The sequence below is a fragment of the Helianthus annuus genome, chromosome 4, assembly GCF_002127325.2.
Source record: "Helianthus annuus cultivar XRQ/B chromosome 4, HanXRQr2.0-SUNRISE, whole genome shotgun sequence".
Lineage (NCBI taxonomy): Eukaryota > Viridiplantae > Streptophyta > Magnoliopsida > Asterales > Asteraceae > Helianthus > Helianthus annuus.
In genome coordinates, this window is record NC_035436.2 from 129,785,774 (window position 1) to 129,853,291 (window position 67,518).

General features: G+C 37.6%; 2 protein-coding genes and 1 long non-coding RNA gene across 9 annotated transcripts; 2 read left to right on the forward strand and 1 right to left on the reverse strand.

Moving 5' to 3' along the window:
* The first annotated feature begins 14,681 nt into the window (after positions 1-14,681).
* LOC110936844 (ras-related protein RABD2a) lies at positions 14,682-20,110 on the forward strand. Its single transcript, XM_022179257.2, has 8 exons — positions 14,682-14,897; positions 17,232-17,304; positions 17,944-17,991; positions 18,100-18,147; positions 18,227-18,298; positions 18,389-18,544; positions 19,403-19,506; positions 19,689-20,110. Exons 1-8 carry the CDS (start codon positions 14,884-14,886, stop codon positions 19,783-19,785), a joined length of 612 nt encoding a protein of 203 aa, XP_022034949.1. The 5' UTR covers positions 14,682-14,883; the 3' UTR covers positions 19,786-20,110.
* Positions 20,111-20,744: 634 nt separating this feature from the next.
* On the forward strand, positions 20,745-36,426 carry LOC110936842 (polycomb group protein EMBRYONIC FLOWER 2). Of its 7 annotated transcripts, none has more exons than XM_035989115.1 (22): positions 20,749-20,875; positions 21,377-21,492; positions 21,607-21,775; positions 25,557-25,612; positions 25,743-25,857; positions 26,607-26,760; positions 26,851-26,910; positions 27,000-27,133; positions 27,218-27,280; positions 27,368-27,489; positions 28,282-28,346; positions 29,101-29,153; positions 29,424-29,477; positions 29,562-29,621; positions 30,585-30,631; positions 30,736-30,800; positions 31,332-31,512; positions 32,327-32,375; positions 34,392-34,475; positions 34,570-34,649; positions 35,066-35,155; positions 36,051-36,426. In XM_035989115.1, the coding sequence occupies exons 2-22, from the start codon at positions 21,458-21,460 to the stop codon at positions 36,178-36,180; spliced, it is 1,866 nt and encodes a 621-aa protein (XP_035845008.1). In that variant the 5' UTR covers positions 20,749-20,875; positions 21,377-21,457; the 3' UTR covers positions 36,181-36,426. The 7 variants fall into 7 exon arrangements, with proteins under 7 accessions (XP_035845012.1, XP_035845013.1, XP_035845008.1 ...); XM_035989116.1 differs by having other exon boundaries at positions 27,380-27,489; XM_035989117.1 differs by having other exon boundaries at positions 27,383-27,489.
* Positions 36,427-39,117: 2,691 nt separating this feature from the next.
* LOC110934861 lies at positions 39,118-59,970 on the reverse strand. The gene is made up of 3 exons (XR_002588686.2): positions 59,912-59,970; positions 58,448-59,825; positions 39,118-39,336 (listed from the first exon to the last, which is right to left on the reverse strand). It is a non-coding gene; the product is annotated as an uncharacterized LOC110934861 (long non-coding RNA).
* Between the last annotated feature and the right edge of the window lie 7,548 nt (positions 59,971-67,518).

The following is a 67,518-nucleotide window of genomic DNA, read 5'->3' on the forward strand; positions in this document are numbered from 1 at the left end:
CACCCCCAAAATCCACATGCGGAGTACCACCGCTTGGAGGCGTGACTGACCAGGATCTTAACCATCAATCACATTGAACTCATAAGTATAGGTGAATAATACTTTCATTTATAAACAACAAGTGTTACAATATCACAATATTTCACAGTTTACAGCGGAAGCTTATTTAACTCAATGAGTGTTTATAAAACCACATGGAAGTTCTTAGTTCTTGTGTTGCGTTTCCATGTGTCTCGACCCATGACCACTCCAGCTTCCCAGACAGCAAGTTCCTTGGATATGCACCTATAAGCCTGCAAGGCATGTAATAGAGAGTCAACAACTAGTTGAGCGAGTTCACAGTTAATAGTTCAGTAATAGTATAATGTGAGTAGTAGTATGTTCGTTCGTTATGTCATGTATCGTATTAGTTTCCATCGCGGCCTCCCAGGCAGGTATGAGAAGATTAGGGGATGTTTTTCCCAAGTATTCTAGACTAGGTTTATGTGTATCGCAGCCTCCCAGGCAGGTGTGCGAAGATTAGTAAATTTAGTTCGCGGCCTTCCTAAGGCAGGTGTGCGAAGTCAGTCATAATATTGCGGCCAACCCTTGGCAGGTATGCGAAGATCAGTTCAATAAGTGTTACTAGTCTAGCCATATTTTTCGTTGGGTTCTATCATCTGAGTATATGCAATAAGTCATCCAATTCCATTCCCACCCGGGAACCCCATGCCTTGGCTGTGTGAACTCACCTTGGTTTGCTCGGTATGCTAGGTTATGCACTCACAAGTAATCAGTCAAGTCCTATTGTATGCACGTATAATAAATCAGTTCAAGTTCGCAATATTTCACATGTAATCTATGTCACAAAGTGTGTTTGGCAATTGACAACATGCACCACGTAAGCAGTTAGTAAGTTCTCATGCAATTTATGTTTCACACAAAAATGTTCATCACAGTTTGTACTAACATGGTTATTGATTCACATACTTGAGAGAGTCACAGTCTTAGCAAAGTTAGCGACTTATCAGAGTTTATAAACATAACAGGAATAATAAGGTAACACCGTTAATTAACTAACAGAAATTACTAACTGAGTTAACAAAAGTTAACCACTTACATAGTCATGTACGTAACTTAACAAAGTTAACAACTTAACAGGCTTAATCATGTTATAACATACATTCATAGCTCCATTTTTAACATCACACAAGTCGGACAGGGCCTTTCCCTATTTAAAACTCGGACTTCATCACCACAACAAAAGTCGGACCCTTGTTCACTAGGGTTTAAAAGTCGGACCACATATGCAGTTTAGAAAACTCGGACAGCATGTTATACATAAACATTGGACATGTTATACATAAACATCGGACTAATAACCATATGTATAAAAACTCGGTTGACCTTAAAGTTCCACTTGGCCGACACAATCAGCCAATGATATTCATTTAGCCGCCCATCCCCACCAATCATAATAAGTTCATGGGACTTTCTTTGACAAAAAAAAGGATTTCTTATTTACACAACACATCCCCATGTATGCTAGTGATTTGTAGCCTGCACCTTTTTACTAAGCCGCCATTTTAGTAGTGTTATCATTCCCCCCACTATCAATTTTGGCTGACAACTAAATCACCAACTATTGGACCAAAGATGGCACTTAACCTAGTATTCAATTTAATACACAAATAGCAAACATGTGGCCGACACTTACTGTCAATCCATTTAAGATATTATTGAGCCTTGTTATTAATGGTTATGACAATGAATTCACTGAAATATGATGTAGGATAATACCGATAGGGCCACTAATTCCGTCACCGATCAAACCTATTACCCAATTCCTCCATAATTATCCATAATCACCCCAACAATCTCGATCATACGGTTGTGATTGAAATGTTTCTGCCTATCACATTCTACCAAATCGACACATCACAGGAACTCTAATCGTTCAGCAATTACATTCGTCATGACTAACAATATTCGAAACAATACAAATATCACATAACCTTACAGATACTCGACTTATAATGCAAACAATCATTATAACTAGTTACAAGACTTCATGCCAATTACAAGATCATCAGTTAATCATCATCACGTAAAACAATATCTACACCACCTTAACCATAGTGAATCATTTGTCTAGAAAACCCTAGATCATTATTCTAGCAACCCACTGATCAACGAATATGTTGGCAACCACTATGCCAAGAAATCAATCTATAAATGATTAAGCATACACTAACCTGCTTGCGAGACATGAGAGGTGTTGGAGTCGAAGAGGAGAAAGGGTGGTGTTTCGACCGAGATGGGGCTGCCGTCCAAGGAAGAGAAGAGAGAATTAGGGTTTGGTAAAAAGTAGAATGTATACCAACACCCCTTGGTGTTATACGAAAGCAATAGGGCCCTTGGACTCGGTTTGGGTGAAAACATTATAGTGCGGCCCAAGTGTGTTGTACGATTGGACTAGGTTGCGCGACTAAGGGTTGTTGACATACATACATTCACATAATTCACATATCACATAATGAAAAGATAGCATTTCATCACAAATAATCACATTAGTTAGTCACATAGCATTCACACCGGCTACATCAAAGTACACGAAAGGTTCTGAAGTGCGAGTTGTCACATTATCCCCAACTTGAAAGAAATTTCGTCCCGAAATTTAGTACGTACCCACTGAGGAAGCTAGATAGGTTGCATCGTTCACTGGTTTTCTTGGGGTGTCACATCCTCCCCCCGTTGATCTGGAATTTCATCCCGAAATTCCGTGGTAGTAGCTTCAGCCTCAGCAGTGGTTGTATTGGTTTCGAATAACTGGGGATACTTTTCTGTCATTTGGTCTTCGCGTTCCCAGGTGTACTCTGGGCCACGACGGGAGTTCCAACGAACTCGAACAAGAGGGGTTCTCTTGTTTTTGAGGACCTTAACATCCCGGTCCGTGATTTCAACTGGCTCCTCGACGAACTGCAACCGCTCGTCGATAGTGAGTTCCTTAAAAGGAACTATGAGGGTCTCATCTGACAGGCGCTTTTTCAGATTCGACACGTGAAAGACATTGTGAACTGCCCCGAGTTCAGCTGGTAGGTTTAGTTTGTAGGCCACTTTGCCTATTCTTTCTGTGATTTCGAACGGTCCGACATATCGCGGATTGTGTTTGCCTCGTTTGCCAAAACGAACCACACCCTTCCAGGGTGAGACTTTGAGTAAAACCCGGTCCCCGACCTGAAATTCTAATGGCTTCCTACGCTCATCCGCGTAGCTTTTCTGACGGTCGCGAGCTGCCGCCATGCGTTGTCGTATTTGTGCAATCTTTTCCGTGGTGTCCACTATAAGTTCTGGACCCGTGAGTTGACTATCCCCCACCTCTGCCCAACAGAGAGGTGATCGGCATTTACGCCCGTACAATGCCTCAAATGGAGCGGCTTGTATGCTGGTGTGGTAACTGTTATTGTATGAAAACTCCACCAACAGAAGGTGCTTTTCCCAACTGTTGCCGAAACCGATAACACACGCCCGAAGCATGTCTTCTAAGGTTTGAATCGTGCGCTCAGACTGCCCATCCGTCTGAGGGTGATAAGCCGTGCTCATGTCTAAACGAGAGCCAAAAGCTTTGTGCATTGCTTGCCATAGTTCTGAAGTGAATCGTGCATCCCGATCCGAAATAATAGAGGTTGGCACCCCGTGCCTCGAAACAACTTCTTTCAAGTAGATGTCTGCTAACGTAGAGAACTTATCTGTTTCTTTGATAGCCAAGAAATGAGCAGACTTTCTCAGTCGATCAACGATCACCCAAATAGTATCATTCCCGCGCTGTGATCTAGGTAGGCCAGTGACAAAATCCATGGAAATTTCTTCCCATTTCCACTGTGGTATCCTGGGTTGTTGCAGTAGGCCTGAGGGTTTCTGGTACTCTGTCTTGACTCTCGCACAAGTCAAACATTTGCCGACGTAAGTTGCAATGTGGGCCTTCATGCTAGGCCACCAATATATAGCTCTGACGTCGTGGTACATTTTATCCGAACCTGGATGTACCGAATAGCGAGACTTATGAGCTTCATCCATCACAAGTTCTCGTAATCCGCCGTATAGTGGGACCCAAATGCGTCCTGTTACATAGTAGACGCCGTCTTCCTTCTGTTCTAATCGTTGCCTTGAGCCGCGTAAGGCTTCAGCCCTGACGTTTTCCGGTTTCAATGCTTCTACCTGAGCATCTCGTATCTGTGCTGGAAGACTAGACTGAATGGTGAGTTGCAATGCTCGTACGCGCTTAGGTGTAGAGTCTTTCCGACTGAGGGCGTCAGCCACAACATTGGCTTTGCCTGGATGGTACTTAATAGCGCATTCGTAATCGTTCAAAAGTTTGACTCATCTTCGTTGACGCATGTTCAAATCCTTTTGCTTAAGGATATGCTCGAGACTCCTGTGATCGGTGTAAATAGTGCACTTGGTACCGTACAGGTAGTGTCGCCATATCTTAAGCGCGAAAACAACAGCTCTATATCGTGCGTCGTGTAGTTTCGTTCATGAACCTTGAGTCGACGAGAAGCGTAGGCAATAACTTTATCCCGTTGCTTCAATACACAACCAAGTCCCTGTATCGATGCGTCACAATAAACACAAAATCATCCGTGCCCTCTGGCAGTGAGAGAATAGGTGCGCTGCAAAGCCTATCCTTTAGGTACTGAAAAGCGGTTTTCTAGGACTCTCCCCAACGGTAGGTGACAACCTTCTATGTAAGTAGTGTGAGTGGTTGCGCGATCTTGGAGAAGTCTTTGATGAATCGCCTGTAATAACCTGCCAATCCCAAGAATTGGCGTATTTCTGTTGGTGTACGCGGTGCAGGCCAGTTTCTGATCGAATCTACCTTGGATGGATCAACATGGATCCCGTCCTTGTTTACCACGTGGCCCAGAAAATGGACTTCACGAAGCCAGAAGTTGCATTTTGAAAACTTGGCGTACAACTGCTCTATTAGAAGGAGTTCCAAAATCAATCGTAAATGTTGCTCATGTTCCTCCTGACTCTTGGAGTAAATCAGAATGTCGTCGACGGATACAATCACAAGCTTATCTAGGTAGGGCTTGTACACTCTGTTCATAAGGTCCATGAAGACTACCGGTGCGTTTGTTAACCCGAGTAGCAAGACAAGAAACTCATAGTGGCCGTAACGAGTTCTGAAAGCATGTTCTGAAGACGTCCTCAACCCGGACTCTCAGCTGGTGGTAACCTGGCCTCAGGTCCATCTTGGAGTGGTAGCTTGACCCTTTACAACTGGTCGAATAGCTCATCAATTCGTGGAAGAGGATGGCGGCTCTCCATTATCACTTTGTTGAGTTCCTCGATAATCGTAACACATGTTGAGTAACTTCTCTTCTTGCGTATAACGGGGGCTCCTTAAAGTGAAGCACGAGTCCAAAAATTTTGGAGTTGATTAGGCAGTTCCTGCAACCTTCCTGGTGTATGGTAGTAAGATATACCAATAACGAGGGTTACTTCTAGCATGATACTGGTCTGACATCCCACCTGTCGATGTGTAGATAAACCTGACAGTTCTTCAGGTAACATTTAGGGAGAAGTCACGAATAATTGGTGGATCCTCGATCCTCCTTTCCTTAGTCTTGACATCCGTGCTGAGGGTTATCGTCGCTGGGTAATCCTTCCGTAGACACTCCTGGTCCTTCTTGCTGAAATGAAGTTAACCGTTGTGCCACTCTGACACGCTGCAGTAGGTAATGTTTTCTCCGCACAAAGTTTTCTTCTCACTGAGTGTATGCATACGATACCTGGGTAGCCAATCCACACGGCTACCGCATCAAATCTATCAAGGGTAGCAGAAGAAGGGTCGACGTTGATCACTTGTCCCACAAGGTCGAGTTTGCATTCCTACACCCATATAAGGTTTCAATAGGCTCACCATCTGCCGTTTCCATAGCAGGTTCGGTTTCGAGATGTACCAGGGTTGAGCCGAACTGTGACGAAGTGGTTTATTACTAAGGGCACGAAGGCCACCATGTTGTTACAATCTTAGCGTTGTCCACACCAATCCTAAATGCCCATCGCGAGTACCACATCCAGTGTTGTTGCTACTACTACTAGAGTTCCCAAAACTGTCATTGTTCCTTGGGTTGATGACGTTTTAACTTAATCCGTGCTGAGATCGGTAGGGGGTTACGCTCATCCTCCGGCCCGTCGTCGTTGCGTGTGGTTCGAGTAGTTCACCGTCTGAGGCGAGAGTATTGCAGAAGTGATCACGCTTCGGGATCGGAGACGTCAATCCATGAGTTTCAATAAACGAGAAGGAGTAGGAAAGGTATCGTTCAATCATTCGACGCGAGGACATCCAACTCAGGGACGTTCGTATAAGCACCTAACATTCTACACGGTTCGCTAAGTGTTCTGATGGGTGTTCGGGTAACACTCGACAGCATCGAGTTTCGAAAGAATCCAACGATAAATGGGAAGTTTGCGTTTAAGTTTGAGTAGGGAGACAATTACTGCTATGGCCCCTATAGGTTGGTTATGTTTCACACTGATCAAATAACGGGACAGAACCCCTTTTCCACTTGTTAAGCCTTACTGGGACTCACATGCACCCCACAATATTATTATGTGTGCACCCACAATAATATTGTGATTTGCATGTTCATCACAGCTCCTCTTAACTCATGTCAAATGGTTCCCCACACTCGAGTAGGAAATCAAAGAGTATCACATAGCGTAGGTTATGTAGGATTAGGGAAAAACCACCCTGTCGGTCACTTATTACTTGAAAGTGTTCATGAATTCATATCGGTGTGCTAAACGTGCAATCACATGCAATATCGTATGTAGGTGTTCACTAGTTATGTAGTACAATGAGTATAAGAGAGACGAACCTTGCAATCTGGAGCTGAGTGTCATGGTCGTATTCCCGTTTTCAGAATCTGTCCGGTTATAGTCTGGTTTTACAAAAACAGTTTCCCTTTTTTTTTAAAAAAAACCAAGTTCACTATAACCAATGGCTCTGATACCAATCTGTCACACCCCCAAAATCCACATGCGGAGTACCACCGCTTGGAGGCGTGACTGACCAGGATCTTAACCATCAATCACATTGAACTCATAAGTATAGGTGAATAATACTTTCATTTATAAACAACAAGTGTTACAATATCACAATATTTCACAGTTTACAGCGGAAGCTTATTTAACTCAATGAGTGTTTATAAAACCACATGGAAGTTCTTAGTTCTTGTGTTGCGTTTCCATGTGTCTCGACCCATGACCACTCCAGCTTCCCAGACAGCAAGTTCCTTGGATATGCACCTATAAGCCTGCAAGGCATGTAATAGAGAGTCAACAACTAGTTGAGCGAGTTCACAGTTAATAGTTCAGTAATAGTATAATGTGAGTAGTAGTATGTTCGTTCGTTATGTCATGTATCGTATTAGTTTCCATCGTGGCCTCCCAGGCAGGTATGCGAAGATTAGGGGATGTTTCTCCCAAGTATTCTAGACTAGGTTTATGTGTATCGCAGCCTCCCAGGCAGGTGTGCGAAGATTAGTAAATTTAGTTCGCGGCCTTCCTAAGGCAGGTGTGCGAAGTCAGTCATAATATTGCGGCCAACCCTTGGCAGGTATGCGAAGATCAGTTCAATAAGTGTTACTAGTCTAGCCATATTTTTCGTTGGGTTCTATCATCTGAGTATATGCAATAAGTCATCCAATTCCATTCCCACCCGGGAACCCCATGCCTTGGCTGTGTGAACTCACCTTGGTTTGCTCGGTATGCTAGGTTATGCACTCACAAGTAATCAGTCAAGTCCTATTGTATGCACGTATAATAAATCAGTTCAAGTTCGCAATATTTCACATGTAATCTATGTCACAAAGTGTGTTTGGCAATTGACAACATGCACCACGTAAGCAGTTAGTAAGTTCTCATGCAATTTATGTTTCACACAAAAATGTTCATCACAGTTTGTACTAACATGGTTATTGATTCACATACTTGAAAGAGTCACAGTCTTAGCAAAGTTAGCAACTTATCAGAGTTTATAAACATAACAGGAATAATAAGGTAACACCGTTAATTAACTAACAGAAATTACTAACTGAGTTAACAAAAGTTAACCACTTACATAGTCATGTACGTAACTTAACAAAGTTAACAACTTAACAGGCTCAATCATGTTATAACATACATTCATAGCTCCATTTTTAACATCACACAAGTCGGACAGGGCCTTGCCCTATTTAAAACTCGGACTTCATCACCACAACAAAAGTCGGACCCTTGTTCACTAGGGTTTAAAAGTCGGACCACATATGCAGTTTAGAAAACTCGGACAGCATGTTATACATAAACATTGGACATGTTATACATAAACATCGGACTAATAAGCATATGTATAAAAACTCGGTTGACCTTAAAGTTCCACTTGGCCGACACAATCAGCCAATGATATTCATTTAGCCGCCCATCCCCACCAATCATAATAAGTTCATGGGACTTTCTTTGACAAAAAAAAAGGATTTCTTATTTACACAACACATCCCCATGTATGCTAGTGATTTGTAGCCTGCACCTTTTTACTAAGCCGCCATTTTAGTAGTGTTATCATTCCCCCCACTATCAATTTTGGCTGACAACTAAATCACCAACTATTGGACCAAAGATGGCACTTAACCTAGTATTCAATTTAATACACAAATAGCAAACATGTGGCCGACACTTACTGTCAATCCATTTAAGATATTATTGAGCCTTGTTATTAATGGTTATGACAATGAATTCACTGAAATATAATGTAGGATAATACCGATAGGGCCACTAATTCCGTCACCGATCAAACCTATTACCCAATTCCTCCATAATTCTCCATAATCACCCCAACAATCTCGATCATACGGTTGTGATTGAAATGTTTCTGCCTATCACATTCTACCAAATCGACACATCACAGGAATTCTAATCGTTCAGCAATTACATTCGTCATGACTAACAATATTCGAAACAATACAAATATCACATAACCTTACATATACTCGACTTATAATGCAAACAATCATTATAACTAGTTACAAGACTTCATGCCAATTACAAGATCATCAGTTAATCATCATCACGTAAAACAATATCTACACCACCTTAACCATAGTGAATCATTTGTCTAGAAACCCTAGATCATTATTCTAGCAACCCACTGATCAACGAATATGTTGGCAACCACTATGCCAAGAAATCAATCTATAAATGATTAAGCATACACTAACCTGCTTGCGAGACATGAGAGGTGTTGGAGTCAAAGAGGAGAAAGGGTGGTGTTTCGACCGAGATGGGGCTGCCGTCCAAGGAAGAGAAGAGAGAATTAGGGTTTGGTAAAAAGTAGAATGTATACCAACACCCCTTGGTGTTATACGAAAGCAATAGGGCCCTTGGACTCGGTTTGGGTGAAAACATTATAGTGCGGCCCAAGTGTGTTGTACGATTGGACTAGGTTGCGCGACTAAGGGTTGTTGACATACATACATTCACATAATTCACATATCACATAATGAAAAGATAGCATTTCATCACAAATAATCACATTAGTTAGTCACATAGCATTCACACCGGCTACATCAAAGTACACGAAAGGTTCTGAAGTGCGAGTTGTCACATGATCATTGTGGGTAGTGATTGGCCCTTTGCCTCTTCCTCCTCTTCTGATTGCTGGTGGCATATTTCCTGCTTTCATAAATTTTAAATCAACAATAAAGGACAATTAGAACAACAATTCGAATTCGTCCTATGTTCTTGTCTAGACTCGAGTAAGTGCAATAGTGTCATTGAGATTAAACACAAAAGGATAGTGTTTAATTCACTCAACGTTGGCTCTGATACCAACCTGTCACACCCCGATTTCGACACGTTTCACCGGTGGGCCCGGTGGGGGACTATCGTGACGTAGTTGGCAACAATATAGTCAAACAACACAATATGTAAATGCACAGCGGAAGCAAAAATAGATATATTTCAACTTAATGTTATTGTAATATCAAGTATCACAAATAGTTGAAAATAATCCACAGGGGATCAAAAATAAATAGGAATATAATGTTCAACAGTTTGACGTCCAAGCTTGCGAGACTTATTGAGGACACTAGGAGAAAGCCAGCCTATTTCGTTTAGTACCTGCAGTTAACCTTTTTGGGAAAATACGTTAGTTTACACTGGTAAATACATTCAACCGACACTTTTGTAAAAGGTTTAATAAAATTGATTTAAATGCACTTGGCACAAACTTTTATAACTTGGGATAATTATTTTAATATAATACTTGTAAACGAATTACATGTTTCTTTGCGTTCAGTAGCCCGTTTCGTAGACCGGGTTAAAGACTAATAGACACACCACAGGTATAATACCCACAAGGTTAATCCTTAAGTGAGATACCATTTTTCATATGCAACTGTCAGGTGTACGCCTACACCCCGTGCTTAGGTCGTGGCCATCTCGTAAAATGATGTCAGGGATATCCGGGACATGGTCATTAACCCTCCAAAGGCTTTAAGCAAACAAATCAAATTTTTAACGGGTCATATTGATAATACTTATCCACTAATCGATTAAGGTCAATTGCCGACCAAGCGGTATTTTATATACCGTACCCCAAGCCCGTATAGGGAAATAAGTTAAAAGTATTTACCTTTGCAAGTATAATTCTCAAACAGCTAATGCAAGTAGCTTTTACCGAGTCTCCTATTCTGGAACGAAGGTTTATAATAACCTATTAGAATCCTAACGGTCTTTGATTAAGCTTACACTTAGACCGGTTAGTATTAACGAAAGATACGGTTCGAACGCACGATTAAGCGAAGACCGAAAGGAAATGTGATTTAGACCCGACAAGTTTGTAGACTTGTTTAATATGGGTAATCCAACCACATTCTGGATTTTGAGATAAAAACGAAAAGGTTTGACCCGTTTCGGCTAATTTATGTAAACTAGTTACATAAACCGAACCGAACGCGTAAAAGGCGTAACGGGTAACTGTGAGAGTCCTACACAGGTTTCCTAACTTAATATGCTCTAATAGGTTGTGATATCAGTAGGATACCTTCCATTATGCCCATAACGAGTTAAATCCCAATATACGCCCCGTAGGGGTATTTTGGTCATTTTAAAGATTATAAAAGAGATTTCCGGGTTATACAGGAAATCTGAGTTTTCCGACCAGGTTATAAAGTTCAAAATACTTTATTTATTATTTGAAATCAGTAGCAATTGGATTCGGGTCAAAATACCATGTAGAACTCATTTTATGTCCGAAAAGGGCATATTCGGTATTTACCGAATCAAGGCCATAATCGCAGGTTATGAGCAGGTTAAAAATAATTAAAAATCTTTAAAAATCTCAAAATATTATTTTACATCAGTGTGTAAAAGGTTTGGTGTCGAAATTTGGGTCTAGATAGGCTTTATGCTAATTGCGCCGTTTAATTACTAAAGTTTTCCTTAATTGCGCTATTTAGCATAACTCCTATTCTAGACCTCGGATTGACATGAAATTTTAGGGACATGTTTAGAAATCAGTAACTAAGGTTACTCTCCTTTCACATATCCAAAATTCTCGTTTTAAGGTTTAAAGGGCGTTATGGTCAACATTTAAGCATATAACGGAAATGTGCAAACGACTCGGACAAACAACGAACCAGCCACAGAGGGTTATACCATCATGTAACCTGGTCCTAAGAGAGTCCTAAGGCATATCTAAATCATACCCAAATGGGTCAGAACTGAAGTCAAAGCAAAAGTCAAAGTTTTGCGACTTTCGGTTCCGAACCGGGTTAAAACGGTAATGGTCGGATCAAACAAGCTTAGACCAGTTATAATACTTATTATCAAGTTATATGAGTGATAAAATAGGTTACATGTCATCTAAATTGTTAATTATGCGTTAAATCGAAAATTAGCATTATGTTGACTTTTTCTAAGCAACTTTGACCCGACATTTTGACTAGTTAGAGTGGGAATCAGAGGGTGCCCTTTTAAGGGTTTAATGCCCACATAATTACCAACATATATCTACCTTTGATTCGACTAATCACTGGACCATTTGTGATTAATCGTTAAGTCAATCGTTAATTACGACGGATTGACTTTTAAGCTATAACTAAGCAAAAACTCAACTAAGAAGGGTTAAGCACACTTACTGAAGTCTAGTGAACGACCTGAGATGCTTAGAGAGTGCTCTTGTGCTCCAGAGATGATCAGAAGTGTTGAATGAAGGTGTGGATACAATGGTTGCACATAAGGCCTTTATATAGTAGTCTTAGATGCATTAGATCATGCCACACAACTCTACAAGTGTAACCAGATCATTAACAAGTGTCCCTGAGTGCTAGGGGCCGTTTAGGGGGCGCTCATGCTCTTGTAATAATGTCTAGAGTCGGTTAAAACACCAAACAGTGCTTCTGTCCACGTTTTCTGCATCTGGGAGTCTGACGCGGCCCGCGTAAGACCTTTATAAGGTTTACGCGGCCCGCCTGGATCACCCTGGCAGATTTCAAATAATTCACATGTTGAAGCGGCCCGCGTAAGCCTTACGGCAACTCTTACGCGGCCCGCCTGAGGCCTGCTGTAAGATTTTTCAAATCTTTTTACATAATTGCAGCTGGCCTTAGGCGTTTCGAAGGGGTAACTTTGCATTTTGGGCCTTTCTTATTTACGTATAAGGGCCTCGTGACTTTTACCCGCTTTGTTAAGCCCTCGGTTAGTTTACAACTACCCGAAAAGTCGTAACTTTCAATGTTGATGCTTTTAACCCCTCGCGTACGAATTCGATCATAACTTTCTCATTCTATAACGGAACTTGATGAAATTTATATCGTGCACTCTAGTGAGCATATTTTACCGTTACAAAGCCTCGAGTTTGTTAAAGGGTCACTCAGAGGTATAACTTAAACATGTTGACACATTTAACCCCTGTAGTTTGTAATTTCTCATTTTCTTCCACTTTTCGTTCCGTATGATCCATGATTCATTCGTTTGAAGGTACGAGCATCATTTAGGGTTACTGTAAAGTATATTTATCCCTTGTTGACATTTTGAACCTTTGAATTCACATACTTTCTATGTTTGTCAACTTTAATCCCTCTATAGTATTTATTGCCACGTGCAAACTTATGACACGTGTCAATACATCATAGGACGCAACTTTTCGAGGTGATACACTTGGGCCTGATGCCAACATCAAGGAATAATCCTGTTTGTCTCCTTAAACACAACCGTTAGTGTTTGCAGGCGAAAGGGAAGGTGGCGCACGTTGAATGGATGTGGTCTGGTAGTTGTCCTTGTTGTCGGGTCTGTCATCTGCGTTTAAATAAAGATCGTAGAGTAATGGTCGGTGCGCGATGATTGGTGACACGTCAGTGTCCTTATGTACTTCTTGTCTCCTGCACGATCGTTCATCGTGAGGCATTGCTAGACACAACCTGTCATGCGCCTATTGGCCATATGCTCTGACGTTCGTACTAGTTGTATTATGCATTGCTGGCATGCACAGGCTTGCGCCAATCTACTGAAAATGACTTAGGTGTCAGTTACATCTGATTTGGGTATGGCTCTTTGCAGGCGACCTATGTTTGGCATTGAGCATGTCGGCTTTTTTTGTAATTTATACTTTGTTTGGCCTAAATTTAGAAGTTATATGTGTGTTTATATATATTAAAATTCATGTATAAGTTGAATTCGGATTTCGAATTTTGAATCGAATCAAATTGAAAATCACAAATTCGCATTCGATTAATCGAACTCGAGTTTTCAAAAATCGAATTCGAACCTTGATAATCGAATCCAAATCAAGTTGAATTTTAATTTTTCGAATCCTAACCGTATTCTGAAAACCCCTATCAAAATCCATGCGTCTAGGTCTACAAACGAACCGAACGTTCATGAACTATTCATGAACTTTTTGGCGGGAAGTTCGTTTATTTTGTAAACGAACGATCACGAACAAAAAAAATTGTTCATTTAATTAAATGAATGAACATGAACACACCTTGTGTTCGTTCATTTATGTTCGTTTAAATTTTAGTAAATACATAAGTAGTTATATTTATATAAATATTAGGTATTCTAACTACTTATATAAATATAACTAATTTGCATATCTGTGAACCCCAATTTAAATGTGTTTTCGGATGAACTGTAATATATTAGACTTGTTTGTTTGTGTTTACTAATGTTAAATTGTGTTTGTTTATATTTGTTCAATTATTTTCACTGTGTTCGTTTATGTTCGTTCAATCATGTTAATTTATGTTTGTTTATGTTTATTCAAATATGTTCACTTATTTTTTTATGTCTGTTTGTGTTCGTTTATGTTCGTCAACTGTTCGTTTAGGCTTTAAACGAACGAACATAAACGAACACGAACACGCCCGACTTCTTAATGAACGAACATGAACACACCCGACTTCTTAATGAACGAACACGAACTAAAAATATGTTCGATTATATGTTCGTGTTCGGTTAAAATTAAATAAACAAACATAAACATGCCTATATTCGTGTTCGTTCAGTTCGTTTATAGGCCTACATGCGTCGATCAAGTGTCCAATCTAACACAATTTACACCCACTATTTAATAATAGTTTCATTTATATAACAAAAATAAAAGGAAAAAGTAGAAAAAATCCAAACGAAAAGGTAGGATATGGTGTTAGTAAAGGTTAAAATTTAAAACTCTCTTCATTCATCTGTCGGTTGTTAACTTCTCTACGTCAATAATATCACCCTCCTCCTCACCTCTCATTCTTACAATCCTCCTTTTCTCTCCGTCTTCCGGTGAACATCCGTCCAAACGAATAACCTTCACCCTTGGATCACTCGCCCTTGTTATATACCCCCTGCAATTTCTATACCATGAATCACGAATAGTAAGTTCCGATTTCTCTATCTTTTTCTTAACCTAGGTTTAGCTTTTTGTTTTTGAATCTTTCATGTGTTAGATCTGATTATTGTTTACAATTAGTGTGATTTTTGTTGCGGTCGTTGTTGATTTGATTCATGATTCGTCTTAATTGGATCTGATTTGATAAAATTTTGATCTCAGATTTGAAAGGTGAAAACGGTGTATATGTTAGGCTATTGGTTTGATTAATCAAACGTAGAGAAAATCATGAAAGTGCATGTTTTTTAAGTATTTCATATTCGTTAGGAGTCGATGATCTTTTTGTTCAACATATTGTTCATGTTTTTTAGTTTTTCATCTTTAAATTTCCATAACCTATTTTATAGATAGAAAGAAATGGCTTGCGGTATGTGCATATAATGTATATGTGTGGGCGCTCGGGGGGCAAAGGTGAAAGGGCACTAATTTTAACGTTATTTTACTAATTTCGTGAAAATAACGTTAAAAGGGGGATGGTTAATCATGCATCATGTGGTGGTTTTGATAGCCGAAAGACAAGGGGGTACATGCACTAATCGGCAGTTGTTATGTCCAAGGCTTGATGCAAAACTACTATCGAACCGGGGGTCTCACCGGAAGTAGCCTCTCCATTCCTATGGGGTAGAGGTAAGGCTGTCTACATCTTACCCTCCTCAGACCCTACCTTAGCTTTGCTATTGGTGGGATTTACTGAGTATGATGATGATGAAAGAAATGGCTAAGTCGATATAGCTATACGCGTGAACCAAATACAAACTATGTATGGAATTGTTGTTTATATGGATTGGGATGCTTAATAAATACATGAACAGTATCGAATAATTTATATGTAAAGCATTCATATGTCTATTCATTATAATGATTACAAAAACTGAAGTTAAATGAAGATAACATCTCTCTAACGAATATTTTTTAGTGCTTCTTTATAATACATTGTTGGGGGGATGAGAATTGATGGGCATTACATACTTCTTCAGAAGCAGGGGCTATCAGGATAGTAGCATTTAATGTTGTTCACATAGTCAAAGGTCAACCCCATGTTAAGTTGAAAATGTCTGCAAAATGTAATTCCCTAAATAATTTAGCGACCGGTTTTAACAAAATAATGCAACCTTGATAGCACCACATGATGTGCATTGCATGCTTGGTTTTAAAAATAACGCCTTATGCGTGAGACGATTGAGGCGTCAGGCGGTGCATTGCTGGAGGTTATTTTCTCCTGAAGGCCCCGTCATTGCTTAATGCGTTTGTTCTTCCACCTTCTAGTTGAGGCGAGGCGACTGTTATGCAAGAATGAGGAGAATGAAAGAAAAGGCTTAAAGATTGGTGAAGGGATGAGAGACAATGGAGAAGGACAGTAGACGGTTGGAAAATAGTAGGAGAGGAGGGAGATGGTTGCAATGCTCTTTATGTAACTAAACCCTAATATGAACACAGTAGACCTGTTATACGGGCTCGTATTTTTATTTCTTTTAAAATTCGGCTTCATAGGGTTGTACTATAAGCCATATGAGTTGTTTAGAACCAAGCACTTTACTAGGTGTTTGTACCAACCCACTCTAACTCCTCCTATAGACTATAGTGATTATTGATTTATTTCCAACGTTCTCTACCAACGTTGCATTATTGTAGGCTATAAATGTTGTACTATATAGTTGACACTACTTGCTTAATTATCAAGGTGATAACAACAAGACTTTCACTTTCTCAACTCAGCAACGTTGAGACTTGAGACTATGCAGTTAATATCGGTCATATCGGTCCCTTAGTAAAACATCGGTGTCAAATATCGGTACCGATATTATCGGCGATATTGACCGATATAACTGATATATCACCGATATTTGACCGATATAACCGATATATCATCGATATTTGACCGATATATCATTGAATTATTGGTGTTAAATTGCTATATATATATAAATTTTTGCATTATATTAAAAATACCGATATCCCACCGATATCTCACCGAGATAACCTATATTTCAAATATCGGTCCTTGACCGATATCCGATATTTTACCGCATTAACTGCATAGCGTTGAGACTGCATGAACTGGTACCAACATGCTCAACATAACATTGAAAGGGTACATATGCTACACACCAACCACATACAACGATTGATCTTTTGATAGACCTTTGATATGTTTAGATCATCGTTGTCGAGAAAAAAACCACCAATAACGACCTCTCTCTGTATGTGACTATGTGTTTATATGGATTATCGATATTAGTGAAAGTAAATCTTTTCAACATTGTTCAAGAACATATGGCCCTTTTTATCCTGACTGTATTTCTTGCCATGTCTATTGCAGTGATTACTTGTTCAAGCTTTTGCTGATTGGGGATTCGGGAGTCGGCAAATCTTGTCTCCTACTTAGATTTGCTGTAAGACAATTACCTTTTTTTTTTAATATCCTTAGTTATTTTTAATTCATAGAACCCCTTAAAGGGCAACAACAAATGGATCAGATAGTTTGAAAGTCACCCGAAGTCTAGTTTTAATGCATAGAATCTCCTGAATCGTTTTTATTTAAAAATTTAGGTTAGAGTTAATTACGTTTTTCGTCCCAATGGTTTTTTGAAAATAATAGTTACAGTCCATTTGTTTAAAAATTGCCAAAACAGTACCCGTACTTTCACTTTTATAACATTTACAGTCCACCTTCATTAACCCACTCCAATTCATCGTTAAAGGTTTTGATGAAAAAGACTAAAATACCCCTCATTTAAAAAAACAACATATAAACAAATGAGTTAATTACGTTTTTCGTTCCTGTGGTTTGTTGAAAATAACCATTACAGTCCATTAGTTTAAAAATTGCCAAAACACTACCTGTGACCATTACAGTCCATTAGTTTAAAAATAACGTAATTATTATAAGAATATTGTTTCTTAAACAACTAACTCATAGTTATTTATAAAAAGTTAAATAGACAAAAGCTTTTTTCGGGTAAACCTGGAACGACGTGTTTTGACTTTCAGTATGCTGTATTTTCTAATATTTTTTTGGCTCTTTAATACAGGATGACTCATATATTGACAGCTACATCAGCACAATTGGTGTGGACTTTGTAAGAAATTATTATTTATTTGAAAATAGCATCTCAATAAGAGCACATTTGAAGTTTATCATGTAACATTTGTATGATGAATGTTTTATCTTCTCACCTATCCTGCAGAAAATCCGCACCGTTGAGCAGGATGGAAAAACCATTAAGCTTCAAATTGTGAGTTTTTTTTTTTTTAAGTAAGAAAGTATTTTAATGATTCTTATCAATTAATTTTCTTCCTCTTTGGACCAATCAGTGGGACACAGCTGGACAAGAAAGGTTCAGGACAATTACCAGTAGCTACTACCGTGGGGCCCATGGCATTATCGTACGCTTTGCAGTTCCTCTCTCTCTCTTTATAGTAGAAAGGCATTGACTTTTTTGGTCAACTAAGGTTTTTTTTGGTTATTTTTTGCAGATAGTTTACGATGTTACTGACCTAGACAGTTTCAACAACGTTAAGCAATGGTTGAGTGAAATTGACCGTTATGCAAGTGAAAATGTGAATAAACTTCTTGTTGGAAACAAATGTGACCTTACAGAAAGTAGAGCCGTGTCCTATGATACTGCTAAGGTATACATTTAACTTCTTTTTTCGTTTCTTAACTTCTATCCATTTACTTATAAACAGGTCAATTTGGGTTATTCTTTTATCTTTAAAAGGGTCAAATAGGTTATATCTAAAACATTATATCTTAAACGGAAACATGTCAAACAGTTCGAAAGAGTAGTAATGCATAAAACCTCCTAAATCGTTCTATATATACTTAATAAAATGCTATTTTGTCAACATCAACCAATTTTGGCCCCTCAACTTTGGTAATGACATATTTAGCCCCTCAACTTTGGTAATGACACATTTAGCCCCTCAACTTTAATAATGATATGTTTAGCTCCTCAACTTTATTAATGATATGTTTAGCCCCTCAACTTTTGTCAACATCAACCAATTTTGGTCCCTCAACTTTGGTAATGACATATTTAGCCCCTTAACTTTAATAATGACATGTTTAGCCCCTCAACTTTGTTAATGACATACTTAGCCCCTCAACTTTAATAATTACATGTTTAGCCCCTTAACTTTAATAAGGTTTCTTTTTTTAATTTTCATTATTTACCCTTACAGTTTATTGTAGTTACTATTTAGACCTTTGCTTATTTTTTTCTACATTTCGAACTCGCTACGGAGCTCAGGTGGTAACCCACTAGTTTTGTTATAAAATCTTGATCAACAATAAAATAATACAATTTTTGTAGTATTATTTGACATTAGTTCTTTATAAAATATATTTTTTTAACAAAGTAATTCGGGCCAGCCACAGCTTGAACCATGTTTTGACCCATTACCCAACCCATCTGACATGTCCAATTTGCCCACTATATGTAATGACTGTTAAAAAAGGAGGCTAAATCTTGTTCTATTTTATTTTAGGAATTTGCGGATAACATTGGCATTCCGTTTATGGAAACTAGTGCCAAAGATGCTACCAATGTTGAGCAGGCTTTCATGGCCATGTCCTCTGACATCAAAAACAGGTACCACATATTTCTTCCCAATTTCTATTTTCCATTTTTTATGATCCATTACCCAACCTGGCCGCACGACTCATTTACCACCTCTAAATTGTAATCAAATTTATTGTGTTTTAAGCAAACCCTCTTTTCTAGAGGTAACGGATTGTAACTTGTTTAATTGGGGAAAACATCATTTGTTGCAGGATGGCAAGTCAGCCTGGGGCAAACAACACGAGGCCACCTTCTGTGCAGCTCAAGGGTCAACCTGTTGGTCAAAAGGGCGGTTGCTGCTCATCTTAGAATACCAGTCTTGCAGCTGTTTGATTATAAAGAATCACCATGAATCCAACTGTCATTCAAGTTTTTTGCTATTTTATTTTCATATAATTCCCCTATAAAAGCTATTATAGTTTTTATTATTTCAAGAATTTAATTTTTTTTTTTAAAATTGGTTGTACAAATTTGCAAAAACTGTCTGCTGCTAGTGTTGATTTGCTATTCTTTATTCATGTTTTGGGCTGCAGTTCTAAAGTCACTGCAACCAGAATTCATATTTGTTTAAATGTATGAAGCATCTAGACATATATATATATATATATATATTCAATAACATACTATTTGGTTAGCCTTTTCTTTCGGGCCAGGTGCAATTTCTCTGTCACTATTCTTGATTCGGGTTGTTTTATATTATTATTGCTCGCTTGTTTTGGGACATCATGTAACTAGTTCATTTTCTTTAGGGTCGGGTGCATTTCTTTGTTGACTATATTCTTGATTCATGTTGTACTATTTTGGTTATAACTTGTTTTGACATAGGTTGTACTATTACGGTTACCTTGTTTTGAAATATCAATCAACTACTGCATTTTAGGGTCTGTATTTTTTGCCAAAAAAATTAACAAAGGATTGTTGTACATTTAAAAAGTGAAACTAGAGTTCTTTCTATTAGACTATGAGGTGTGGGGCGTTGGATGGGGCTTGGAAGGGGGTTTAACGCCGACTACACCACCCTGGCTCGGCGTTGGCCTTGACATTGCCCACTTGGTGTGGCTATTCTGCCTGGCGTGGGGCTGGGGGGGGGGGGGGGAGTTGGGTGACGTGGCGGGCTCTGGATGGCTAAACAAATTGGACCGGTAGGGTGGCCACGCCAAACGGTAAATGTTTTTAAAAATTTTAAACGGTTTGAGATAAGACAATAGGCCAAACCAAATTTAAAAAAAAAAAAAACATTTTATACCTATAAATACAGCCCCAAACTATATTCTCCCAATCTTCTTTCACCCACACCAAAAGAAAAAAAAAAAAACGTTGGGAAGTGTTGAGCGTAATGCAGTCGCTCATTGACATTGTTGCTAAATCATACTCTTGAGATCAGGGTTCAACATCCAAGGTAACTACACCTATATTCGATTATCCATTTTGCTTCCGTACTCGTAATTGTTTGATTTCCGATTACCAATATTTGTTGAATTCCTTTGTTGTATTTGCTACACCTATATTCGATTATCCATCTTGCTCCACGATTCCGTACTCGTAAGTGTTTATTTTCTGATTACCAATATTTGTTGAATTCGTTTGTTGTATTTGCTTCTTCACCGATTATCAAATACTTACGGATATATGAAATTGCGCGGCTGATTAACAAGGAGATAGTATGTTCTTCTGGAATTATTTATTATATGTATATGGGGAATTAGGTTATGATCCTTATGTTAGCATGTATAGACAGACAGACAGACAGACAGACTATAAATGCTAATGTAAGTCATATCATATTGGGATTTGGGAGTTAAGGCCACACGGAGTGGAGTCCGGGTGACCAATGGTCCAGGGTCAACACACACCAATTTTCGGTGACTTCTCACCGGTTCTTAGGGTTTGTTCAATGCAGGTCTACCAGGAACAAATCTGATTCTCCTTGAATAAGAGCCGATAGCTATGAGTTCGCGATTGGGCATTTTTTAAAAACAGAATGCCTGGCATCACTTTAGTTTCTCGTAAAACCATGTATGATTGATTCATAGCCTCTGTGTGTGGAATGGATAACCTGTGCAATAAATAAAGCATCATGTAGATAAATTATATTATAAGAAATCCGTCTTATGCAATATCATGAAACAGGAATTCTGTTTGCAATTGCAGCTCCTCCAGAGGCTCAAACCCGATGTGCCGCCGAGAATCTCATATTCAGTTGTCTCAGGAAGAACAAAATGCTGCTGAAGAAAGCCTTTCAGCTTACTGCAAGCCTGTAGAATTATACAACATTCTTCAGCGCCGCGCAATAAATTATGTAATCTTCACTAAATTTTTGAATATTTTCTCCATTTTTTTTTAATTTACCATCTTTTAGGCGTGATTGGTCGTTGTAGACTGGAGCTAAGCAGTTAATGCGGCAAAAAATCGGATATCGGTCAAGGACCGATATTTGAGAAAATAAGTTATCGCGGCGGGATATCGGTAATTTTAATATCATGTAGAATTTATATATATAGCAATTTAACACGAACCATTCAGTATACTCTCCTACCATTAACAAATTAACCTTTTGTAACTTGCAAAACACTATCAATTGTAGCGAGTAGGAACTGGTTAAGGCTTAAACCACTAACATTTAACAATTAAGACTTAAAACACTAATAGTAGCAATAAGAAGAAAGACGAATGGTAGAACCAGGAAGAAAGGTACTGATATCGGGAAAATCGGTGATATATTGGTCATTATCGCCGATAATATCGGTACCGATATTTGACTCCGATATTTTACATGAGGACCGATAACCGATATATATATATATATATATATATATATATATATATATATAGGGTAAGGATAGTGCTCAAAGTGTGAGAAGTGTATTATAACACTATATATAATACTATATAACATCATATAAACACCGTATAACAATATGTAACACCATATAATACCATATAACACTATGTAATACTATATATCATTATATAACAAATATAATACTATACATCTATCATAGACATGCTATCAGACATCCTATAGTGTTATATTTGTTATATAATGATATATAGTGTTACATAGTGTTATATGGTATTATATGGTGTTGCATATTGTTATACGGTGTTTATATGGTGTTATATAGTATTATATATAGTGTTATAATACACTTCTCACACTTTGAGCACTTTTTACTATATAATAAAAGAAACCATTTTGGGGACACATGTCGCATTTTGAGGTGGTCTGAATTAAAATTTATAGAAGAGATTTGATGATAAAGATAAAAGATAAGCGATAACCATATATTAATTATTAAAATTAAAAGATTTTGATGATAAGAATAAGGATAACTGATAACCATATATTAATTAATAAAATTAAAAACTATATATTAACGTTTTTATTATTTATAAAGATAAAGATAGTTTTAATTGTTTATATAAAAGTTTATAATCTTTATCTTTATTTACTCTCTAATAACCGACGGGTAATGAAAATTAAAAAAATAACATTTTTTTTCTTTTAACGTTTTCTTTTACTTTTTCCGCTTATTAATAACTATATAATTTAAAATTTCATCGATTTAACCATGCGTAACACTTAAGTTTCTAACCTATTAATAAATAAATAAAAAATAAAGTAAAATGTTAACTTGTGTAATACACAAGTTTCTAACCTAATAATAAATAAATAAAAAACAAAGTAAAATGTTATAACACATCAAAGTTCATTTTTTTCAAAAACATAGACCATATGTGTTAACCGATTATATTATATTTAATCAACCCGTGTAACATGTGTTTATTCAACCCATGCAATACACGTTTTTAAAGATGTAACTTTTTTATTATCTATAATAGGGAAAATGTCACGGAATAGTAACAAAGTTTTAAAAGTGTTCTAATTAGGTCATTCGTATCGTTTTTGTCCCAAATAGATAACTTAACATTCAAATCGAGCCATGTCCTTTTTTCCATGTGTCAAGAAAAAAATGGAGCATAAGATGTTGGGCTCGGATTATTTTAATATATGAAATTATATTTATTGAAAATAAAAACACTTTAATTACATTAAAAATTAAAAAAAAACAAGTTACAATTCACGTCACTCGAGTTAGCATCAAATAAAAGGGAAAAAAGAAATAAAAATCCACATAACCACGATTACCTATGAAATAGATGAAAAAACCCTTAATTTTAATGAAAAATGAATGTTGAGTGATCTGATTGGAACACTTTTAAAACTTGAGTGACCTAACTGGAACACTTTTAAAACTTGGTTACTATTCTATAAAGTTACTCCATAATATATAAAGTTATATTTGTTCAACCCGTGTAATACACGGGGTTATAACCTAGTATATATATATATAGGGTGGAGTTATTGTAAAAAAGACCAAAAGTGTGAGAAAGGTAAGAAAGAATCTCAACCATTAGATCTAAATTAATTGAAAAGGGTATGATTGTAAATGCATTAACAAATTCAAATATGGTAATACTTGATTTAAGGATTTGGAGAGAGAAAAACCTGGATTTTAGGACTTATAACCGTCCATAAATATAACACCATTCAGAGCATGTTCATACATGGTGTTTTAAATATAACACAATTCAGAAAATATAACACCATTCAGCATAAAAATAACACCATTCAGCACAAAAATAACACCATTCAGCAGTAAATAAAAAGAAACACCATTCAGTACAAGAATATAACACAATTCAGTACAAAAATAACACCATTCAGCACAAAAATAACACCATTCATCAGTAAATAAAAAAAACACCATTCAGTACAAGAATATAACACAATTCAGTACAAAATTAACACCATTCAGCACAAAAATAACACCATTCAGCACTAAATAAAAAAAACACCATTCAGTACAAAAATAACACCATTCAGTACAAAAATAACACCATTCAGCACAAAAATAACACCATTCAGCAGTAGATAAAAAAAACCATTCAGTACAAAAACAACACCATTCAGTACAAAAATAACACCATTCAGCACAAAAAATAACACCATTCAGCAGTAAATAAAAAAAACACCATTCAGTACAAAAATAATACCATTCAGTACAAGATATAACACCATTCAGTAAAGAAAAAAATAACACCTCTGTATCATCTTCTCCACTTCCGGCACCACCACTGGCACTTCCGGCACCACCACTGCTGCACCACCGCTGCCGATCCGCACAACCACTGCCGCTGCCCGCTCGCCGTCGCCGCTGCCGCTCGCCGTCGCCGCTGTTCGATCGATATGGAGGTTTAGCGGCATTAGGGTTTTGAAATTGTAGAGAGAGAGAGAAACTGTACGATCAAATTGGAGAGAGAGATCGGAATTATAGGAATTTTGATTTACAGTTTCCTATTTTGAATGGATATAAAGACTTTATTACCCCTATAATTTTCAATTCAGCCCAAATTAAGAAAAATATTTTACATTTTGGTCCCTATTGATCTCAACCATTAGATCAAAAGATCTAATGGTTGAGATTCTTTCTTACCTTTCTCACACTTTGGGCCTTTTTTACAGGATCCTAACTCTATATATATATATATATATACACACACACACACACATATATAGAGGAAGGTTAACGTACATTATAGCTTAACGTCCATCACGTACGACAGGTAATTACGCACGTTCATTTTAAAATCACGCACGTTATAACTCAAAAATCCAAAATCACGCATGTTGAAACACAATAATCACGCATATTGAAAACATTAATCACGCATGTTATAGAACAAATCACGCACGATGTTGTACGTGAGGTACGTTAAGCCGTAATGTACGATATACTTTTTCTATATATATATATATATATATATATATATATCACCTATTTAACCGCATAGGACTGAGATTGTGTGACACTTGATAGTATAACTTACCAGCAGTATTGCTTATATACCATTCACATCTTTGTTTGCTGCAAACATTAAATTTAAATGGTATCCCTTCTATGTGTTGAAGTCTAAAATATATCTTATCTATGATATCTAGAGTTATGGTTTCAGTGACATGTGTGAAGAGTCTAACCTTATGTTGTGTCTCTAACTGATGGTATAATTTCGTGCAGCCATTATTTTTACAACGATGCTTGCGTTACAAGTTACAAGCTAAGAACAAGAGAAGGCAAGAATGCTACTACACAAATTCAAATTGATTTTTTTACCATCATCATTGTTGACGTAGCTTTATATGGTTAGTCTTCTTTGACCCATGGCTTTAAGTTTGTGACATTTGTTGCTTCTATTCATTGCAGAATTCAAATTTCGGTATCCATATCTGGAGCTACTAACGATGGAACTCATACTCAGAGCCTTTTTCCTTTGTACATATTACTGTCGAGGCCACTTTCTAACACTAACAACATGGAGGTAGTTCTATGCTTCTACTTTGAGTAAAATACCATTTTCGTTCCTGAGGTTTGGCCAGTTTTACGACTTTCGTCCAAAGGTTTGTTTTTCCGCATCTGGATCCAAAAGGTTTGAAATCTTGCCATTTTCATCCGGCTTGTTAACTCCATCCATTTGACTCCGTTAAGACAGAGTTATCTTCGTCTTTTTTGTTAACTTAAGGGTAAGTCTTTTTGAATACTTGTACATTATGCTAAATGCTTGTACATCGTAACTGGAACTGGTATGAAATGAAGAAGGAAATCTGATTGTATTGATTGAATGTATATTTACAAATGAAAACGACCCCTCTATCTACAGAGAGACGGGGGGCCAACAAGAAAATACAAATTACATGTAGGAACACCTATAATTACACATAGGGCCCTCTAGCTAACAACTAGGTCGGAGGTCCTCATACTAACTAATATTTACAACTAACATACATAGAGTGAAAAAGACCGAATTGCTCTTTAATTTAACAAAAAGATCAAAATACCCCTGCCTTAACGGAGAAAAATGGATGGAGTTAACGAGCCGGATGAAAATGGCAAGATTTCAAACCTTTTGGATCCATATGCGGAAAAACAAATCTTTGGACGAAAGTCGCAAAAATGGCCAAACCTCAGGGACAAAAATGGCATTTTTACTCTTCTACTTTTGTATGAATTTATTTCTTAGGCACTTCTCATGTGGTTTTTTTTTTTTAACTTTTGTTTTATTTTTGTTAGCATTCAGCTGTTTATCACTTCAGTAAGGCTAGTAAATTGGCCGCTTTTGGAGCTGAAACCGTGAGTTGTGCTCAAGCCAAATTTATTCTGCCAGAAATTAACAAGTTATCAGCAGAGATCAACTCCGGCTCTCTTGCCATGCTGTTGGTGAGCGGTATGCTGTTTTGTTGCATTTCTAGACGACCTTTTTTTATCATGTTTGTTTCGGTCTGTTAACAGTTAACACACTCTATTTACTTTACAGTTGATATTACAGACTGTCAAGAAACTGATCTAACCAAGGACCACATGTTTTCTTCTTCATGTACGTGTGGTTTTGGATAATGTATTATTTTAAATTTTATTTTGGCTTTTTATATTCTGTATCGTTATATTGTATGTACATACTGACAGCAAATGTTGGAGGTTACTGTTTATTGGGTCAGATCCCGATGGATTTACTTCATTTTGAAAGATTTTCAAATTTACGTTTACGGGAGAAAGCTGAGATGACGTCAAGTGTTAGCATGCGGTCCTGCTATATGAAGGTATTCTTTTCTGTAACAATCGAAAAACTAAAAAATAAATAATCTGCTTAACAGTTGTTAAAATGATGAAAAATGTGTTTGCAGCTGAGTGGTTTAGATGACGAAAAATGTGTTTCTTTTCAGTTTCCACATGATTCAGAAGCTGTGGTACGTTTTCTTGTAAGCCTTATGGTTTATAATTACAATGTATATATTCTTATTTACCCCTCATAAGTTCATTTTATGGTGCCAAAGAGTATATTTCAGCAGCTGCCAGTTATTGTTTCTGCAGAGGAGGTTGGGGCAAAAGACGTATCTGCACATGATTTGTATTCATTCAGTGATATACCAGATAATTCTCAGCCTCGTATTATGAGGTAGTTATGGTTATCTTGATATATGCATATAGCATATTACTATTATGTATCTCGCTATGTTGTCAAAAGCGCAAAAAGCGCGCGCCTAGGCGCCCGGGCGCAGCGAGGCGCACCTATAGCGCCTGGTGGCTACTGCTGAGGCGCAAAAAGGCGCGCGCCTAGGCGCAAAAACGGTGCTGAGGCTCAGTGGATAAGCAGGAAAACTGAAAAAAAATGAAACCGAGTGCGTGCAAAAATCGCCTCAAGCGGGCCCGTTTTTTCGGAGCTGCATTCGTGTCCGCAGGACGTGCGGGCACGCACGAGTTCAACCAAATTCCAGCTCAGAAACTCATTTTTGCGGGCACGCACAAGTTCAACCAAATATAAGCCCTAAACTTTTGCTACTAACTATTAGCTACATGATCTTAAATGGCATATATAATAGTTTTTCTAATTTTATATGTGGAATCTTATTTATTTTCAAAGCATAACATATATTTTATATTTTTTTTCTCTATGTGCGCTTTTCTTAAAAAAGCCCACGCTTTTTTTGCGCCTTGCGTCTTTGACAACATAGGTATCTCGTTGTTTTCTTTGGTTGGTTTTGGTCTTTTAGTTTCTTTTATCTTCGTATATGTTTCTATTTTGTACATTAGTGGTTCATATGTAATAATCTATCACTACCTCTTTGTTTCTATATGTGTGTGTGTGTGTGTGTATATATATATATATATATTCTTCTTCTTTTCCACCATAGTTGGCTTCTGTTGTTTTTGGACTTGCAATTCAAACGTCTGCTACCTTTGCTATCAGGATGAGAGCCGGAAATGTCATTTTCAACTACAAGTATTACAACGATATGTTGCAGAGGACTGAAGGTAGTGGGAATTTATTGGTTCTACTTTTACCACCATGGTAGATGCACTAAATAATAAAAACTATAAAAAATTAAAAATATAGTTTTTAAACTATAAAAGTTTTCAAACTTTACATGTGTTTTCTGCCTGCATTAAATAATATCATTTATTTAAATTTTAATAGTGTGTGAAAAAGAATTTTTGCCTGCAAGAGTTTTAGGTATTTACTTGTATATAAACATTTTTTTATAAAGTTTTGTCCACCCCAATAATGCAAGTTTTATGGAAGGGTATTCGGTTGCAGTTTTACAAAGCTTAAACAAATACGTTAGTACGTTACTGTAGTGAAGCCATGCCCTCTTTTCTCTATATATCTAGTAATAATATTTCTATCTTCTATTCTTCTTAAACTTAAGAGTAAAGTACACGGATAGTCCCTGTGGTTTACCAAGATTTTAGGTTTGGTCCCTACCTTTCCAAAAGTACATGGATGGTCCCTGTGGTTTGCACTTTGTAACGCATTTAGTCCCCAGCCAACAAATCTAAAGGTTTCAGGAGGTCCAAGTTAGGGATTAAATGTGTTACAAAGTGCAAACCATAGGGACCATCCATGTGACTTTTGGCAAAGTTGGGGACTAAATGTGTTACAAAGTGCAAACCACCGGGACCATCTTTGTACTTTTGGAAAGCTAGGGACCAAATCCAAAATTTTGGAAAACCATAGGGACTATCCGTGTACTTTACTCTAAACTTAATAAATTGTTCCAATTTGCAGTTACTGAAGAATTTTCGTGTCCATTCTGTTTGGTGAGATGTGCAAGTTATAAGGTAGACAGGTCTTTTGTCTGTCTTTTTTTTTTTGGTATCGTTTCTTAGTATTCATTTAGGGGCTGTTTGGTAGCCTCTGAATGGTCATTAAGAGGCTACCTCTTAATGGAACCATTACAAATTTTACCAATGAGAAGGTAGAAGAATGTGACATGTGATGATTTACCATTCAGAGGTTACCTCTTAACCATTCAGACTTGAGGTTACCTCTTATTCATTCAGAGGTTTTCGTGTAATGCGATAATTATATGGTCATCTTGATGTCTTCAGGGCCTAAGATTTCACTTGACCTCATCTCATGATCTATTTCGCTTTGAGTTTTCGGTTGGTAATTTACATAATCTTCTACTACCTTGTCACCATTTTTAACCAGAATATCTACCGTCACACGTCTATTATATTGTGTAGGTAAATGAAGATTACCAAGTTGTGAGTGTATCGGTGAAGGCTGATACATGTAATTCTGAGGTAAGATTTGGACCATCACCATGATGTTGCTTGAATATTTATACTACTTAGTTTTGTTTGTGGACAACACATGCTCATGTTCCTATTTATTTGCAGACAAAGATGGTTGTTTTTGTAAAAGGCAAAGTACACGGATGGTCCCTGTGGTTTATCAAAATTTTGGATTTGGTCCCTAGATTTTTAAAAGCACATGGATGGTCCTTGTGGTTTGCACTTTGTAATGCATTTAGTCCCCAGCCAACAAATTTAAAGGTTTTAGAAGGTCCAAGTTAGGGACTAAATGTGTTACAAAGTGTAAAGCACAAGGACCATCCGTGTACTTCTGAGAAAAACCAGGGACTAAATACGTTACAAAGTGCAAACTACATGGATCATCCGTGTACTTTTAGAAAGCTAGGGACCAAATCCAAAATTTTGGTAAACCACAGGGACCATCCGTGTACTTTACTCTTTTGTAAATAAAAGTGCTGAACTGCATAGGGCTCTTGATTGCTTGTTGTAGAGGTGGCAAAATGGGCGGGTTGGTAACATGTGAAAAATGAGTAATTTTTGGTATGGGTCAGTTCAACCCGGATCTATTCTTAGTAATTAGTTAGTGTTTAAAGTATGACTAAAAAGTTATATTGCTTTAAAAACATACCTTGTTCATCAAATAATGTGTTTTTTTTAGATAAATATTGATTTAGGAGGTTTTATGAACGGAATATACACATTTGAGCCCTTCGATCCATTTGACCGGTTAGAGATAAAAGCATAACCCAAATTAACCTGTTCATAATTTTATGGGTCGAAATTTTCGCCTGTACATGTTTTATATTTCTTTGATTAGGAAATGCTCATGCTGTTGCGTCTTCACCATACGCTGAATATAATTTTTTCCAATTTGTAGTTATTTCTATTTGAATTTGATTTAGTGTTGTATTTCTTTTGTTAACACTCTTTTCTCCTTCATTTGCTTCTCAGATTGCTGGTGATGGCATTGATCCCAGAAAACAGACATTTTCGTTTTGGTAAGTTATGAACGATTTTCTGCTACACTATAGGATGTGTATAGTTTCTTTTTTAGTAAAAGTAAAATTGTTTTGCTAACACGGGTGTAACCCACTTTATACAGCTATAATCCCGTAGGAAGCCGGAAAAGAAAGGGTAAAACTCAAAATACAAATCATGTGCATTCAGGTATCCGATAGATAACTATTGTTTTAATCATAATTTCCTTGGAGTAAAATGCCATTTTCGTCCCTGAGGGTTTGGCCAGTTTTGTGATTTTTGTCCAAAGGTTTGTTTTTCCGCATCTGGATGTTAAAAATTTTGAAATTTTGCATTTTCATCCGGCTTGTTAACTCCATCCATTTTTCTCCATTAAGTCAGGGATATTTTCGGTTTTTTTGTTAACTTAAAGGGCAATTCGGTCGTTTGAATACTCTACATTATGCTAAATGGTTGTACGTAAAGTGAAAAAGACCGAATTGCCTTTTACGTTAACAAAAAAGATGGAAATACCCCTGACATAACGGATAAAAATGGATGGAGTTAACAAGCCGGATGAAAATGGCAAGATTTCAAACCTTTTAGATCCAGATGCGGAAAAACAAACCTTTGGACGAAAGTCGCAAAACTGGCCAAACCTTAGGGACGAAAATGGCATTTTACTCATTCATTTAGGTTAAAAAGGATAGTTTTCATTTAAAATGGGTTGATTGATTACAGAGGGTGCAAAATGTGATACTAATAGTCCTAATACAACGTGTATATCAAGTGGTACTGGTGCTTCATTTGCCGAACCAGATTTTGTACAAGCCGGTCCGGATGCTAGCGCCGTTGCACCACCTTCTATGCTTCAATTTGAGAAGACAAGGAAGTTGTCTGCTGAACGATCTGACCCTAGAAAGTATGATTTCATTTTAGCTTTTTTTTTCATTTCTATTCTGCCCCGGGGTGTGAATTACATGGTGGACTAGAGGTAGCAAAATGGTCGAACGAGGTGGGTTGGCTAATGAGTACTTTTTTGTTCATGTCGACCCAGCTTTTGTTTTTGATATTTTAGTTTCTTTTGTAAATGATTAGTGTGTCAAAGATGTTATACAACAACCAAACCCTGTAAAATCCCACCTGTAACAAAGCTATTGGTGCGTGCATGCGTGCGTGGACGGATGGAAGGATGGATGGACAAATACGAGCGGTACCATGCAAAGTCCACCAAAATAATATGACAAGCTAAGCCTTAAGGCAAGAAATCTACTACAAAATGCATGCATGCATGCATCATGCATGTATGTATGTATGCTATGAACAGATAACACATCCTATAGACAAATACGAGCGGTAACATGCAAAGTCCACCAAAATAATATGACAAGCTAAGCCCCTAAGGCAAGAAATCTACTACCAAACTAAACTAACCTCATAAAAATCCCTGACCTTAATACTACCTCTAACCGTGTCAAAGATGTTATAAACAATATAAATGTAGCAATTCAAGAAGTTTTATGCATTAAAATACACATTCGACAACTTTTTACCCCCTTCTTATCAGCCATTATTCTAACATACCCATTTGACCTGTTAGCGATGCAACATGACCCGAGTTAACCCACTTATAAGTAAAATAGTTGATATAAATTTATAAGCACTATGTTAGATGCATGTAAAGATGGTATATATGTAACCACTTATCTCTCTTCTTTTTTTTTTGGTATTTGTAGCCGGGAACTCTTGCAGAAACGACAGTTCTTTCACTCACACAGAGCTCAGGTTACGAAATAACATGTTCGCGTTATCATAAATGGCCATGTTATTATCTTATCACCCCGCTTGCGGCATGCACATATAATGTATATATGTGTGGGCGCTCGGGGGGGGGGGGTTGAAAGTGCACTATTTTAACATCATTTTACTAATTTCGTGAAAATAACGTTAAAAGAGGGGGATGGTTAATCATGAATCATGTGATGGCGTTGATAGCAGAAAGATAAGGGCGTCCATGCACTAATCAGCCTTTGTCTTAATTGTTGACTGTTATGTGCCTTATGTCCAAGGCTTGATGCAAAACTACTATCGAGCCGGGGGTCTCACTGGAAGCAGCCTCTCTATTTCTACGGGGTAGAGGTCTATGTTGTCAAAAGCGCGCCGGGCGCGCGCCTAGGCGCTCAGGCGCGGCGAGGCTATAGCGCGTAGTGGTAGCTTAGGCACAAATCTAGGCTTTTTTTTTTTTGTAAAAACGGTGCTCAGGCGAGCGCCCAGAACCAGGTGCAACGAGAGAAAAACGTGGGCTTAATTCTGTCAGGCGCTCCTTTCTTTTTTTGTGCTATTTTTTAAAGCTTTTTCACTGCTGTAAACCATTGTTTCAACACACTTGAAAAATCAACCTTTTAACCATTGGATAAAGATGTGTCTCCTTGTACTTTTTAATCTAATCAGCCACACCAGACCATACTCGTCTTTTTTAAAAATTAAAACACCAAAGTTAAATGGCTTTTATAATAGTTTCTTTATTTTATATGTGGAATTGTGTTAATTTTCAAAGCATAATATATCTTTTATTTTTTTTTTCTCTATAGGCGCCTTTCTTAAAAAAACCCTCGCTTTTTTTGCACCTGCGCCTAGGCTCCAGGCGAGGCCTCCTCGCCTGCGCCTTGCGTCTTTGACAACATAGGTAGAGGTAAGGTTGTCTACATCTTACCCTCCTCAGACCCTACCTTAGCTTTGCTATTTGGTGGGATTTACTGAGCATGATGATGATGATGGTTGTGTTATTATCTTCATAGGTGGATGTGGATGTGTATTTGTATTACATATTATGAGGCCGGTTAGCGTACAAAATTCCTTAACGTACGGCGCGGACTTGATTCAGTATCAACATGCGAAATTTGGTTTATAACGTGCGACTTTCATTTATAACATAACGTGCGATTTTCATATATATATATACATGCGACTTTCATATCTATAATGTGCGACTTTCATATCTATATATATATATAGGAGAAGGATCCGTTAGAAACCACCCTCTATTGCGAGAACCACGAGAACCAACGTGAACACAACCAAAAATAGCTAAAAAACACATTTTTTTTTTATATTTTTTAGCTAAAAATCGCTAATTTTCGTTACCAAAAAAAAGTTAATTAATTTTTTTTTTGGCTACTAAAAGTAGCGATTTTTAGCTAAAAATATTAAACAAAGATATTTTTTTTTGTGTGTTTTTAGATTTTTTTAGGTTTTTTGAGGGTTTAGTTTTTAGCATTTTAGCTTTTTGGGGGGGGGGGGTAGGTTTTTAATGTTTTTTTGGTGTGTTCACATTGGTTCTCACAATAAAGGTGGTTCTCAAATAAACCTTACCCTATATATATATACACACACACACACATGCGATTTTCATGTTTACATACATGCGATTGCATTAATATACATGCCACTTTCATATATATAACGTGCGACTTTCATATATATACACATGCGATTTTCAATTTTTTTTTTTTGTAATATAACGTGCGATTTTTCCATCGCGTATGCGTCGTACGTTAAGGCATACTGTACGATATACTTTTTCTACATATTATTGTGATAGGTTATGCATGAATAAAAGTAGATATGCATTGCATATTTCAAGGCTACAGAGTAAACACTTGTCAGGATCGCGCATAATAAATATACTCAAGAAATGATTATTCTTGTGTTCTTCTCATATTTTAATTTTGTTTAAGTTGTGGTAAATGCAATCCACCATCAAATAATAGAATTTAAGATTCTGTTTCATCGACTTTTCAGCCAGTGGCTGTGGAGCAAGTTTTTGCAGAGCAAGATAGTGAAGATGAAGTTGATGACGATGTTGCGGATCTTGAAGACAGAAGAGTATGATCTAAAAATACAATATAATTGCTTTCATATATATATATATATATGTGTGTGTGTGTGTGTGTTGACGGGTACTTGACATATTTTTCAGATGCTTGATGACTTTCTATATGTCACTAGTGACGAGAAGCAAATGATGCATCTATGGAATTCTTTCGTCCGAAAGCAACGGTAATTTATGTTATTTCACTAATAGTGTAATTTTCTGAATTGATTACACGTTAATAAAACACAATTCTTATCGTCTCACCAAATCTAGTCTCTCGAAAATATTGATTTAGGACTTAGGAGGTTCTACTTGTTAAAAATTAACTTTTGACTACATTCAATTAGGGGTTTCAATCATATCGGGTGGCATGTTGATTCGTTGAACCCGTACACGACCCGTATATTTATTCGTGTCAAGATATCAACTCGCGCATGGACACCCTTTAAGTCGTGTGATTGAACACGAACCGTTTAACCTGATTAACTAAATGAGTCAAACGAGTTGACGGGTTGTAATCAAGATGTAAATGGGTTGGCGGGTTGTAATAAAGGGGTTAAACAGGTCATAAACGGGTTGGCTTTTCATGTGATGATATCAGGGTGCTGGCAGATGGCCATACTCCGTGGGCATGCGAGGCGTTTTCAAAATTGCATGGACAAGACTTTGTACAGAACCCAGCACTTCTCTGGTAACCATCTGTATTTCATCTTATATGTGTATGTGTGGGTATATGACTATATATAGAGATAGACCTGTTCCTGTACGAAGTCGTCTTTTCATGCGTAGCATACAAGTCACTAGGGATGCAGCAATTGTATTTTAGGCGAGGGTATTATATCATATATGTATCCATATAATTACGCAACTTATGTATGTAGCGGAAGGATTAAATACAAAACAATCTTAACCTAGGGGTGTAGGAAAGCGGGTCAAACAAACTCCGATTGACCTCATTTAAGTGGCGTTGGACTGTATTGTCGAATCCTATTCAAAATTTCAAATATATACAGGGTTTAGAGTTTAACTTTTAGGGTTTAGGTTTAGATTTTAGCTTTAGGGTTTAGCATTATTATTTTGGGTTTAGCTTTAGTGTTCAGTGTTTAGCTTTTAGGCTTTAAGGTTTAGCTTTTAGGGTTTAGCCTTAGAGTTTAGAATTAGGGTTTAGCTTAAGGGTTTAGGGTTGGGTTAGGGTTTCTGGTTACCGGTCTTTTGACCCGGTTTCCTACACTTCCTAGGTTAAGGACATTTTGTACCGGATCTTTATGCTATGTATGTAAATACATATTGTATACTATACTGAAATTATAAAAATAATAAAGTTTTTGATTTTATTATATAAATAATATAAGTTTAAAAAAATGATGTTCTAGATTTTAACAAAAAAAGGTGAACTATAGAGGCTTTTCCGTTTTTTACCCTTTCATTCATTTTTTAACCCTTTTATTTACGATTTTGTCGTCACCTTTGTCTTGAGCATTAAAATAAATTGACCAACGGCACATTTCGCGCCGGTTCTTGTTGTGTGTGTGTGTATCATAATAAGTTGTAGTTGTGCTGATTCCACTTGTGTGTGGTGTTGGCAGGTGCTGGAGATTATTCATGATTAAATTATGGAATCACGGTCTCCTTGACCAACAAGCCATGAACAACTGTAACTTGATACTCGAACACTACCAAAACATCCATCATACAAACACTCCAATGTCACTGTAAGCGATTATATATATATATTCGCATTATTTCTTCTATTTCCTCTGCTTCATATAACACATTCCAACAAAAATAGATTTATTAATGGGAAAATCCCAAAAACGTCACAGCGGAAATACAAACGTGGCAGTGATGGAGGTTGGTACCCATAAATATCCTAGTAGACGATGCATTGTTTATTTTAGACATACACTTATTTAAAACATGACTTTAGAGTTGAAAGTTCGAATACAGGCCACAATTACAACATAGTTGTCTTGATCCTTATGGATCCAAATGCATATGGTCCCAAATTAGTTTTAAAAGTTATCCAAAACATTTTTAAACACGACAAGCAGCACCACCACAAGATATGCCAAAATCCTGAAGCCGAACTCATGTACTTGAAGAGCACATAAAAATCAAGTGTCAACAAAATAGAGGGTGAGTTCACATATCCAAATTCGTAACAATTTGTACAAGGAAAAACTTTCTTATTATAATTTTTTAGTGATTTAAAACATCCACATATGTTTAAGAAAGTTAATATTATTTCCTTTGTGAAGTCCATGGTTGATTCATCCGGAGTAGTTTAATAAACAAGTCTCCGATGAAAACTTGTACCCACGGTTTTTTATATTAAATTCAGTCTCTCCCTTAGTTTCGTAAGTTTGCAAGACGTTACGAGCTATATACTACGAATGAGGTTCTAATCAATACTAGACAATTATAGAATATGAATTCGTTGCAATATGGACACAGAGCTACCGGTCACGACGTGGTTGTCAACCCGATAGATCTATCAACAATTCCACGTGTTCAATACTTGAATGATTAAACATGATGGCATGGATTCCTCCTTTGTGCCTCTTTAATGCATTAATATATATAATCTACCAGATAACAATTTAATATCTAAGGTTGCACAAATTACCGCTTTCCCCCATACAACGTAAGCTACACTTGCTGCTTACATATATACGCCGGACTTGCTACTTACATGCGTAAGCTAGACTTGCCACTTACATGCGTAAGCTAGACTGGCCATTTACATGCGTAAGCTAAACCCGGTAAATTTGACCCAACTAAAATCTAAAATATTCCACGATCGTTTTACCCAAAACACCGTAATCAAAGCCCGTTTTCCTCGAAAACATATTTATATCAATCAATACCCATTTTACTTGAAAACAATTTAAATCATACACCTTTCCAAATTCATGTTTTTCCATAAAACATATTATACCATTCCAAAAATCATATTTTCCATGAAAATATATTTTTATATAATTCAAAGATATATTTTATACAAAAACGTATACTTATCCTTTATAACGACGTGTTCTTCCCCTCAAAACAGTATATAAAACAGTAAAAGAGGGGTTCTCATGATACTCACTAAAACACATTATTTAAGAGCATGTTTTATACAAAAACATATATTCATTATTTTAACGACGTGTTCTTCCCCTAAAACCGTACAAAAGTGGGGCGTAGTGATACTCACATATCATACACATTTCTAAATCATATTTTCCACGAAAATATATTTATAATTTATTCAAAGGCATGTTTTTTTACAAAAAAACATAAAATTATCCTTTTAAAGACGTATTCTTCCCAAAAAAACAATATATAAAATAGTAAAAGAGGGGTTTAGTGACACTCACCTTTGGGTGCATTTTATATTATCGCAATCTCTCAAATCGGTCTACACGTCCTAAATTAAGTAGGAACGATTTAATAACCAATTATTCTACAAACAACTAAGTTTCTCCAATACTTAGAATTTTCACATAATTTTGAGATTTTCTCGAAAGTCTTTATTTTGATTATGTTGGCGTACATATATATATATATATATATATATATATATATATATATATATATATATATATATAGGGTGAGGTTCTAGAGTGAACACTAGTGTATTTGCGAACTGAGTGAACAAATCCTGGCCATTGATCTACACATGTGTATGGCCAGGATCTCATAATCAAATCGTAAAATACACTAGTGTATTTCAACATCAAATCCTGGCCATTGATCTACACACGTGTATGGCCAGGATTAGTTCACTGAGTTCGCAAGCTACACTAGTGTTCACTCTTGAACCTAATCCTATATATATATATATACACTAGGTTATCACCCGGGTGGCAACCCGGGTTGGAAAATTTAAATTAAATTAAATTAATCATAAGTGTATGGATAAAAGTAATGCAAATAAAGTGACATTACATAAAATATTAACAAAGTTTTCTTTATAAGTCGTGTACAAAAACATCAAGAAAAAGACAAATATCGGTTCTGCAATTTTACAATGAAAAACAGACATCATAATCGATCTTTTTCTTTTTACACCACCCAAAATTCAAGGAGAAAATAACCTGTACCTTATTTGCTTTAAAAGACATACGTTAAATAATAATCAAGGTAGGTACTAAAATGAATGAACATAAGTATATTAAAAAAGAAACTATGAACTTGACAACGGTTAGATACAACATCTGAATCTTGTAGATACTCCGGACGGCCCAACTTCTTGAGGACGAATCAAAGCCTTATTGTGAAGTGAAAACTCTCATATCAAACTTTCAAACTTTGACTAAGAATCATATCAAATACAATAAAGTAGTCATCTTTGATTGATATGTCTTGTTTTAATACGATCCCATTCGATAGTAGTGATGTAAATATTTTGATTATCTAACTATTTAAATGATAAATTAATAAAGATTGGATTATCAGTTTTTTTAATCAAAAGCTAAGGAATCACTTTAAACTTTCTTCTAACCAAATTTGACGGATGTTATTTCAAAAACTTGTCTCTATTTTTTTCTATAAAATGTCATTATTGATCATTTTAAATGTTACATTCTTAAATTATTAAAATTAAAAGTAATTCTTAAATAATTAAAATTTAAAGTACTCTAGAATTCAAATATAAGTCCTCCCTAACACAATTTTCTACCAAATTTCTATCACAGCTACTTATCCTATCTTAATTATAGATGAGATAATCACTTTTCAATGGCTAAGGTAAAAATAAAATAAAATACAACCAAAGTGTCATGTTACGTAAATTAGTGACAAATGGAAATACATTTTAAAGATAGTCGAGTCCCTTTGAAGATCTTCAAGTTGCCAAAACCGTTCCTTTAGTAAATTGAGTCCATTCTACAAAAAGAACCAACCAAATTATAAGCGTTTAACTACATAAAATCAACTATGGTGGACCTATGATTTTATTTTTCATTGAGGGACAATCATGAGGATTAACTTATGAGTAATCAAACAATAATAAAAAATACATGTTGAACTTTTGAGAATGAAATAGAAAATTAAAAATATAGGACCTTGATCTTTGCTTAATACCAAAGATCAACTTTCAACATTCAAGTATGTTTGTGCGGTTTGGCATCAAAGGCTTCCATATGTGTTGAATAACTTAAGTATGACATAAGAGTGTCATTCAGAATGTAAATTGGCAATCTGTAACATATTTCAATTTCAAAGTAGATGACTCAACATCATGTCGTATGTTTTACTTGTTGCATGAGGTAGCATTATGTGTGGATATTATTAGTGGGACACAATTTGCTAAGAGAAGACTTAAAATTTGACAAAAAAAACGATAAAACTGTCACACCCCAACCAATGGCGGAAACATCGGGATGAGACGAAGTGTGAAGATTGCTCGATACATCATAACGCTAATAATTGTGACAAGTATTTAAATAATCCCAATTTCATTTCATAACTTCAAATAGTCAACATTACATAAACTCAAATAACAACAAGTTCCAAAAGTAATACATAACAACATAAGCAAAATTGATACAACATATTAAACCTAAACGTCTATATGTGTATCTAGGCATCAACGCTACTTCTTTTTATAGCATCGTCATCATCAACCTGTAACATGTTTAAAAATACAATTCAATGCAAAAGCAAAGGCGAGTATACAAGTTTGATACATACATAGCAAAAGATAAGTTTAAACAATTCCTCATAGCAAGCATGTGATTCAAGATAAACATCTAAACATGGTATGTGTCTAACATATCAAACCAAGGAAACGCAATATGCTCATGACATAACCGAAGATAAAGAGGCGGGTCGTTAATCCTATAGCGCTACATATGTCACGGTTTGGCTCGTACGAAGTTAATGATAAATTCAACACATAAGATTAATCCAAGTTTAAAGCATCAAGCCATCACGTATACAAGCATGTTATAGGAATGTTCATGTGTTTAAGCAAAATGTTCATGTGTAAGTTTGTTGATAGATAAAACATGTTACACCCCAAAAGTGATAAAAGTAAAAGGGGGAATACGAGTATACTCACGGTATTTGCAAGCTTTTCCTACTTGAATTCCCGCGAGTGAGTTGGTGGATGGATTAGTTTGGAGCACCTTGTCCTTCTACACGAGGCAAACAAGGTGTGTGAGTTTGGCGTTTACGGAAGATTATAGATTCGGAGTTTAAAATGTATAGAAAATAACATACGTAAAAATAATCATCTTGTACACATAACCCTTGTTCTTGACACTATTAGAACTCAAGAGAGTTGGTATGATTTCATGGATTCAAAGGTCCATTAGAGTCGTAACAAGAGCATGGTCATAGATGATGTAACATATTCTTGACAAGTAACTATTAAGTTACCATCAAGTTTAGTTACTTAGGTATATATGTATGTACATAGAATAGCTTAGATATTATATTGGTTACAAGTCTTATGATTCAAGCATGAGGTAGGAGATCAATGTCTCCATTTAGGCACCTCTTTGTGTCATAGAGTTCATACATGAGGTAGGAAGAACAAGCTTCCATTTAGGCACCTCTATTGTTCACCACTACACTTGTTGTTATAAACAACAAGGAGGGTCATGAACATACAAGTATTATGGTATTAACAACAACTAAACTATAGCAAAACATCAAGTAATGAGTGGATTCTTATGAAGGATAGCCCAAGCTAGTCCAACCATCACACATTCATCAAGTTTCATACTTGAACACTACTTGTGGGTAAAACCCTAATTAAAAACAGAAAGTTTATGAGGTTTTAACCCCTGATTTAGATGTCTCAGCCATGTTTTTAAGCTTAACCAACCATAAGAGGGGTTGTAAGCATTAGGACATTGGCTTGAGTTGTGTCAAACACAAGTTGGATGAAGTTTACATAAGTTTGTAACAAAATAGAAAGTTTTTGGTCAATTTCGGAGCAATTCCAGGTCTGATTTCTCCAAGGAGAAGTCAAGGAATCAAACTCCATGATTAACCAAGCAAATAGGAAGAAGAATCAAGTGTTTTCATCAAGAAATGAGCAAGTTATACCAAGTTTAGTGTAGAGGTATGAATCTGTCCGAAAATGCAGATTCTTGCTTGAATTTGGGAGTGTTTTGGTGAGATTTGAGAGTGGTGAAAGTGTCCAAGTGCTTGGGGAAGCTTGGGTATTTATAGGGAGGTGTTTAGGGTTGATTAGAGGGGTTAACAAGTGCCAAAACTCGGTTTAAGCTTGAAATCCCGCTCAAAAATGGAAGCTGGTCGCGACCATCCAACTTTCTGCAGATCAGGGACCTCACGCGGCCCGCCTGAGGTTTCAGGCTAAGTCCACGCGGGCCGCGAGCCACTTGTGGTTCTGAATAAGTTCTATTTTTTTACAATTTGGCCCCTGAAGTTGTGTAATTGATGCATTTAAGGGGTTTTAAGGGCCATTCTTGTCACAAAAGCATAGATTAGGTTATGATTAAGTATGAGGAGTGTAAACCAAGCATAATCAAGCGTATGAGTATCAATTCAAGTGTCGTTCTTGTTCAAAACACGTTCGAAGCATAAGTTTAGTTAAATTACAAGTTCACACATAGTTTCCAAGAGAAATGATCAAACATAGATTGATTCACGAAGTTGGACATACGAGCTTAATTAGAGTGCGTACAACATACACATAACAAAATACCAGTTCCATTAATGATCCAAGTCTCGATTTGATAAGGATTACAAAGAAAATAAATGATTACAAGAGTACAAGGTTTCCAAAAATAGATTACGAACAAAACCTTCTATAAATGGAAAGTACAAAATAGCCGGGCGTCACAGTCTCCCATCCTTTAGGAAATTCCGTCCCGAAATTTAGGAAAACGTAGGGAAAAGATGAGGATATTTCGACTTCATTTCGCTTTCGAGCTCCCAGGTAAATTCAGCGCCACGTTTTCCTTCCCATCGAACTTTGACAATAGGAATTCGACTGCGCCTCAATTGCTTGGTTTCTTGGTCCATGATCTCGACCGGTTTTTCCACAAAGTGAAGCGTTTCGTTGACTTGCATGTCTTCGAGAGGAACATGGAGTCCTTCGTCAGCTAGACATTTCTTTAAGTTGGACACGTGGAAGACAGGGTGTACATTGCTGAGTTCTTCGGGCAGGTCCAGTCTATACGCAACCTCGCCAATCCTCTCGAGAATTTTGAAAGGACCAACGTAGCGAGGTGCGAGTTTCCCTTTCTTGCCAAATCGAACCACGCCCTTCCAAGGGGATACCTTGAGAAGTACAAAGTCACCTGTCTCGAATTCCATAGGTTTGTGTCCCTTGTCAGCGTAACTCTTTTGTCGGCTCCTGGCTTTCAATAAGTTGTCCCGAACCTGTAAAATCTTGTACGTCGTCTCTTGTATAAGCTCGGGACCGGTGATTTGGGCTTGACCAATCTCGTGCCAACAAATAGGCGAACGGCACTTGCAACCATACAATGCTTCGAAAGGTGCCATTTGAATACTCGCGTGATAACTGTTATTGTACGAGAATTCGACCAAGGGCAAGTGTGAATCCCAGTTGCCACCAAAATCTATTACGCATGAACGAAGCATATCCTCTAAGGTTTGGATAGTACGCTCGGTTTGACCGTCCGTCTGAGGATGGAAGGCAGTGCTAAGGTTGAGTATAGTACCCATAGCAGATTGAAAAGTTTGCCAGAGACGAGACGTAAAACGAGCATCACGATCAGAAATGATGTCAATGGGAATACTATGACGACAGATTATCTCCTTCATGTAGACCTTAGCCAATTTCTCGACTTTGAAATCTTCACGAATAGGGAGGAAGTGAGCTGACTTGGTCAATCGATCAACGATTACCCAAATGCTGTCATGACCAGCAGTAGTGTGAGGAAGCTTAGTGATAAAATCCATGGCAATGCTCTCCCATTTCCAGGTAGGAATCCTTGGTTGTTTGAGTAAGCCAGAGGGACGTTGATGTTCAGCTTTCACTTTGGAACATGTGAGACATTTTGAGACGAAAGTGGCTATATCCTTCTTCATTCCAGGCCACCAATAGGATGTACGCATATCATGGTACATCTTGTCGGCACAAGGGAGAATAGAATACTTCGTGTTATGGGCCTCCTTCATCAGGAATTTGCGAAGATCATCACGGTTGGGAATCCAGATACGATTGAGATAGTATAAAATGCCATCAGATTTGGACACGAGACTATTTTCAGCACCACATTGCATCTCGTTGTAGAGGTTACCCTCATTAACGGATGTGTACTGAGCGTTACGTATGCGATTTTGAAGATCGTGGACGAGTTGGAAACAACGGATACTTTTGACATGAGTTTTACGACTAAGAGCGTCGGCTACTACATTCGCTTTACCTGGGTGGTATTTGATTTCGCAATCGTAGTCGTTTAACAATTCCACCCAACGACGTTGACGCATGTTTAGTTCCTTTTGGTTGAAGATGTGTTGAAGGCTCTTATGGTCGGTGAAGACCACACATTTAGTACCATAAAGGTAGTGTCGCCAAATCTTCAATGCAAAAACGACTGCACTAAGTTCAAGGTCGTGGGTGGTATAGTTTTTCTCATGAATTTTGAGTTGTCTCGATGCGTAAGCAATAACCTTGTCGCGTTGCATAAGGACACAACCAAGGCCGAGGTTTGAAGCGTCGCAATACACGACAAAATCATGGTTACCATCAGGAAGCGTTAGGATAGGAGTATTGCAAAGCATATCCTTGAGCATTTGAAAAGATTCCTCTTGTTCGGGACCCCAAACAAAAGGTCTCTCTTTTTGAGTCAAGGAGGTCAAAGGAACATCGATTTTTGAAAAGTTGGAGATAAAACGACGATAGTAACCAGCAAGACCAAGAAACGAGCGAATTTCAGACGGAGATTTAGGTGCGATCCAATTTTTCACAGCTTCGATTTTAGCGGGGTCAACGTGAATTCCAAGCTCGTTGACAGTATGACCAAGGAATTGAACCTCTTTTAGCCAAAATTCACACTTGGAGAATTTGGCGTATAGACGTTCAGTACGAAGGAGTTCAAGGATAAGGTGCAAGTGTCGCTTATGCTCTTCTTGCGTCTTGGAATAGATGAGAATATCGTCGATGAAGACGATCACAAAACGGTCCAAGTATGCTTTGCACACGCGGTTCATTAAATCTATGAAAACAGCAGGTGCGTTGGTCAAACCAAAGGGCATGACCACGAACTCGTAATGACCATAACGCGTACGGAAAGCGGTTTTAGGTACATCTTCTTCGAGTACTCGAAGTTGATGATACCCAGAACGAAGATCGATCTTTGAAAAGCAGGTTGCGCCTTGCAATTGATCGAAGAGGTCATCAATGCGAGGAAGAGGGTATCGGTTTTTGATAGTAAGCTTGTTGAGCTCGCGATAGTCAATACACATACGAAATGACCCATCTTTCTTTTTGACAAACAAAACGGGAGCGCCCCAAGGAGAAGTACTAGGGCGTATAAAGCCTTTGTCAAGAAGCTCTTGAAGTTGACTCGAGAGCTCTTGCATCTCAGAGGGTGCTAGACGATAGGGGGACTTAGTGACAGGCGTAGCGCCGGGCACTAAGTCGATGCGAAAATCGACAGAACGAGCAGGAGGCGGACCAGGAAGATCCTCGGGAAATACCTCCGGAAAGTCGCGTACAACAGGAACGTCGCTTATGCTTGGGCCTTTGTCCTTCTTTTCCACAATGTGGGCGAGAAAGGCGAAGGTACCCTTGCGTAAGCATTTGTTTGCTTTGATACACGACATAAGCTTAAGGCCTTGCGAAGGCTTTTCACCATAGACGTGTAGAGAGTCACCGTTTGGAAGAGGTAAGCGAATAAACTTCTCGGAACAGACAACTTCAGCACGAACTTGCCTAAGCCAGTCCATACCTACTATGACGTCGAAACTACCCATTTGCATAGGTATGAGATCGATTGAAAACGTATGATCGTTTAGAATCAACGAGCAGTTGGAGAGAACAGATTTGACAACGACGGTTTTACCATTCGCGACTTCGACAGCGAAAGATTTTGGCAACTTAGAGCGTTTACACTTGAGCAAGGACTCGAATTCTAACGACACAAAACTTTTATCGGCACCAGTATCAAATAAGCATGAAGCATAGACATGGTTAACGAGAAACGTACCAGTAATGACGTCGTTCGCGTTTTGAGCCTAAGCAGTGGTGAGAAGGAAAGCTCGACCTCTAGCGGGTTCTTGGACCTGTTGCTGTTGTTGTTGAGGCTGCGGTTGCTGCTGTCGAGGTTGTTGTGGCTGGTATCGTTGAGGGCATACGTTGGCCATATGGTTGGTATCACCACACGTGTAGCATGCTCGCGAAGGGGCGACTTGATTCGGGGCTAAAGGACTTGGTTTTGGTGGGCATGAGGTGGGAAGCGGCAGTATGGAGCAGTATGCCCACCTCGGCCACACTTGTCGCACTTTCGACATTGAACGTTTGGAGGGTGATGATACTGGCATTTGCCACACTTCGGTTGCGTTCCAGTGTAAACCTTGCGTGGAGTTTCATTGTTGGTAAAAGCAGGCACGGTTTGAAGGGGTTGTGGGTTTGGCGGAGTGACGACTGCACAGTTTTGGCTTGAAGCCTTCCGCTTCTTGCCTTGGTTTTTCTTAGACGGTTGGGAGGGTTTGGGCTCATCAGAAGAGTCAATTGTAGCTTGGCGTGCACTCTTTGTTGAAACCTTGTCAAAGGTTCCATGAAGAACGCAGTTGTTGTTAAGTTCGGTGGCTATACGAAAAGCATCTTCAATGGTTTGGGGATTGGCAGAGGCAAGGTGGTTTGTCAAGGAAGGTGCAACACAACGGACGAATTTGGCTACGGTTTTGGGAACGGTTTCGACTTGTCCAGGAAAGAGAACACTGAGTTGTTTAAAGCGCGTAATCAGGCCGTCCATGTCACTCCCCTTCTGAGTAAGGTTCCAAAATTCGTTCTCCAATTTTTGGAGTTCATGAGGAGGACAGAAGTGGTCTTTCATAAGCTGTTTGAGATCGTCCCAAGGCATAGCATGTGCGACCTCGTTTCCTCTTTTGTTGCGTCCAGTCGTCCACCACTCGAGTGCCTTTTCATGAAATACCTCAGTTGCATTCAAGGTTCTTAGTTCGTCAGGGCAACCACTTTGCAAGAAGGTAAGCTCGATGGCATCAAACCAGTTCATCATGGCGGTAGCGCCATTCTTGCCAGTAAATTCTAAGGGTTTACAAGCCATGAATTGCTTAAATTGGAAGGTCGGTTTGGGTTTTTCTGCCTTTGAGTCAACAGAGCCATGTGGTGAATCGGTTTGAATCTTGCTAACGATGTCGGGTAGGACTTTAGCAAATTGCTTGGCCATAAATTTCATGCAATCTTTTTGAGACATGGCGGTGGAAGTTGAACCCTTATTTGACTTTTGCTTCTTGGAAGAGCGAGACGACATCTAAAAGATTGCAAGAGAAGGAAAGGATGAGACTTGATCATTAATTGAAAATAAGGTTTGTGTATGTACAAGCAAGTAAATGTTCATGTATCAAGTAAAGTTCACATAGAGCATAAGTTTCCAACATGCATTCAACAAGTATAACACATAAGTTGCGTAAAGGGGTATAAATTTAGTTTGTTCACGAGAATTTTTATTGTTTGTGATTGCGGTAACGTGCGAAATGATTAAAATGACAATTTGAAACGAATGAACGTTCAAGTATAAATCACATATAAATTGAGATACATGAAAGAGAGGCTCAATAAAACATAGGATTGTTTCGGGTAGAGAAACGTCGACAATTCCAAAGTGGGTCGAAAGTCCTTTCGATTTAGAGATATTGTGCTTTGGCCTATAAGTAAGATACTCTCGTCGAGAAGCGATTAACGGTATCTTACCCTTCCGATTACTACACATCTCTAAATGATTGGAACATTCGGGACTTTGGCGAGAATAAAAATCAAGGAATGGGACTTAATCGACAAGATGCGGGTTTCACCCCTAACTTGACGATTTCGTACCCTAAATGTGGTTGGTACTTGTCGGCCAAAAATAAAATTTTGACACTTTGACAAGGGTCCAGTAGAGTTGAAATGGAAATTACCATTAAGTTGTGGATGTCACTCCTAGCTTAATGGTGAAATTTCGTGCAAAAATAGATTAAAGGTAGAGTGAGAGTCGTTTACCAAATTGTGGGTTTCACGCCTATTTTGGTAAAGTTGTCTCGTTGATGTTACAAGAGTATAAAATAGCATAAGTGTATTCGTGTTAGCCTTAGGAAAGGCATATAAATTTAATAACAAGAAGTGTAGCTAGGAAGCATATAAGGTAGAATACAAATGTTTTAAACAACAAATAAGAGGCAAAATTCCTAGAACTATAGATTAGGGCAAAAGCATGGCAATTTTCCTAATTCCCTATAGTTATGGCTCTGATACCAATCTGTCACACCCCAACCAATGGCGGAAACATCGGGATGAGACGAAGTGTGAAGATTGCTCGATACATCATAACGCTAATAATTGTGACAAGTATTAAATAATCCCAATTTCATTTCATAACTTCAAATAGTCAACATTACATAAACTCAAATAACAACAAGTTCCAAAAGTAATACATAACAACATAAGCAAAATTGATACAACATATTAAACCTAAACGTCTATATGTGTATCTAGGCATCAACGCTACTTCTTTTTATAGCATCGTCATCATCAACCTGTAACATGTTTAAAAATACAATTCAATGCAAAAGCAAAGGCGAGTATACAAGTTTGATACATACATAGCAAAAGATAAGTTTAAACAATTCCTCATAGCAAGCAAGTGATTCAAGATAAACATCTAAACATGGTATGTGTCTAACATATCAAACCAAGGAAACGCAATATGCTCATGACATAACCGAAGATAAAGAGGCGGGTCGTTAATCCTATAGCGCTACATATGTCACGGTTTGGCTCGTACGAAGTTAATGATAAATTCAACACATAAGATTAATCCAAGTTTAAAGCATCAAGCCATCACGTATACAAGCATGTTATAGGAATGTTCATGTGTTTAAGCAAAATGTTCATGTGTAAGTTTGTTGATAGATAAAACATGTTACACCCCAAAAGTGATAAAAGTAAAAGGGGGAATACGAGTATACTCACGGTATTTGCAAGCTTTTCCTACTTGAATTCCCGCGAGTGAGTTGGTGGATGGATTAGTTTGGAGCACCTTGTCCTTCTACACGAGGCAAACAAGGTGTGTGAGTTTGGCGTTTACGGAAGATTATAGATTCGGAGTTTAAAATGTATAGAAAATAACATACGTAAAAATAATCATCTTGTACACATAACCCTTGTTCTTGACACTATTAGAACTCAAGAGAGTTGGTATGATTTCATGGATTCAAAGGTCCATTAGAGTCGTAACAAGAGCATGGTCATAGATGATGTAACATATTCTTGACAAGTAACTATTAAGTTACCATCAAGTTTAGTTACTTAGGTATATATGTATGTACATAGAATAGCTTAGATATTATATTGGTTACAAGTCTTATGATTCAAGCATGAGGTAGGAGATCAATGTCTCCATTTAGGCACCTCTTTGTGTCATAGAGTTCATACATGAGGTAGGAAGAACAAGCTTCCATTTAGGCACCTCTATTGTTCACCACTACACTTGTTGTTATAAACAACAAGGAGGGTCATGAACATACAAGTATTATGGTATTAACAACAACTAAACTATAGCAAAACATCAAGTAATGAGTGGATTCTTATGAAGGATAGCCCAAGCTAGTCCAACCATCACACATTCATCAAGTTTCATACTTGAACACTACTTGTGGGTAAAACCCTAATTAAAAACAGAAAGTTTATGAGGTTTTAACCCCTGATTTAGATGTCTCAGCCATGTTTTTAAGCTTAACCAACCATAAGAGGGGTTGTAAGCATTAGGACATTGGCTTGAGTTGTGTCAAACACAAGTTGGATGAAGTTTACATAAGTTTGTAACAAAACATAAAGTTTTTGGTCAATTTCGGAGCAATTCCAGGTCTGATTTCTCCAAGGAGAAGTCAAGGAATCAAACTCCATGATTAACCAAGCAAATAGGAAGAAGAATCAAGTGTTTTCATCAAGAAATGAGCAAGTTATACCAAGTTTAGTGTAGAGGTATGAATCTGTCCGAAAATGCAGATTCTTGCTTGAATTTGGGAGTGTTTTGGTGAGATTTGAGAGTGGTGAAAGTGTCCAAGTGCTTGGGGAAGCTTGGGTATTTATAGGGAGGTGTTTAGGGTTGATTAGAGGGGTTAACAAGTGCCAAAACTCGGTTTAAACTTGAAATCCCGCTCAAAAATGGAAGCTGGTCGCGACCATCCAACTTTCTGCAGATCAGGGACCTCACGCGGCCCGCCTGAGGTTTCAGGCTAAGTCCACGCGGGCCGCGAGCCACTTGTGGTTCTGAATAAGTTCTATTTTTTACAATTTGGCCCCTGAAGTTGTGTCATTGATGCATTTAAGGGGTTTTAAGGGCCATTCTTGTCACAAAAGCATAGATTAGGTTATGATTAAGTATGAGGAGTGTAAACCAAGCATAATCAAGCGTATGAGTATCAATTCAAGTGTCGTTCTTGTTCAAAACACGTTCGAAGCATAAGTTTAGTTAAATTACAAGTTCACACATAGTTTCCAAGAGAAATGATCAAACATAGATTGATTCACGAAGTTGGACATACGAGCTTAATTAGAGTGCGTACAACATACACATAACAAAATACCAGTTCCATTAATGATCCAAGTCTCGATTTGATAAGGATTACAAAGAAAATAAATGATTACAAGAGTACAAGGTTTCCAAAAATAGATTACGAACAAAACCTTCTATAAATGGAAAGTACAAAATAGCCGGGCGTTACAGTCTCCCCTCCTTTAGGAAATTCCGTCCCGAAATTTAGGAAGACGTAGGGAAAAGATGAGGATATTTCGACTTCATTTCGCTTTCGAGCTCCCAGGTAAATTCAGCGCCACGTTTTCCTTCCCATCGAACTTTGACGATAGGAATTCGACTGCGCCTCAATTGCTTGGTTTCTTGGTCCATGATCTCGACCGGTTTTTCCACAAAGTGAAGCGTTTCGTTGACTTGCATGTCTTCGAGAGGAACATGGAGTCCTTCGTCAGCTAGACATTTCTTTAAGTTGGACACGTGGAAGACAGGGTGTACATTGCTGAGTTCTTCGGGCAGGTCCAGTCTATACGCAACCTCGCCAATCCTCTCGAGAATTTTGAAAGGACCAACGTAGCGAGGTGCAAGTTTCCCTTTCTTGCCAAATCGAACCACGCCCTTCCAAGGGGATACCTTGAGAAGTACAAAGTCACCTGTCTCGAATTCCATAGGTTTGTGTCCCTTGTCAGCGTAACTCTTTTGTCGGCTCCTGGCTTTCAATAAGTTGTCCCGAACCTGTAAAATCTTGTACGTCGTCTCTTGTATAAGCTCGGGACCGGTGATTTGGGCTTGACCAATCTCGTGCCAACAAATAGGCGAACGGCACTTGCAACCATACAATGCTTCGAAAGGTGCCATTTGAATACTCGCGTGATAACTGTTATTGTACGAGAATTCGACCAAGGGCAAGTGTGAATCCCAGTTGCCACCAAAATCTATTACGCATGAACGAAGCATATCCTCTAAGGTTTGGATAGTACGCTCGGTTTGACCGTCAGTCTGAGGATGGAAGGCAGTGCCAAGGTTGAGTATAGTACCCATAGCAGATTGAAAAGTTTGCCAGAGACGAGACGTAAAACGAGCATCACGATCAGAAATGATGTCAATGGGAATACTATGACGACAGATTATCTCCTTCATGTAGACCTTAGCCAATTTCTCGACTTTGAAATCTTCACGAATAGGGAGGAAGTGAGCTGACTTGGTCAATCGATCAACGATTACCCAAATGCTGTCATGACCAGCAGTAGTGTGAGGAAGCTTAGTGATAAAATCCATGGCAATGCTCTCCCATTTCCAGGTAGGAATCCTTGGTTGTTTGAGTAAGCCAGAGGGACGTTGATGTTCAGCTTTCACTTTGGAACATGTGAGACATTTTGAGACGAAAGTGGCTATATCCTTCTTCATTCCAGGCCACCAATAGGATGTACGCATATCATGGTACATCTTGTCGGCACAAGGGTGAATAGAATACTTCGTGTTATGGGCCTCCTTCATCAGGAATTTGCGAAGATCATCACGGTTGGGAATCCAGATACGATTGAGATAGTATAAAATGCCATCAGATTTGGACACGAGACTATTTTCAGCACCACATTGCATCTCGTTGTAGAGGTTACCCTCATTAACGGATGTGTACTGAGCGTTACGTATGCGATTTTGAAGATCGTGGACGAGTTGGAAACAACGGATACTTTTGACATGAGTTTTACGACTAAGAGCGTCGGCTACTACATTCGCTTTACCTGGGTGGTATTTGATTTCGCAATCGTAGTCGTTTAACAATTCCACCCAACGACGTTGACGCATGTTTAGTTCCTTTTGGTTGAAGATGTGTTGAAGGCTCTTATGGTCGGTGAAGACCACACATTTAGTACCATAAAGGTAGTGTCGCCAAATCTTCAATGCAAAAACGACTGCACTAAGTTCAAGGTCGTGGGTGGTATAGTTTTTCTCATGAATTTTGAGTTGTCTCGATGCGTAAGCAATAACCTTGTCGCGTTGCATAAGGACACAACCAAGGCCGAGGTTTGAAGCGTCGCAATACACGACAAAATCATGGTTACCATCAGGAAGCGTTAGGATAGGAGTATTGCAAAGCATATCCTTGAGCATTTGAAAAGATTCCTCTTGTTCGGGACCCCAAACAAAAGGTCTCTCTTTTTGAGTCAAGGAGGTCAAAGGAACATCGATTTTTGAAAATTTGGAGATAAAACGACGATAGTAACCAGCAAGACCAAGAAACGAGCGAATTTCAGACGGAGATTTAGGTGCGATCCAATTTTTCACAGCTTCGATTTTAGCGGGGTCAACGTGAATTCCAAGCTCGTTGACAGTATGACCAAGGAATTGAACCTCTTTTAGCCAAAATTCACACTTGGAGAATTTGGCGTATAGACGTTCAGTACGAAGGAGTTCAAGGATAAGGTGCAAGTGTCGCTTATGCTCTTCTTGCGTCTTGGAATAGATGAGAATATCGTCGATGAAGACGATCACAAAACGGTCCAAGTATGCTTTGCACACGCGGTTCATTAAATCTATGAAAACAGCAGGTGCGTTGGTCAAACCAAAGGGCATGACCACGAACTCGTAATGACCATAACGCGTACGGAAAGCGGTTTTAGGTACATCTTCTTCGAGTACTCGAAGTTGATGATACCCAGAACGAAGATCGATCTTTGAAAAGCAGGTTGCGCCTTGCAATTGATCGAAGAGGTCATCAATGCGAGGAAGAGGGTATCGGTTTTTGATAGGAAGCTTGTTGAGCTCGCGATAGTCAATACACATACGAAATGACCCATCTTTCTTTTTGACAAACAAAACGGGAGCGCCCCAAGGAGAAGTACTAGGGCGTATAAAGCCTTTGTCAAGAAGCTCTTGAAGTTGACTCGAGAGCTCTTGCATCTCAGAGGGTGCTAGACGATAGGGGGACTTAGTGACAGGCGTAGCGCCGGGCACTAAGTCGATGCGAAAATCGACAGAACGAGCAGGAGGCGGACCAGGAAGATCCTCGGGAAATACCTCCGGAAAGTCGCGTACAACAGGAACGTCGCTTATGCTTGGGCCTTTGTCCTTCTTTTCCACAATGTGGGCGAGAAAGGCGAAGGTACCCTTGCGTAAGCATTTGTTTGCTTTGATACACGACATAAGCTTAAGGCCTTGCGAAGGCTTTTCACCATAGACGTGTAGAGAGTCACCGTTTGGAAGAGGTAAGCGAATAAACTTCTCGGAACAGACAACTTCAGCACGAACTTGCTTAAGCCAGTCCATACCTACTATGACGTCGAAACTACCCATTTGCATAGGTATTAGATCGATTGAAAACGTATGATCGTTTAGAATCAACGAGCAGTTGGAGAGAACAGATTTGACAACGACGGTTTTACCATTCGCGACTTCGACAGCGAAAGATTTTGGCAACTTAGAGCGTTTACACTTGAGCAAGGACTCGAATTCTAACGACACAAAACTTTTATCGGCACCAGTATCAAATAAGCATGAAGCATAGACATGGTTAACGAGAAACGTACCAGTAATGACGTCGTTCGCGTTTTGAGCCTAAGCAGTGGTGAGAAGGAAAGCTCGACCTCTAGCGGGTTCTTGGACCTGTTGCTGTTGTTGTTGAGGCTGCGGTTGCTGCTGTCGAGGTTGTTGTGGCTGGTATCGTTGAGGGCATACGTTGGCCATATGGTTGGTATCACCACACGTGTAGCATGCTCGCGCAGGGGCGACTTGATTCGGGGCTAAAGGACTTGGTTTTGGTGGGCATGAGGTGGGAAGCGGCAGTATGGAGCAGTATGCCCACCTCGGCCACACTTGTCGCACTTTCGACATTGAACGTTTGGAGGGTGATGATACTGGCATTTGCCACACTTCGGTTGCGTTCCAGTGTAAACCTTGCGTGGAGTTTCATTGTTGGTAAAAGCAGGCACGGTTTGAAGGGGTTGTGGGTTTGGCGGAGTGACGACCGCACAGTTTTGGCTTGAAGCCTTCCGCTTCTTGCCTTGGTTTTTCTTAGACGGTTGGGAGGGTTTGGGCTCATCAGAAGAGTCAATTGTAGCTTGGCGTGCACTCTTTGTTGAAACCTTGTCAAAGGTTCCATGAAGAACGCAGTTGTTGTTAAGTTCGGTGGCTATACGAAAAGCATCTTCAATGGTTTGGGGATTGGCAGAGGCAAGGTGGTTTGTCAGGGAAGGTGCAACACAACGGACGAATTTGGCTACGGTTTTGGGAACGGTTTCGACTTGTCCAGGAAAGAGAACACTGAGTTGTTTAAAGCGCGTAATCAGGCCGTCCATGTCACTCCCCTTCTGAGTAAGGTTCCAAAATTCGTTCTCCAATTTTTGGAGTTCATGAGGAGGACAGAAGTGGTCTTTCATAAGCTGTTTGAGATCGTCCCAAGGCGTAGCATGTGCGACCTCGTTTCCTCTTTTGTTGCGTTCAGTCGTCCACCACTCGAGTGCCTTTTCACGAAACACCTCAGTTGCATTCAAGGTTCTTAGTTCGTCAGGGCAACCACTTTGCAAAAAGGTAAGCTCGATGGCATCAAACCAGTTCATCATGGCGGTAGCGCCATTCTTGCCAGTAAATTCTAAGGGTTTACAAGCCATGAATTGCTTAAATTGGAAGGTCGGTTTGGGTTTTTCTGCCTTTGAGTCAACAGAGCCATGTGGTGAATCGGTTTGAATCTTGCTAACGATGTCGGGTAGGACTTTAGCAAATTGCTTGGCCATAAATTTCATGCAATCTTTTTGAGACATGGCGGTGGAAGTTGAACCCTTATTTGACTTTTGCTTCTTGGAAGAGTGAGACGACATCTAAAAGATTGCAAGAGAAGGAAAGGATGAGACTTGATCATTAATTGAAAATAAGGTTTGTGTATGTACAAGCAAGTAAATGTTCATGTATCAAGTAAAGTTCACATAGAGCATAAGTTTCCAACATGCATTCAACAAGTATAACACATAAGTTGCGTAAAGGGGTATAAATTTAGTTTGTTCACGAGAATTTTTATTGTTTGTGATTGCGGTAACGTGCGAAATGATTAAAACGACAATTTGAAACGAATGAACGTTCAAGTATAAATCACATATAAATTGAGATACATGAAAGAGAGGCTCAATAAAACATAGGATTGTTTCGGGTAGAGAAACGTCGACAATTCCAAAGTGGGTCGAAAGTCCTTTCGATTTAGAGATATTGTGCTTTGGCCTATAAGTAAGATACTCTCGTCGAGAAGCGATTAACGGTATCTTACCCTTCCGATTACTACACATCTCTAAATGATTGGAACATTCGGGACTTTGGCGAGAATAAAAATCAAGGAATGGGACTTAATCGACAAGATGCGGGTTTCACCCCTAACTTGACGATTTCGTACCCTAAATGTGGTTGGTACTTGTCGGCCAAAAATAAAATTTTGACACTTTGACAAGGGTCCAGTAGAGTTGAAATGGAAATTACCATTAAGTTGTGGATGTCACTCCTAGCTTAATGGTGAAATTTCGTGCAAAAATAGATTAAAGGTAGAGTGAGAGTCGTTTACCAAATTGTGGGTTTCACGCCTATTTTGGTAAAGTTGTCTCGTTGATGTTACAAGAGTATAAAATAGCATAAGTGTATTCGTGTTAGCCTTAGGAAAGGCATATAAATTTAATAACAAGAAGTGTAGCTAGGAAGCATATAAGGTAGAATACAAATGTTTTAAACAACAAATAAGAGGCAAAATTCCTAGAACTATAGATTAGGGCAAAAGCATGGCAATTTTCCTAATTCCCTATAGTTATGGCTCTGATACCAATCTGTCACACCCCAACCAATGGCGGAAACATCGGGATGAGACGAAGTGTGAAGATTACTCGATACATCATAACGCTAATAATTGTGACAAGTATTAAATAATCCCAATTTCATTTCATAACTTCAAATAGTCAACATTACATAAACTCAAATAACAACAAGTTCCAAAAGTAATACATAACAACATAAGCAAAATTGATACAACATATTAAACCTAAACGTCTATATGTGTATCTAGGCATCAACGCTACTTCTTTTTATAGCATCGTCATCATCAACCTGTAACATGTTTAAAAATACAATTCAATGCAAAAGCAAAGGCGAGTATACAAGTTTGATACATACATAGCAAAAGATAAGTTTAAACAATTCCTCATAGCAAGCATGTGATTCAAGATAAACATCTAAACATGGTATGTGTCTAACATATCAAACCAAGGAAACGCAATATGCTCATGACATAACCGAAGATAAAGAGGCGGGTCGTTAATCCTATAGCGCTACATATGTCACGGTTTGGCTCGTACGAAGTTAATGATAAATTCAACACATAAGATTAATCCAAGTTTAAAGCCTCAAGCCATCACGTATACAAGCATGTTATAGGAATGTTCATGTGTTTAAGCAAAATGTTCATGTGTAAGTTTGTTGATAGATAAAACATGTTACACCCCAAAAGTGATAAAAGTAAAATGGGGAATACGAGTATACTCACGGTATTTGCAAGCTTTTCCTACTTGAATTCCCGCGAGTGAGTTGGTGGATGGATTAGTTTGGAGCACCTTGTCCTTCTACACGAGGCAAACAAGGTGTGTGAGTTTGGCGTTTACGGAAGATTATAGATTCGGAGTTTAAAATGTATAGAAAATAACATACGTAAAAATAATCATCTTGTACACATAACCCTTGTTCTTGACACTATTAGAACTCAAGAGAGTTGGTATGATTTCATGGATTCAAAGGTCCATTAGAGTCGTAACAAGAGCATGGTCATAGATGATGTAACATATTCTTGACAAGTAACTATTAAGTTACCATCAAGTTTAGTTACTTAGGTATATATGTATGTACATAGAATAGCTTAGATATTATATTGGTTACAAGTCTTATGATTCAAGCATGAGGTAGGAGATCAATGTCTCCATTTAGGCACCTCTTTGTGTCATAGAGTTCATACATGAGGTAGGAAGAACAAGCTTCCATTTAGGCACCTCTATTGTTCACCACTACACTTGTTGTTATAAACAACAAGGAGGGTCATGAACATACAAGTATTATGGTATTAACAACAACTAAACTATAGCAAAACATCAAGTAATGAGTGGATTCTTATGAAGGATAGCCCAAGCTAGTCCAACCATCACACATTCATCAAGTTTCATACTTGAACACTACTTGTGGGTAAAACCCTAATTAAAAACAGAAAGTTTATGAGGTTTTAACCCCTGATTTAGATGTCTCAGCCATGTTTTTAAGCTTAACCAACCATAAGAGGGGTTGTAAGCATTAGGACATTGGCTTGAGTTGTGTCAAACACAAGTTGGATGAAGTTTACATAAGTTTGTAACAAAACAGAAAGTTTTTGGTCAATTTCGGAGCAATTCCAGGTCTGATTTCTCCAAGGAGAAGTCAAGGAATCAAACTCCATGATTAACCAAGCAAATAGGAAGAAGAATCAAGTGTTTTCATCAAGAAATGAGCAAGTTATACCAAGTTTAGTGTAGAGGTATGAATCTGTCCGAAAATGCAGATTCTTGCTTGAATTTGGGAGTGTTTTGGTGAGATTTGAGAGTGGTGAAAGTGTCCAAGTGCTTGGGGAAGCTTGGGTATTTATAGGGAGGTGTTTAGGGTTGATTAGAGGGGTTAACAAGTGCCAAAACTCGGTTTAAACTTGAAATCCCGCTCAAAAATGGAAGCTGGTCGCGACCATCCAACTTTCTGCAGATCAGGGACCTCACGCGGCCCGCCTGAGGTTTCAGGCTAAGTCCACGCGGGCCGCGAGCCACTTGTGGTTCTGAATAAGTTCTATTTTTTTACAATTTGGCCCCTGAAGTTGTGTAATTGATGCATTTAAGGGGTTTTAAGGGCCATTCTTGTCACAAAAGCATAGATTAGGTTATGATTAAGTATGAGGAGTGTAAACCAAGCATAATCAAGCGTATGAGTATCAATTCAAGTGTCGTTCTTGTTCAAAACACGTTCGAAGCATAAGTTTAGTTAAATTACAAGTTCACACATAGTTTCCAAGAGAAATGATCAAACATAGATTGATTCACGAAGTTGGACATACGAGCTTAATTAGAGTGCGTACAACATACACATAACAAAATACCAGTTCCATTAATGATCCAAGTCTCGATTTGATAAGGATTACAAAGAAAATAAATGATTACAAGAGTACAAGGTTTCCAAAAATAGATTACGAACAAAACCTTCTATAAATGGAAAGTACAAAATAGCCGGGCGTTACAAAAACCAAGTACACATTATAGACTAACCTGCTCCCATGTGGCAACTGCTTTACATAGATTATAGTCGAAAGATAAGCCTTCCACATTTCCAGTTTTGGGGACATTCTGTTAAAAATCAGCCAATGAAGATACTAAACTAAAAGATACAAGTAGAAGACAAACATGAATCTATCTACAAAAAATGTTAAAGATCACATAAATTACAATAAATAGAAACAAAATAATCATCTATAAAATTTTGAAACTGTAATAATTATGTGTATGATTAACAAATATTACAACCCAGCCAGACTATAGATCCACAAAGCATCAATGAATTAAAATTCTAGGTGAATCAAAACAATGAGGCAACTCCCCGGTCCAAAATAAATCAGCAAGTCTGAATTCTAAAACAATATTCACATAAAACCCAGGTTTAAAATTAAACAACAATATAAAATTAAACAATTTTTCCTTCATTGTGACTATCAAACATTGAATATACTAATTCCCTGGAAAGTATAATTACATTCATCCAACATGTGCCCTACTCGTTTAAACTCTTCGTACGGAAGGCACGTAATATTCTAATTGTATTAATAAATATATATGGGCGATAGGGTACATATCTCATATTTGTAAATTTGTAATCAACCTTTTTTAAAATTCTAATTCAATACTACCCCTCGAGTAACTTACATGAACCGTTTTGGTCCCTTCACTTTGCAACTGCATCGACCGCCATTAATGGCGATAAAATGCTGATGATAAAGGAATAATGAACTCAAATAAGTAGTTACCATCAACTCCAATTTCGATCTCCCTTGCAAGAATGATGATGGTTACGACAATTATAGTATCAAACTAAGTTTTCAAACATGAATACCTCTTCAACAGCTTGCTGAAAAAAGTATTAAGTCAGATCTAAATAACCCTTAGCTTCATCTTTATCAGGAGTTAAAAAGCATAAGAAGTTTGCCCATTGCCCATACACCACAAGGCATCATATTTCTGTGGATCAATTGACAATGCTTCATCTAATTTTGATATAGCATCTACATCATCAAATCAAATGAAACCTTAACCAAACTAATGAACCATCAAACTCCCTACAACAATTTCATATTTTAGAAATTAAGTTACCTTTATTCAGATATTTTACTTACTGAACACTCTGAAGGTCGACCATCCGAGCAAAGCCCCTCCTCATCTTGTTAGGTTCTATATGAATTAAGGAATATGACCTATCAAAAATCAGAAAATTAAAGCAAAACATCATGTATAAATTAGAAATATAGTTATAAATTGCATAATTAGTAACCCTAGCCTCGGTATCGAGGGTTTTTGTGTGTTAATGACGGGTCCCGAACAGTGAGTAATGACGAATTTTTTTCTTTTGCATCACCTGAACTGCATTCCAGTTGCTCTGCAAGGACGATAATACATCATTAGCTTCTTAAACATCCAACTTGAAAGAACGATAATTATAATTATATATAAACATATAGCTACCAAATCGAAGCTGAAAATATGCATCTTCTTTTAAGCTGAAACTCTTCATTTGCTACCTAACTCTGCACTAAAAACCCTCAATTTAGAACATCAACACATATGAAAAAGTAGATGTTGAGATTGTTAATTTAATGATAAAATAAATGTATAACATAGATCTAATATCACAAAAATCCAATGATATAACTGTTATATAGAACAAATAATAAACGTATAACAGAGATCTAATATCACAAAACCCACCGAAGAAATAACTTTCAAAATTGACTCAAAATTAGATAAACTCATTCATCAAATTTATACCAGATAATCCATTTCAGAAGCTATACCAGATAAAATTTACACACATAGATCAAAAGCACCTACTTATTACTCGTTTACACATAAAAACATACCTAGGGTTCTGCTTCAGCGGATGTGATAGAGACAGTGGCGGCGACGTTAATTCTAACCCTAGTTCTTGTCAAACGCACCAACGTTACGGGGATTATTGTTGTGGTCCACAACCCTCTCTTGATAAAACCGGTTCGCCACCGGTGCAGACCACCGTGTCGGGGCTAATCCTGACCCTGTGATTCTCTTAGCAGCATGTCTCTTCATTTTTGGGATTGATTGTTGTTCTCGATAAGAAATTAGGGTTTGAAATTGGATGGTTGGAGGCGGACAGCAAATGAAGATTGGAAATGAAGATTGGAAATGAAGATTGGAAATATTAATTTTTTTATAACATATATATCCGGATCCGGATATAAAACGGGACTTCATTATATGTGAAAAGAATACCCATTCAGTTTCCCGCCAAAACCACATCTAGGAAGCCCTAATATTGTGCCAAGTGTCTCAAATTTTTTTTGTTTATTATATATAATAGATAATATATATATATATAGAGAGAGAGAGAGACAGAGAGAAACGAGATCAAGAGAAAACGCTCAAAAGTGTGAGAACGGTGAGAACGCATCATGGCCGAACACGTGGCGTGGGGCTTGATCAGGGACCGAGGGGTTTTTTCGTCTTTTTAGTATTCTTCTCCTTTCACGGTTTTCGCGTTTGAGATGCTTCTTTATTTTTTGCATGCAAGATAATTTTGGCGTTTTGTAGATTTATTAATTATTTGGCGTTTATTGTTTTTTTCTCAGATTTCTTCTCTTTGAGTTAATTCTTTTTGTGTCACATAGTTAATATTTTGGCGTTATGGCTTTTTCCATGTTTTTTTGGCGTTTTGTATCTTTTTGTTAATAATTCATTACCATAGATTAATATTTCAAAAAATTACAATAAGTCGAAAATCAAAATAATCTAATAGTCTTCCGTAGGTGGGATTACATCGGAGATGTACCCATCGCTTTGCTCTTCACTTTCTTCAGATTCTTCATCATCAAATTTCATTTTTTTGCGTATAACGCCATTAGCCCGTCTTTTCTTTGCTGCAGCCTATTCAAGAATATTACTGCATCATTGGATTTTGGATCGTTTGAAGGTGTTAAATCACAGAGTTGTTCAATGATAGATAGCAACCCTGTCTTCAACATTTCTTCCATTGGGCTTGAATATTGCACCCCGTTTTTATAAGTTACTTCAAGTGTTCCTTCTTCCTCATGCAATACCCAACGCCTAAGTTTTGGTATTTGTGTATCTTCAATATCATCATCATCATCATCTTCATTATCTTCTGCTAGAAACTTTCTCTCCAGTCTTCTTATTACAGTTCTTGTTCTTTCACAATCGTTGTCTCTTGGAACCCCAAGGGCCAGGATATCCTTTTGAATTTTTTCATTCATTCCCATCATGGCTTTTATTGTTCTTACCTTAACCCTTCTCCTGTCAGCGAACTTTATGATGAATCTTTTTTCTTTCCTTTCAAACCTTCATGCAATAACCTTAGCCATTTTTTTTAAATTTTTTAGCGTTTTGGAGAATATGTGGTGTTTTAGTTTTTTTTGGCATGTTTGAACTTGGGTTCTGATTGGTCTTCTTTTATATTGACTTTTTTTTACCGCGTATGTCAGGTAATTATGGCGTTTTGAAAAAGATAAATAAATTTAATATAATAAATGTTAGTAATTATGTTTTCCGTCGTTTCATTTTACTTTTTTTTGCAGTTTACCGTGTTTTTTTAAGACTCAGTTGTTTTAATAGTGTAACACGTCAAATCTTTTGACGGCTGTAATTATGGCGTTTTGTTTTCCAATGGCGGTTAGATAACTATTGGACTTCTTTTGTTTTATATTCTTTTGCACATTTTTTCACTCTCTTTTTTTTTTATAATATTAGTTGTTCAAATTAATTTTATTATAGTTTGTTAGTTTATTGGAGGGCTTTTGTATGGCATTATGGCGTTTTACCCGTATTTGCTAATTTTGGCATTTTATTATATTTTTCGTTATAGCATTAATATTATTTTGTGTTTATTAACTGACATTACAAATCAAACAATAGACAAAGAAAATTAAAAAAAAGTAAAAAAAAATAAACAAAGTAGAAGCAATTTATTATTTTAAATATTCAGTGTCATCAGTCTCTTTTTTCTTTTGAAACTACAAGAAATGTGACAAATAAATGGCGTTTTGGGTTTGGCGTTGTTTATTTTCTTTGTTCATGTGTTGAATTGTCTTTGTTGATGTTTGAGTCATAGAGCGACCCCCTATGGGTGGATGCTATCTGCCACTGGTATAAGTCTCTTCTTATCATCCAAACCTTCTTCAGGAACAAAGATGATAGTATGACATATGGGTGTCATCAGTCCATCTTTTTTTAATTTTGTCCATCTCATGCAGCAAAATCTTTCCTTCACTCGCGTAAAAAATCATTAAATGAAGCTTCATGCAGAACTTTACTGAGGATGAAAGAAAAAGATGTTTGCTGTCGTTGTATTTTTTGACGTTTTACATTGATGAGTTGTAAATTTTTTTAGCAACCACTGTGTGTTTTTTTGTGTTTTTTTGGTGTGATAAACAGAATGTGGTGAGGCGTTTCTATTTATAGAATTTTTTTAGCACGTAGTTTAGGCGTGATGTTATTTTTTATAACACAAAATGTGAATAACATTTATTCGGATGTAAAGTTTGGCGTTATATATAATGGCGTTTCATATTTTATGGCGTTTTTGTAGCCAGGGAACTTAAATTAAAACACAGAAAAAAGCACCCGGTGATAAAATTGGCGTTTTGTATTTATTTGGCGTTTTATTTTCAATGGCGTTTTATGTGAGGAATAGTTTTTTGCTTTTTTACCCTTAATGACGCGCGTCCACGTAATAAAATTGGTGTTATTTACTAAAATGTCACCGCGCCAATGTAGTCCATAGATTGTTTTGATCGGACGATCCATAAGCGTTCTTTCCGTTCTCACACTTTTGAGCGTTTTCTCTAAATCTTGACCCTATATATATATATATAGTGGAGAGTTCAAATGAGAAGAACTAAAAATTAAAAATAAAAAGAATAAAGGATACAAAGGTAATTTGAACAAATCATTTAATGAGTCTATGATTTATTTTTGCTATTCAAATTAATGAACTCTAATCATTTAATGAGCCTATCTTTGATGTGTGTTTCTTGAATGATGATGTTGATACCGATGGTTTTTTGGTATGTTGGTATTTTTATATCTGTTTTGATACCGATGGTTTTTTGGTATGTTGGTATTTTGATAGCTGTTTTGATTTTCTTGGATTTGCTATGTGGGGGATTTTGATATGTGGGGGATTTTGATATATGGGTTGAATGATGTTTATGTTTCTTGTGGGTTTGAATCTGGGTTTAAATCGGCTGTAAATGTTGAATCTGGGTTTTTGAATCGGCTATGAATGTTTTGAATCTGGGTTTGAATGTTGAATCTGGGTTTTTAATTTTGTTGAATCTGGGTTTGAATCTGGGTTTAAATCGGCTGTGATGATGAAAAAAAAACTGACGATGGCGCGGCAAGGATGGCAGAGGGTAGGGTTTTGAACCTGCAAGCCCACTTTGCAACCTCTGATTATCAGAAAATCTGAGCCAAAACTTCGTTTTTTTCTAGAATCTACTCGTTCTCTTGATTTTTGTTTGTTTGGGTTTTTTTTTTTTAATTTTATTTTAGGCGTCGATGATGATAACAATATATCTGAGACGCTTCACCGAGTTTGCGATTTCTGGGTGCGTTCGTTTTATTGTAAAAAAGTTTTTGTAAAAAAAAAAATTAAACCGTAAATTTTTTGACGTAAACCGTAAACTTTTTAACGTAAAACGTAAAAAGTTTAGGTAAAACGTAAAAACGTAAATTTTTTTTTACCAAAACGTAAAAAACCTGAATTTAAAAATGTTAACCTAAAAAACGTTAACGTAAAAAACCGACGCGTAAAACGTAAAAACGTAAAAAACGTTAACGTAAAAAAACCGGCGCGTAAAACGTAAAAAAAACGTTAACGTAAAAAACCGGCGCGTAAAACGTAAAAAACCGGCGCGTAAAACGTAAATAACGTTAACGTAAAAAATGGCGCGTAAAACGTAAAAAACATTAACGTAAAAAACATTAACGTAAAAAACCGACGCGTAAAACGTAAAAAACCGGGGCGTAAAACGTAAAAAACCGACGCGTAAAACGTAAAATAACATTAACGTAAACGACCGGCGCGTAAAACGAAAAAAAACGTTAACGTAAAAAAACGGGGCGTAAAACGTAAAAACGACGCGTTGAAAAAACGACGCGTTGAAAAAACGGGGCGTAAAAAAAGGCTCTTCAAAACGTTTTTTTAAAACTAATCTTAAAAAAAATATTATAAAAATCTGATTTTAAAAAAGTTTTTAAACCAAAAAATGTTTTTAATAAAAAATTATTAAGACAAAAAAAGTAATTAAAGAATGGGACAAAAAAGACATTTAAAAATAATATATATAAAAAGACAAAAAAAAGCAATTTTACCTAAATACCCTTTAACAATAAAATATTAAAAATATAATAAGACAAAAAACTTTTAATATTAATATTAACTAATTTTAATATCATCCATCCATCTAGTTGATGTAAGGGCTAAAAAGTGTTTCCCATGATTCTTACAACTAAAGGTGGTTTTCATTTTAGCTATCCCCTATATATATATATATATATATATATATATATATATATATATATATATATATATAGGGAAAGGTTCAAATGAAAACCCCTAGTTATCGCGAAAACTAACTAAAAAAGCCTAAAAAACATACCAATTTTTTTTTGCATACCAATTTTCGCTATTTTAAGTATATAAAAAAACTTTTTTTCAAAATTTTTTTTAGTGCACATGTGATAGTACACATGTGTATGTGTACTACTGCTGCACATGTGGATTATTACACATGTGCACTATTTTTTTTTTGTTTTGAAAAAAAGTTTTTTTATATAAAAAAACTAGCGATTTTTAATAAAAAATTGAAATTTTCTTTTGTGTGTTTTTTAGTCTTTTTTAGTTAGTTTTCGAGTTTTCGTGATAAAAGTGGTTTTTATTTGAACCATCACCTATGTATGTATGTATGTATGTATGCATCAAGCTAAAATCTTTTTTATTTATGATTTTTTTTTTCCTGAAGTAATAAATGTATGCATCAAGCTAAAATCTTTTTTATTTATGATTTTTTTTTTCCTGAAGTAATAAAAAAGCGAACACCAATGAGAGGCTAATGGGTGTGGACATCCTCTTTAATTTTGTCATTATCAACTCGTTAATCTTACTTATTTTAATTTAGTGTAAAAGATTCAAAAGATGCTAAAAGTGTATGAGAGAAAATTGATGGTATAATCTTAAACAATGAGATGATATCAAAACAATATATACACACACATTTATACTCTCTGAAGGCTTATGAGTACAAGAAAATATTTCATGCGAATTAAGTTATTTAAAGCAGGATTGTGCTCGATCAAATATGATGCTATAGTTGATTATGGATTTTTATCACGTGTTATATTTTATTAATGTTTGTTTTATCTTGTTTAAGAAAAAAGAAAGTTAAAAATCTGAAGGGGTATGGCCCCAAAAAAGCCGCGCAAACCTTCTTCAAGGCCGTGCGCGAGGCCATACTCCTTATTCAGCAATTCTCTTACTGGCAACCTCGCGCGAGTCCCACCACTTCCCATGAAGAGGCGCAAGGCCCAATCCAGAAGAGAACTGCAATTTCGACATTTAGCAATCTGATAAGAGCCTTCACTACCTGTAAAACCGCGCAACCTGATTTCATGCCCAGCATCAATCACATAAAGGTTGCGGCGCGAGACCAGAGTAGGAAGGTACAAAAGGTACAAGTGGCAGGAAAAAGGAGCCAATGAGCATCCTGCAGGCTCTGTTCAATCGTGCGCCACGATCGTCTGAGGTGCAAAGGACAAAAGGTACATAAGGACGCCTATGTGGCACCAATCAGAGGACAGAGACATCTGTCCCACAATCTCCACTTGTCTGCTGATGGCAGAAGGACAGCAAGGCCGACAACAGTGACACGTGGCTCCATTTAAGGCGCGCCAGCGCCGGAAAACTTCTAGAAGCCACTAACGGTCGACACCAGTGAGACAAAGAGCATATCCACTAACGGTCTACTCTCACTCTTAATACTTAATTATCCTCCCCAAAGCAGTCGCTTATTCTCACGCCGGAGCCTGGTTAAGAGGGAAACCCCCATATTCCCCTCTTAACGAGTAACGGTGTTCTGTTTTGCAGGATTAGGCATTCAAGACGAAGCTCAGATAAACATTAGAAGATTAACCATCATGGTAGAAACATAAACCCAACTGATTAGCCTCATAATTAGTTCCGTGTTTCTTCATTGGTGCCCACCCTTATTGCGCTGCGTGGACCCCTAAGACGCGACTTACTTAATCAGAGAAATCCATGAAGGGGCCTGTGGTATCCATGCAGGACCACGCATGGTCGTTGCGAAGATCATGAACGCCGAATATTATTGGCCAAGGATGCATGTCGACGCCCTGAAAGAGCTGCGCAAATGCGACTCTTGTTAGCGACATTCTCCAAAGACCCTGCGCCCCAAGAATGATCTCATCCCAGTGTCCACTGCTTGGCCTTTCCAACAGTGGGGGATTGATATGGTGGGACCTTTCCCAGATGCCCCGGGAGCCGTAAAGTTTATAATCGTGGCTGTTGATTATTTCACCAAGTGGGTGGAAGCCAAAGCCCTCGCATCAACCACTGCGATGATGGTGCGCAAGTTTATCTGGGAACACATCATCTGCAGATTTGGTCTTCCACTCAAAATCGTCACAGACAACGACACCAATTTTGCTTCAGAGGACCTTCAAAACTGGATGAAGGAAATGAAGATCGAACATACCTTCTCGTCCGTTGCTCACCCCAGGGCAACGGTCAAGTGGAAAGCGTAAACAAAAGCATCGTAGAGGGGATAAAAGCCCGGTTGGGCACAAAGCGAAGAGGCTGGGTAGATGAGCTCCCAAGTATCCTATGGGTTTATCGAACCATGCCAAAGACAAGCACCGGCGAAACTCCTTTCAGCCTAGTATACGGCTCGGAAGCAGTTATCCCGGCAGAAGTTGGTCTCCCCTCGTCGCGCTTGACAGCAATCAACACGATTGATAATGAAGCAGAGCGCCGTCTCGATCTGGACCTCTTGGAAGAAAGACGC

Excerpts from the sequence above, each read along its gene's own strand:
- LOC110936844 (XM_022179257.2), top strand. Across the intron at positions 18,545-19,402 it reads TGTCCTATGATACTGCTAAG|GAATTTGCGGATAACATTGG; the intron begins GTATACATTTAA and ends ATTTTATTTTAG. Across the intron at positions 19,507-19,688 it reads TCCTCTGACATCAAAAACAG|GATGGCAAGTCAGCCTGGGG; the intron begins GTACCACATATT and ends CATTTGTTGCAG.
- LOC110936842 (XM_035989115.1), top strand. The coding sequence starts at position 21,458 with ATGCCTGGCATCACTTTAGTTTCTCGTAAAACCAT. Across the intron at positions 25,613-25,742 it reads CAAGCTAAGAACAAGAGAAG|AATTCAAATTTCGGTATCCA; the intron begins GCAAGAATGCTA and ends TATTCATTGCAG. Across the intron at positions 32,376-34,391 it reads TTCACTCACACAGAGCTCAG|CCAGTGGCTGTGGAGCAAGT; the intron begins GTTACGAAATAA and ends TCGACTTTTCAG.